We start from the raw sequence: 72089 nt of genomic DNA, 5'->3' as shown, positions 1-72089 counted from the left end.
CTCTAAACTGGCTATTTTGTCTTTCAGCTCTTTTTATTATGATTTTTAGCTTCCTTGCATTGGGTTACAATGTACTCCTATGGCTCAGTGAACTTCATTCCTATCCATATTCTGAATTCTACTTCTGTCATTTCAGCCATCTCAGCCTCAATCCAGTCCTTAACCCTTGCTGGAGAGGTGATGTGGTCATTTGGAAGAAAGAAGGTACTCTGGCTTTTTGAGTTTTCAGCATTTTTGTGCTGATTCTTTCTCATCTTTGTGGGCTTATCTACTTTCAATCTTTGAGGTTGCTAACCTTTCGGGTTTTTTTCTTTTATCCTATTTGATGACTTTGAGTGTCTGATTGTGGCATAAAGTGAATTCAACCAATTGGCCTTGTTTCTGGAAGATTTTAGGGGGCCAGTGTTCAGCTCCCAAATCCTGGACTGTGTGCTGTAAGTCTGAGGGACTTGAATTGGGCCCCAACATTGTTCTCTGGCTCCTCAACGTTTGGAGTCCACTGTGCTAAGTAGACCAACATGTGGCAGCTGCAACAGAGTGCTAGTGGATTCAGGGGTGCCTGCCTCCCTGCAGGCATTCACCACAGTAGTGGGAGCAAAGTGTTGGTGGGGAGCAAGGGGCCCCTCCTGGAGACTGTGTGCACTGCTGCACTGGAGGTAGTGTTGGTTTGAGGTGGGGTGCTGGACAGCACAGGTGTGGGTGCCATCTCTGTGCCCCATAGCAGGAGTGATCACTCAGGGTGTGAGAGGATACCCTGTTCTCTGTGCAGCATTAACACAAGGGCGGAGCACTGGTGGGGGTGGGGCTTGCTGGCTCTGTGCCTGCCAAGGCTCCATCTGCAATGGCAGTCATCAGAGGTTGAGGGGAGTACTGTACTCCTGTGTGCTGGTGGGGCAAGTAAAGCAAAACCTGCCCATGCAGACATGGGCCAGCAAAGTGATGCAGGCAGTTGTGTGGGTTTGGGGGAAGGTAATGTATGGGGATGAAATGTGTGGGCTGGTACACAGCCATAGGGACTGCCTCATTGGAGCTGTCCACCAGTCAGGCATGGTCCACTGGTGCAGAAGCTATGGTGTGGGCCTCCAGGGCATCTGAGACTTCCCTGTTAGCAGGTATGACCAGGATGGGGCCCCGGGAGAGGCCAACACCAAGGAGTGTTCAGGTTGGACCAGCCGTATCTGATGTGCAATATCACCCTTCAGAGATCAGGTCCAACAGTTTCCCTAGAACCAACGTCTCTTATGGGAGCAAGTCAAGCCTAGAGAGGTGGTCATCTCTGGCCACATTCTGCTACAGATGCTCCTGCAGCACATCAGTTGGCTGCTACTCTACCACTTTGCTTGTCTCCTGGGGGCTCTACCCCAGAGTGACGTGGGTCAGCAATTCCTCAGTGCAATCAGTCCAAGATGGAGGGTCTGTGCTGTGGAACTAAACCAGGGGTTCCCTCTTTGATGACAAGCAGTGGGGGATATGTGGGAACCACAGGAGACAGACTAGACTCCTCTCCTTGGGTCGACTGCAGCTTGCTAGAGGTGTGGATAAGGTGCTTAGGGTTTTTGCTCCTTTGTTATTCCAAGAGTAGCAAGGAAGGGTCCGCTGCAGAGGCAATGGCAGAGAGATTTTCACTTGCCCCTGGAGGCTCTGTCTAGGGAGTTGCCAAGTTGCTACTGGCTTGATAACTCTGGCAAGGAGTAGCTAGAGGTCCAGGTCTGGAAGACCTGCCTGGTGAGGAGATTTCGGAATGGGGTATCTTGCTGGACTTGTCTGTATTTCTTGTACTTAACATGTCAATCTCTCTAACGAGATTGGGGAAATTTTAATAGACTACCTTCAAATATATTTTCCAAGTTTCTTATTCTCTCTTTCTCTCTCAGGAATGCTGATGAGTTGTAAATTTAGTGTCTTTACATAATTCCATATTTCTTGGATGTTTTGTTCATTTTTACTTCCTTTTTATTTTTGACTGTGTTGATTTGAAAAACTGGTCTTTGAGCTCTGAGATTCTTTCCTCAGGTTGGTCTGTTCTTCCATTAATACTTCTGATTGTATTATGAAATTCTTGTAGTGAACTTTTCTCCTCAAGAAGTTCAGTTTGAGTCTTTCTTAAAATGGGTATTGTCTTTCAGCTGTTAAACTGTTTCACTGGATGGCTTGGCTTCCTTGGATTTTCAATTTTCTCAATCTTGATGAGCTTCCTTGCCATCCAGACTCTGAATTCCACATCTGTCATTTCAGACAATTCAGACTGGTTAAGAACCCAACTGCTAGTGAGCTAACAGGCTCCTTTGGAGGTTAAGGGGATACTCTTTTTTAATGGCCAGAGTTTTTATGCTGATTCTTTCTAATCTGGGAGAGCTGGTATTCCTTTAATTGTGGTGTAAACTGAGTATAGTCCACTGGCTACATATCTGGAAGTTTTCATAAGACTAAGGGTCTGTACAGGGTCTTTGAATTTTTGCACATAGTTATGTAGAGGGGAGAATTAATGATTTTTGGTGTACTGTTTTGGCTGTGATCCAGGAGATGGTGCTTGAGAGCAACAGGTTCTTAGTCACAAAGTTCCTGGCTTTTGCAGCTGTATTCTGCCATGTTAGGGAGAGAAAGGTGACCCCCCCTCACCCGGTCGGCTCATGGACCTTGGGAGAGACACCTCTGATCACTGGCACTGTGCTCACAATTTTGCTGTCATTATAATTAGGTCTTTTGGGCCACAGAGCTCCCGTGGGGAGAGGTCAGATAGGGAAATAGGCCACAGCCTTACAGGACCAGCCCTGTGGAGGGAGGCATGCCTAGGCCCCATACCAGCCTGCAAACCTGTGCAACTCATCTCTCCGTTTTCTAAGAGTGTGGGCTCCTTCCCAATTCAAGTGTCCAGCAGTTCCTGGCTTGGCACTCCTGAGCTACAGACTACAGCCCTGGGGCACCAGGACCTGCTCCTGGCTCCCTTTTCCAGACATTTGGGGTTGGGTTCCCAGTGTGGTGGGAGATCCAAAGGTTTCCCAGGCTGTCAGAATGTATTCAGGTAGAGCAAGCCACCAGGCTGTGCATCAGAGCTTCACTGAGAACACTACATACTCCCACAGGGCAGCTAGGCAGGGACCCTGGGAGGTGCTGGTGGGTAAGCTGGCCTGCAGAACAGACATGCTGTGTCCAGTGGAGAAGTAGGCCCTGTTCTCTCCCCAGCAGTTAGCTGAGGCCAGAGTCTCTCAGAGGAAGACAGGCAGCCTTGAGCAGTAGGTACTTATGGCCAGTCTCTGCCAGAGCTGCCCCAAACTCAAAGGTCCCTGGCTCTGAGCTTGCTTTAACTCCATCTCTGTCAAATCTCTGGGGAGATCCCCCTGCCATCTCACACATCTGTGGGAGTGTGGGGTCCCCTGTAGCAGCTAAGATCCTAGAGGTACATGGCGAGAGTAAGCAGACCCCCAGTCCCTTGACTCTCCCCTTCCTCGGGTGCCCTTTGGGGCCAGGAATCAGCCATAGCATTTAGGAAACCCACACGGGATTCCCAGCTCCCTCTGTTTTCAGGCTCAGCATCTGTATCTTTTTTCTATTCACTTTCAGTGTTTTCTTTCTGAAGATCTGTTCAAATTTTGTTGGTGTAGTCTCTGCATGAATTACTTTTCCCAGCTGCATCTACTCAGCCATTTTGCTTATCCTCCTACCCCCCATGATTTCAGCAGCATTTCTATACACGAGTAACAATCAAGCTGAAAACCAAATCAAGAAGGTGATCCTATTTGCAATAGCTACAAAGAAAAGTACCAACAAATACAGTTAACTAAGTATATGAAAGATCTCTATAAGGAAATCTATAATGCAGTGATGAAAGAAATTATAGATGATACCAACAAATGGAAAAACGTCCAATGCTCGTGGACTGAAATATCTTTAAAATGACCATATTGCTCAAAACAATCTACAGATTAAATACAATTCCTATCAAGATAGCAATGTCATTTTTCATAGAATTAGAAAAAAAATCCTAAAATTCACAAGGAACCAGAAAGAGCCCACGTGGCCAAAGCAATCTTAAGCAAACAAGAAAATAAAAAATTTAAAGCAGGAGGTATTACACTATGTGACTTTAAATTATATTACAAGGCTATAATATCCAAAGCCACATGCTACTCATATAAAAACAGACACATAGATCAGCAGAACAGAAGAGAGAACCCTGAAATAAAGCCACATACCTACAGCCAACTGATCTCTAACAAGGTTGACAAAAGCATAGGCTGGGGAAAGATCACTCTAGTTTAAAAATGGTGCTGGGAGAATTGGATAGCCCTGTGCAGGAGAATCAGTCTGGACCCATCTCTCTCACCAAATACAAAAATTAACTCAAGATAGATTAAAGATTTAAATGTCAGAACTGAAACTATAAACATTCTAGAAGAAAATCTCAGAAAAACTTTTCTGGACATAGGTTTAATCAAAGAATTCATGACAAAGTCCTTGAAAGCAAATGTAGCAGAAACAACAAAATACAAATGAGACATAGTTAAACTAGAAAGCCTCTGCAGAGCAAAAGAGATAATCAACAAACACACAACCTACAGAATGGGAAAAATATTTGCAAAATAAAATATGAATCTGATAAAAGATTAATATCCAGAATTTACAAGGAACTCAAACAATTCAACAAGGATAAAACAAATAATCCCGTTAAAAAGTGCACAAAGGACATGAACATTTTTAATGGTCAATAAGCATATGAAAAAATGCTCAACATCACTGATGTTCAGAGAAAAACAAATTGAAACTACAATAAGATGATATCTTACACTAGTCAGAATGGCCATTATTAAATCATCAACAAATAACAGATATTGATGAGGATGTGGAGAAAAGAGAACACTTACTTACTTATTACTAAGTTAGTACAACCTCTATGTAATATAGTATGGAGATTTCCCAGAAAACTAAAAATAGAACTACCATTCAATCCAGCAAACTCACTACTGCATGTCTACCTAAAGGAAATCATTATAGCAAAAAGATACCTGCATTTGCATGTTTATAGGACCACTCTTCACAAAGACAAAGATAGGAAATCAACCTAAGTATCCATCAACAGATGACTGGATAAAGGACACACACACACACACACACACACACACAAACACATCATGGAATACTACCCAGCCATAAAAAGAATAAAATGTATTTTGCAACAACATGGGTGGAACTGGAGGCTATTATCTTATGTAAAATAACTGAGAAACAGAAAGTTAGATGCTGCCTGTTCTCACCTAAAAATGGGACCTAAATAACGTACACACATGGTCGTAAAGTGTAGAATGATTGACAATGGAAATGCAGAAGTGTGAGAGAGTGGGGGGGGGGTGGAGGTGGACGATGAGAAATTAACTAATGGGTACAGTGTACACTATTCAGGTGATGGTTATACCAAAGGTCCAGACTTCACCACTATGCAATATATCCATGTAACTAATCTGCACTTGTACCCCCTAAATCAATATTAACAATAAAATGATTGTATAAGTAGAAAAGCACGAAAAAGACATTGCAGGATAAATTTGATACTAGTAGAAGAAATATTTTCCTTTGGAAGAATGAAAAATAAGAAAATAATGTGTGCAATGGCAATAATCTCATTAAAAGTATATAAATAAAAAGATAACTGGTTTAAACAAAGTAATAAAAATGTTCATGTGGTTTATAATGTAAGCAGCAGTAAAATGTATGGCACAAACACCAGAAAAAAATGAGCAGGGGGTGGGGACGGAAAGAAAATTGAAGTATACTATTGTAAAAGTCTTAAACTGCCTGTGAAGTGATATCTCATTATTTGAAGGTAGTCTGTGATATAAAGATGTATATTGTAAACCCTGAAGCAATCACTAAAAACTAAAGTTTAAAGTTAAGATAAATAAATAACCAATAGAAGAAATGAAATGAAATTATAAAAAAAATTCAACCCAATAGAATGCAAAAAAGGACAAAAAGCAACAGATCAGATGGAGCACATAAAAAGCAAGACTGTATATTTAAACACAAATCATATTGATAATTACATCAATACAATATTAAACACTCCAATAAAAAAAAATACTGTGAACTTGATGAAAAAGCAAGAACCAATGACATGTTGTTTACAAGAAACTAATTTTAAACATGAAGATACAGATAGGTTAAAAATAAATAGTGGGAAAATGATATATGATGGAAACATTAATCATAACAAAGCTGGAATATTAGCAGTGATAAAAGGAGATATGACACAAGAATCAACTTACCAAAAAAAGATATGTAGCTAGCAAAATAATTTTGAAATACATTATGAATGAATCCAGGAAAAAATATAAATGACCTGAGAAGGCAAATAGGCAAATCCATTATTACAGAGATTTCAATACTTATATCTCACTCACTGAGAGAACAAGAAAGCAAGATCAGTAAAGACACAGAACAATGAAAAACACTGTCAACCAACTTGACCTAACATCTATAGAATATTCCATCAAAAAATAGCAGAATACACACTTGTTTCATGCACACATGGAATAATTACCACAAATTATTATTTATGGACTATAAAACAATTCTCAAGAAATTTTAAAATATTAATATTCACTGTCAAAATATTAAATTAGAAATTAACATAAGAAAGGTATCTAGTAAATACTGAAACAGCAATTTTAAAACAAACCTATATGACCCATGGGTCAAGAAAAATCACAAAAAAAATGAATGAAAATAAAAACAACATTAAACTTAGAGCTGTGAGTACAGTGAAATTTATAGCTTTAGATGCTTCTATTTAAAAAGGATATAAAACCAATACCTTAAGAAACTAGAAAACGGTCTTAATAAGACTATTACGGAGGTAATCAGGAGGAAATAATAAAGCTAGAAGCATAAATCAGCAAATGAGAAAAAGAAAATGGAGAATATCAGTAAAGGCAAAAGGTGATGATTTGAAAAGACCAAGAGTTGCTGGTGAGGTGGCCAAATAGGAACAGCTCCGGTCAGCAACTCCCAGCAAGATCGACACAGAAGGTGGGTGATTTCTGCATTTCCAACTAAAGTACCATATTCACCTCATTGTGACTGGCTGGACAGTGGGTGAAGCCCAAGGAGGGCAAGCTGAAGCAGAGTGGGGCGTCGCCTCACCCGGGAAGCGCAAGGGGTCAGGAAACTTCTTCTGCAAGCCAAGGGAAGCCCTTAGGAACTGTAGCGTACACTTTAGTCCAGATACTGCGCTTTTCCCACAGTCCTCACAACCCACAGACCGGGAGATACCTCCCAGTGCCTACACCATCAGGGCCCTGGGATTCCAGCACAAAACTGGGTGGCTGAGCAGACACTGAGCTAGCTGCAGGAGTTTTTTCCTTTCATACCCCAGTGGCGCCTGGAAAGTCAGCAAGACAGAACTGTTCACTGCCCCAAAAAGGGGGCTAAAAACCAGGGAGCCAAGTAGTCTGGCTTGCTGGGTCCCACCCCAATGGAACCCAACAAGCTAAGATCCACTGGCTTGAAATTATTGCACCAGCACAGCAGTCTAAGCCCCACCTGAGACACTTGAACCTTGTAGGGGGAGGAGCATCTGCCATTGCTGAGGCTTGAGAAGGTGGTTTCACCCTTGCAGTGTAAACAAAGCCACTGGGAAGTTTGAACAGGGTTGAGCCAACCCAACTCAGCAAGGTCACTGTGGCCAGACTGCCTCAGGCAAGAGAAAGAAATAAAAGGTATTCAATCAGGAAAAGAGGAAGTCAAATTGTCTCTGTTTGCAGATGACATGATTGTATATTTAGAAAACCCCATTGCCTCAGCCCAAAATTTCCTTAAGCTGATAAGCAACTTCAGCAAAGTCTCAGGATACAAAATCAATGTGCAAAAATCACAAGCATTCCTATATACCAATAACAGACAAACAGAGAGCCAAATCATGAGTGAACTCCCATTCACAACTGCTACAAAGAGAATAAAATACCTAGGAATACAACGTATGAGGGATGTGGAGGACCTCTTCAAGGAGAACTACAAATCACTGCTCAGTGAAATATAAGAGGACACAAACAAATGGAAAAACATTCCATGCTCATGGACAGAAAGAATCAATATCGTCAAAATGGCCATACTGCCCAAAGTAATTTATACATTCAATGCTACTGCCATCAAGCTACCTTTGACTTTCTTCAGAGCATTGGAAAAAACTACTTTAAATTTCATGTGGAACCAAAAAAGAGCCTGCATAGCCAAGACAATCCTAAGCAAAAAGAACAAAGCTGGAGGCATCACACTACCTAACTTCAAACTATACTACAAGGTTACAGTAACCGAAACAGCATGGTACTGCTACCAAAACAGAGAGATAGACCAATGGAACAGAACAGAGGCCTCAGAAATAACACCACACATCTACAACCATCTGATCTTTGACAAACCTGACAAAAACAAGCAATGGGGAAAGGATTTCCTATTTAATAAATGGTGTTAGGAAAACTGGCTAGTCATATGCAGAAAGCTGAAAATGGATCCCTTCCTTACACCTTATACAAAAATTAACTCAAGATGGATGAAAGACTTAAACATAAATCTAAAACCATAAAAACTCCAGAAGAAAGCCTAGGCAATACCATTCAGGACATAGGCATGGGCAAAGACTTCATGACTAAAACACCAAAAGCAATGGCAACAAAAGCCAAAATTGACAAATAGCATCTGATTAAAGAGCTTCTGTACAGCAAAAGAAACTATCATCAGAGTGAACAGGCAACCTACATAAAGGGAAAAAGTTTTTGCAATCTATCCACTTGACAAAGGGGTAATATCCAGAATCTACAAAGAACTTAAACAGATTTACAAGATAAAACCACCCCATCAAAAAGTGGGCAAAGGATATGAACAGACACTTCTCAAAAGAAGACATTTATGCAGCCAACAAATATATGAAAAAATGCTCATCATTACTGGTCATTAGAGAAATCCAAATGAAAACCACCATGAGATACCACCTCATGCCAGTTAGAATGGCGATCATTAAAATGTCAGGAAACAACAGATGCTGGAAAGAATGTAGAGAAATAGGAATGCTTTTACACTGTTGGTGGTAGTGTAAATTAGTTCAACCATTGTAGAAGACAATTGGTGATTCCTCAGGGATCTAGAACTAGAAATACCATTAGACCTAGCAATCCCATTACTAGGTATATACCCAAAGGATTGTAAATCATTCTCTTATAAAGACACATGCACACGAATGTTTATTGCAGCACTGTTCACAATAACAAAGACTTGGATCCAACCCAAATGCCTACCAATGATAGATTGGATAAAGAAAATGTGGCACACATACACCATGGAATACTATGCAGCCATAAAAAAGGATGATTTCATGTCCTTTGCTGGGACATGGATGACACTGGAAACCATCATTCTCAGCAAACTAACGCAAGAACAGAAAACCAAACACTGGGTGTTCTCACTCATAAGTGGGAGTTGAACAATGAGAACACATGGACGCAGGGAGTGGGACATCACACACTAGGGCCTGTTGTGGGGTGGGGGACTAGGGGAGGGATTGCATTAGGAGAAATACCTAATGTAGATGATGGGTTTATGGGTGCAGCAAACCACCATGGCACATGTATACCAATGGAACAAGCCTGCGTGTTCTGCACATGTACCCCAGAACTTAAAGTAAATTTAAAAAAAGAAAAAAAAGACCAATACATTTGTAAACTTCAGCTAGAATAATCAAGAGAAAAACAAAAACCACATGTTATCAAAATCAGTAATAAAAGAAGCATTAGCATTTATACAGATTCTACAGACATTTAAAGGACGGTCAGGGAATATGATGAAAAACTTTATGACAATAAATACGACTAAGAACTTTCATTCAATTGACAAATTTCTTAAAAGGAAAAAAAGGCCAAATGAACTTAAGATACAGAAAATCTAAACAGACCTATAACTTTTCAAAAATTGAATTTGTAATTAAAACCTGCAAGCCAAAATAACTTTATTGGTGAATTCTAGCAAACAAGGAAGAAATCATATAATCCTAAACAGATTCTTTATGAAAATAAAGCAGGCAACACTTCACAACTCACATTAGGAGTCCCCCATTACTCTGATATCAGAACCAGATAAAGACATAAAACTATAAATGAATATCTCGGTGGATATTGATGCAAAACCCCATGCCTATTAGCAAACATATCTGGATTCCTCAAATGATCAGAATAAAGAAGAAAACCCATATAAAGATTTCCATATATGCAGAAAAAGTATTGGACAACACTCAACACCTACTCATGGTTAAAAACAAATTCTTAGCAAACAGAATATAAAAGGAAACTTTTTCAGTCAGATAAACTATATCTACAAAAATCCTAAAACTTTCCCTAGTTAATATTGCATTCTCTAGTTAATGTTGCACTGGAAGTCGTAGGCAATGCAATGAGTTAATAAAAAGAGATTAAAGACATTATATTGGAAAAGAAAAAATAAAAGTATCTACTTACAATAACAGGACTGTTTGTAAAGAAAATCCCAAGCAATCTAATCAAATATTAACAAGTTACAAGAATAAGTGAATTTACAATGTTGTAGGAGAGAAGTACTAACAGCAACAATGAGACCATTACATTTTAAAAATACCATTTATAGTAGCATTAAAAATAAAATACTTAAAGGTAGGAGAACTGCTTGCACCTGAGAGGCAGAAGGTGCAGTGAATTGAGATTGTGACACTGCACTCCAGCCTGGGTGACAGAACAAGACTGTTTCAAAAAATAAAAAAATAAAATAAAATAATAAAATACTTAGAGGTACATTTAACAACATATGTATTAAATTGTACATTAAACTACAAAATATTGCTGAAATTAAAGAAGACCTGCAAGTGAGGCGTGCCCAAGATGGCCAAATAGGACCAGCTCCAGCCTGCAGTTCCCAGCATGAGCAACACAGAAGACAGGTGATTTCTGCATTTTCAACTGAGGTACCGGGTTCATCTCACTGGGTCGTGTTGGACAGTTGGCGCTGGTCCGCCAGTGCAGCCCGTTCAGCAAGAGCTGAAGCAGGGTGAGGCACCTCCACATCTGGGAAATGCAAGGGGGAAGGGAATTCCTTTTCCTAGCCAAAGGAAATTGAGACATACAACACCTGGAAAATCGGGTAACCCCCACCCTAATACTGCACTTTACCAAGGGTCTCAGCAAATGGCACACCAGGAGATGATATCCCACACCTGGACCAGAGGGTCCCATGCCCACGGAGCCTCCCTCATTGCTAGCACAGCAGTCTGAGATCTAACTGCAAGGCGGCAGGGAGGCTGGGCGAGGGGCGCCCATCATTGCTGAGGCTTAAGTAGGTAAACAAAGCCACTGGGAAGCTCGAATTGGGTGGAGCCCACCACAGCTCAAGGGGCTGGCCTGCCTCTGTAGACTCCTCCTCTGGGGACAAGGCATGGCTAAACAAAAAGCAGCAGAAACCTTGGCAGAGGTAAATGCGCCCATCTGTCACCTTTGAAGACAGCAGTGGATCTCCCAGCATGGAGGTTGAGATCTGAGAACGGACAGACTGCTTGCTCAAGTGGGTCCCTGACCCCTGAGTAGCCTAACTGGGAAACATCCCCCACTAGGTGCAGACCGAAACCTCACACCTCACACAACTGGGTACACCCCTGAGACGAAGCTTCCAGAGCAAGAATCAGACAGCAACACTCGCTGTTCAGCAATATTCTATCTTCCACAGCCTCCACTGCTGATACCCAGGCAAAGAGCGTCTGGAGTGAACCTCAAGCAAACTCCAACAGACGTACAGCTGAGGGTCCTGATTGTTAGAAGGAAAACTAACAGGCCGGGCGCGGTGGCTCAAGCCTGTAATCCCAGCACTTTGGGAGGCCGAGACGGGCGGATCACGAGGTCAGGAGATCGAGACCATCCTGGCGAACACGGTGAAACCCCGTCTCTACTAAAAAATACAAAAAAAACTAGCCGGGCGAGGTGGCAGGCGCCTGTAGTCCCAGCTACTCCGGAGGCTGAGGCAGGAGAATGGCGGGAACCCGGGAGGCGGAGCTTGCAGTGAGCTGAGATCCGGCCACAGCACTCCAGCCTGGGTGACAGAGCAAGACTCCGTCTCAAAAAAAAAAAAAAAAAAAAAAAAAAAAAAGAAGGAAAACTAACAAACCAAAAGGTCACCCACAACAAAACCCCATCAGTACATCACCATCATCAGAGACTAAAGGCAGAGAAAACCACAAAGATGGGGAAAAAGCAGTGCAGAAAAGCTGGAAAATCAAAAAATCAGAGCGCATCTCCCCCTCCAAAGGAATGCAGCTCATCGCCAGCAATGGAACAAAGCTGGAGGGAGAATGACTTTGACGAGTCGAGAGAAGAAGGCTTCAGTCGATCAAACTTCTCAGAGCTAAAGGAAGAACTATGTAACCAACACAAAGAAACTAAAAACCTTGAAAAAAGATTTGATGAATGGCTAACTAGAATAACCAATGTAGAGAGGTCCTTAAAAGAACTGATAGAGATGAAAACCATAACACAAGAACTACGTGACAAATGTACAAGCTTCAGTAACCAACTCGATCATCTGGAAGAGAGAGTATCAGCAAATGAAGATCAAATGAATGAAATGAAGCTAGAAGAGAAGTTTAGAGAAAAAAGAGTAAAAAGAAATGAACAAAGCCTCCAAGAAATAGGGGATTCTGTGAAAAGACCAAATCTACGTCTGATTGATGTGTCTGAAAGTGACGGGGAAAATGGAACCAAGTTGAAAAACACTCTTCAGGATATCATCCAGGAGAACTTCCCCAACCTAGCAAGGCAGGATAACATTCAAATTCAGGAAATACAGAGAACGCCACAAAGATACTCCTCGAGAAGAGCAACTCCAAGATACATAATTTTCAGATACACTAAAGATGAAATGAAGGAAAAAATGTTAAGGGCAGCCAGAGAGAAAGGTCGGGTTACACACAAAGGGAAGCCCATCAGACTAACAGCAGATCTCTCCACAGAAACTCTACAAGCCAGAAGAGAGTGGGAGCCAATATTCAACATTTTTAAAGAAAAGAATTTTAAACCCAGAATTTCAAACCCACCCAAAATCAGGTTCATAAGTGAAAGAAAAATAAAATCCTTTACAGACAAGCAAATGCTTAGAGATTTTGGCACCAACAGGCCTGCCCTACAAGAGATACTGAATGAAGCACTAACATGGAAAGGAACAACAGGTACCAACCATTCCAAAAACATGTCAAAATGTAAAGTCCCTCGATGTTAGGAAGAAACTGCATCAACTAGCGAGCAAAATAACCAGCTAATTAGGATCAGGTTCACATATAACAATATTAACCTTCAATGTAAATGGAGTAAATGGTCCAATTAAAAGACACAGACGGGCAAATTGGATAAAGAGTCAAGACCCATCAGTTTGCTGTATTCAGGAGACTCACATGCAGAGACACACATAGGCTCAACATAAAGGGATGGAGGAAGATCTACCAAGCAAATGGAGAACAAAAAAAAGGCAGGGGTTGCAATCCTAGTCTCTGATAAAACAGACTTTAAACCATCAAAGATCAAAAGAGAAAAAGAAGGCCACTACATAATGGGAAAGGGATCAATTCATCAGGAAGAGCTAACTATCCTAAACATATATGCATCCAATACAGGAGCACCCAGATTAATAAAGCATGTCCTTAGAGACTTACGAAGAGACTTAGACTCCCATACAATAACAATGGGACACTTGAACACCCCACTGTCAACATTAGACAGATCAACAAGACAGAAAGTTAACAAGGATATCCAGGAATTGAACTCAACTCTGCACCAAGCAGACCTAATAGACATCCACAGAACTCTCCACCCCAAATCAACAGAATATACATTCTTCTCAGCACCACATCACACTTATTCCAAAATTGACCACATAGTTGGAAGTGAAGCACTCCTCAGCAAATGTAAATGAACACAAATTATAACCACTGTCTCTCAGACCACAGTGCAATCAAACTAGAACTCAGGACTAAGAAACTCAATCAAAAACCACTCAACTACATGGAAACTGAATAACCTGCTCCTAAATGACTACTGGGTACATAATGAAATAAAGGCAGAAATAACGATGTTCTTTGAAACCAATGAGAACAAAGATACAACATACCAGAATCTCTGGGACACATTTAAAGCAGTGTGTAGAGGGAAATTTATAGCACTACATGCCCACAAGAGAAAGCTGGAAAGATCTAAAATTGACACCCTAGCATCACAATTAAAAGAACTAGAGAAGCAAGAGCAAACACATTCAAAAGCTAGCAGAAGGCAAGAAATAACTAAGATCAGAGCAGAACTGAAGGAGCCAGAGACACAAAAAACCCTCCAAAAAATCAATGAATCCAGCAGCTGGTTTTTGGAAAAGATCAACAAAATTAATAGACCACTAGCAAGAAAGAAGAAAAGAGAGAAGAATCAAATAGACGCAATAAAAAATGATAAAGGGGATATCACCACCGACCCCACAGAAATACAAACTACCATCAGAGAATACTATAAACATCTCCATGCAAATAAACTAGAAAACCTAGAAGAAATGGATAATTTCCTGGACACTTACACTCTCCCAAGACTAATCCAGGAAGAAGTTGAATCCCTGAATAGACCATTAGCAGGCTCTGAAATTGAGGCAATAATTAATAGCCTACCAACAAAAAAAACTCCAGGACCACACGGATTCACAGCCGAATTCTACCAGAGATACAAGGAGGCATTGGTACCATTCCTTCTGAAACTATTCCAGTCAATAGAAAAAGAGGGAATCCTCCCTAACTCATTTTACAAGGCCAACATCATCCTGATACCAAAGCGAGATACAACAAAAAAAGAGAATTTTAGACCAATATCCCTGATGAACATCGATGCAAAAATCCTCAATAAAATACTGGCAAAATGAATTCAGCAGCCCATCAAAAAGCTTATCCACCATGATCCCAATGCTTCATCCCTGGGATGCAAGGCTGGTTCAACATACACAAATAAATAAATGTAATCCAGCATATAAACAGAACTAAAGACAAAAACCACATGATTATTTCAATCGATGCAGAAAAGACCTTCAACAAAATTCAACAGCCCTTCATGCTAAAAACTCTCAATAAATTTGGTATTGATGGAACCTATCTCAAAATAATAAGAGTGATTTATGACAGACTCACAGCCAATATCATACTGAGTGGGCAAAAACTGGAAGCATTCCCTTTGAAAACTGGCACAAGACAGGGATGCCCTCTCTCACCACTCCTATTCAGCATAGTGTTGGAAGTTCTGACTAGGGCAATCAGACAAGAGAAAGAAATAAAGGGTATTCAGTTAGGAAAAGAAGAAGTCAAATTGTCCCTGTTTGCAGATGACATGATTGTATATTTAGAAAACCCCATCATCTCACCCTAAAATCTCCTTAAGCTGACAAGCAATTTCAGCAAAGTCTCAGGATACAAAATCAATGTGCAAAAATCACAAGCATTCTTATACACCAGTAACAGACAAACAGAGAGCCAAATCATGAATGACCTACCAATCACAATAGCTTCAAAGAGAATATAATACCTAGGAATCCAACTTACAACGGACGTAAAGGACCTCTTCAAGGAGAACTACAAACCACTGCTCAGTGAAATAAAAGAGGACACAAACAAATGGAAGAACATACCATGCTCATGGATAGGAAGAATCAATATTGTGAAAATGGCCATACTACCCAAAGTAATTTATAGATTCAATGCCATCGCCATTAAGCTACCAATGACTTTCTTCACAGAATTGGAAAAAGCTGCTTTAAAGTTTATATGGAACCAAAAAAGACCCTACATTGCCAAGACAATCCTAAGTCAAAAGAACAAAGCTGGAGACATCACGCTATCTGACTTCGACCTATACTACAAGGCTACAGTAACCAAAACAGCATGGTACTGGTACCAAAACAGAGAGACACACCAATGGAACAAAACAGAACCCTCAGAAATAATACCACACATCTACAGCCATCTGATCTTTGACAGACCTGACAAAAACAAGAAATGGGGAAAGGATTCCCTATTTAATAAATGGTGCTGGGAAAATGGGCTAGCCAGAAGTAGAAAGCTGAAACTGGATCCTTTCCTTACTCCTTATGTGAAAATTAATTCAAGATGGATTAGAGACTTAAATGTTAGACCTAAAACCATAAAAATCCTAGAAGAAAACCTAGGTAATACCATTCAGGACACAGGCATGGGCAAGGACTTCATGTCTAAAACACCAAAAGCAATGGCAACAAAAGCCAAAATTGACAAATGAGATCTAATTAAACTAAAGAGCTTCTGCACAGCAAAGGAAACTACCATCAGAGTGAACAGGCAACCTACAGAATGGGAGAACATTTTTGCAATCTACTCATCTGACAAAGAGCTAATATCCAGAACCTATAAATAACTCAATCAAATTTACAAGAAAAAAAAAAACCATCAAAAAGTGGGCAAAGGATATGAACAGACACTCCTCAAAAGAAGACATTCATACAGTCAACAACACATGAAAAAAATGCTTATCATCACTTGCCATCAGAGAAATGCAAATCAAAACCACCATGAGATACCATCTCACACCAGTTAGAATGGCAATCATTAAAAAATCAGGAAACTACAGGTGCTGGAGAAGATGTGGAAAAATAGGAACCCTTTTCACTGTTGGAGGGATTGTAAACCATTGTGGAAAACAGTATGGCGATTCCTCAAGGATCTAGAACTAGAAATACCATATGACCCACAGACATCCCATTACTGGGGATATACCGAAACAATTATAAGTCATGCTGCTATAAAGACACATGCACACATATGTTTATTGCGGCACTATTCACAATAGCAAAGACTTGGAATCAACCGAAATGTCCATCAGTGACAGACTGGATTAAGAAAATGTGGCACATATACACCATGGAATACAATGCAGCCATAAAAAAGGATGAGTTCGTGTCCTTTGTAGGGACATGGATGCAGCTGGAAACCATCATTCTCAGCAAACTTTCACAAGAACAGAAAACCAAATACCACATGTTCTCACTCATAGGTGGGAACTGAACACTTGGACACAGGAAGGGGAACATCACACACCAGGTCCTATTGTGGGGAGGGGGTTGGGGGGAGGGATAGCATTAGGAGATATATCTAATGTAAATTATGAGTTAATGGGTGCAGCACACCAACATGGCTCATGTATACATAGGTAACAAACCTGCACGTCGTGCACATGTACCTTAGAACTTAAAGTATAATAAAATAAATACATGAATATATATATAAATAAAAGAAATAATAGAGAAGAACATGGAAATATGAAATAACCAAAAAAAGACCTGCAAAAATGGAAAATATATAATACCATGTTCATGGATCTCAAGGCTCAATTCTCCTCAAATTGATCTGTAGATTCAATGCTATCCCTATCAAAATCCCCAAAAAGTGTTGTAAAAAATAGCAAACTGTTTCTAAAATTTATATGAAAATACAAAGGCCCAAGAATAGCCAATTCAACTTTGGAAAAGAAGAAAAGGGTTGGAGAACTTACACTATTTAAAGATGTAATATAAATCTACAGTAATCAAGAACGTGTGGTATTGGCATAAATATTAATGTAAAGATTAATGGAAAAAAGAATGTCAGAAATAAACCCACTCACATATATTGTCAACTGACTTTTGTAAGGCATAGCCTTTATAATAAATTTACTGGAACTACTGGTTAAGAATTTGTAGGAAACAAACAAACAAAAAGACCCTGACTTCCATTCTCACCATACAGAAAAATGAACTCAAATGTATCACAGACCTAACATAAAAGCTAAAATTATAAAACTTCCAGAAGAAAATGTGGGAGAAAATCTTAAGAAATTTGTAATAAGCTAAAATTTAAAGTGAAACACCCAAGTTCCTTCAAATAACTGGAAAGACTTCCCAAGAAGGACTAGTACAAATAAACCCAGACTGCGAAGACTACAATAAATACCTAACTCTTGAGTGCTCAGATACTAATGAACATCCACAAGCATCAAGACTACCCAGGAACACGTGAGCTCACCAAAGGAACTAAATAAGGCACCAGGGGCCAATCCCAGAGGGACAGAAGTATGTGACCTTTCAGATAGAGAATTCAAAAGAGCTGTTTTGAGGAAACTCAAGTAAATTAAAAATAAAACAGAAAAGAAATTAAGAATTCTAACAGATAAATTTAACAAAGAAATTGAAATAAAAAGAATAAAGTAGAAATTCTGGAGTAGAAAAATGCAGTTGACATACTGAAGATTGCACCAGTCTCTTAATAGCTCGATAATAGACTCGATCAAGCAGAAGAATTAGTGTGATTGAAGACAGGCTATCTGAAAATACAGAGTCAGAGAAGACAAAAGAAAAATGAATTTAAAAAAATAAATCAGGCCTACAGCTCTAGAAAATAGCCCGAAAAGGGCAAATCTAAAAGTTCTTGGATTTTTTTTAAAGAACTTTTAAAAAAAGGAGGGGGCGGAGTGTAGAATGTTTTTCAAAGAGATAACAGATAATTTCCCACACCTATAGAAAGAGGTCAGTATTCAAGTACAAGAAGGTTACAGAACACTAAGTATATTAAAACCAAAGAAGATTGCCTCAAGGTATTTAATAATCAAACTCCCAAAGGTCAAGGATAAAGGGTCCTAAAAGTGTGTCCGAAATTGGTGAGTTCTTGGTCTCACTGACTTCAAGAATGAAGCCGCATACCCTCGCGGTGAGTGTTACACTTCTTAAAGATAGTGTGTCTGGAATTTGTTTCTTCTGATGTTCAGACAGGTTCAGAGTTTCTTCCTTCTGGTGGGTTCGTGGTCTCGCTGGCTTCAGGAGTGAAGCAGCAGACCTTCGCGGTGAGTGTTACAGCTCTTAAGGCAGCGCGTCTGGAGTTGTTCATTCCTCCCGGTGGGTTCATGGTCTTGCTGGCCTCAGGAGTGAAGCTACAGACCTTTGCAGTGAGTGTCACAGCTCATAAAGGCAGTGCACACCCAAAGAGTGAGCAGCAGCAAGATTTATTACAAAGAGTGAAAGAACAAAGCTTCCACAGCACAGAAAGGGAACTGAGCAGGTTGCCACTGCTGGCTCGGGCAGCCTGCTTTTATTCCCTTGTATGACCGCACCCGCATCCTGCTGATTGGTCCATTTTACAGAGAGCTGATAGGTCTATTTTACAGAGAGCTGATTGGTCCGTTTTGACAGAGTGCTGATTTGTGCATTTATAATCCCTAAGCTAGACACAGAGTGCTGATTGGTGTGTTTACAATCCTTTAGCTAGACACAGAGTGCTAGACAGAAAACTTCTCCAAGTCTTCACTAGACTAGCTAGATACAGAGTACTGATTGGTGTATTTACAAATCTTGAGCTAGACACAGAGTGCTGATTGGTGTATTTACAATTCCTTAGCTAGACATAAAGGTTCTCCATGTTCCCACTAGACTCAGGAGCCCAGCTGGCTTCACCTAGTGGATCCCACACCAGGGCCACAGGTGGAGCTGCCCACCAGTCCTGCACCGTGCACACACACTCCTCAGCCCTTGGGCAGTTGATGGGATCAGGCCTCGTGTAGCAGGGGGTGGTGCTTGTCGAGGCGGCTCGGGCTGCCCAGGAGCCCACAGCAGAGGGAGGGGGAGGCTCGGGCATGGCAAGCTGCAGGTCCTGAGCCCTGCCCCGTGGGGAGGCAGCTGAGGCCTGGGGAGAATTTGAGCACAGTGCTGGCAGGCCAGCACTGCTGAGGGACCCGGCGCACCCTCTGCAGCTGCTGGTCCCGGTGCTAAGCCCCTCACTGCCCAGGGCTGGCAGTGCCAGCCAGCAGCTCCGAGTGCAGGGGCCTGCCAAGCCCATGCCCACCCGGAACTCACGCTGGCCCACCAGCCCCGGTTCCCACTTGCGCCTCTCCCTCCACACCTCCCCACAAGCAGAGGGAGCTGGCTCCAGCCTTGGCCAGCCCAGAGAGGGGCTCCCATAGTGCAGCAGCAGGCTGAAGGGCTCCTAAAGCACAGCCAGAGTGGACGCTGAGGCTGAGGAGGCACCAAGAGCGGGTGAGGGCTGGCGAGGGCTGCCAGCACGCTGTCTCAAAAGCAGCAAGAGAAAAGAAGCAAACAAGATATTAATACAATGGAACTTCAACATGTCTGGTAACAGACTTTTCAGTGAAAACCTTACAGGCCAGGAGAGAGTGGCATGACATATTTAAAGTGTTGAAGGAAAGAAAACCTTTTGCCCTATGAGAGTATATCTGCCAAAATATTCTAGAAACATGAAGGAGAAATACTTTCCCAGCCAAAAAAATAAAAGAAGAAAAAAAATGCTGAGGAGCTGCATCAATACAAGATCTGTCCCACAAAAAATAAGAAAATTCTTCAACCTAAAAGGATGTTAATGACCAAGAAGAAATCATCTGAACATGCAAAACTAACTGGTAACAGTAGGTACACAGAAAAACATAGAATATTATAACTGTTACTATGGTGTACAAACTACTCATATGTAGAAAGATGAAAAATAAAATGATCAAAATAATGACAAGAACTTTTCAAGACACAGACAGTATAATAAGATATAAATAGAAACAACAAAAACTTAATGAGTACACAAAGTTAAAGTGCAGAATTATTAGTTTTCCTTTTGCTTGTTTGTTTATGCATCAGTATTACATTGTCATGACTTTAAAGTAATGGATTATATTATTTGCAAGCCTCATGGTAACCTAAAATCTAAAAACATACAACAGATACACAAAAAATCAAAATGCAAGAAATTAAAATAAACCAACCAAGAAAATCTCCTTCACTGAAAGGAAGATAGGAAGAAAGAAAAGGCAGAGAAGATCACAAAACAACCAGAAAATATACAACAAAATGGTAGGAGTAAGTCCCTACTTATCAATAACAAAATTATGTGATAACAATAACAAAAACAAAAAGAATGTGAATCTAAACTCCCCATTTAAAAGACATGGAGTGTCAGAATGGTTTTTTTATTTAAAGGATATAACAATCTTTTGCCTACAAGAAACACACTTTTGTGTACACAGACATACATAGACTCAAAATAAAGGGATAGAAAAAGATCTTCCATGCCAATGGAAACCAAAAACAAGCAGGAGTGACTATATTTACAGCAGACAAATTAGGTTTCAAAATAAAAACTATAAAAAGAGAGAAGATCATTATATAATATTAAAGGGGTCAATTCAGTAAGAAGATATAACAATTGTAAACACATATGCATCCAATGCTGGAGCACCCAGATGTATAAAGCAAACATTGTTGGAGGTAATGAGAGACCCCCAAATACATTAAAATTTCAAGACTTCAACACCCCACTTTCAGCACTAGACAGATCATCCGGAGAGAAGATCAACAGGACAGATTATCTAGACAGAAAATCAACAAAGAAACATTGGACTTTATCTGCACTATAGAACAAATGGACCTAATAGGTATTTACAGAACACTTCATCCAACAGCTACAGAATACATTCCTCTCCTTAGCACGTGGATCATCCTCAAGAACAGACCACATGTGGCCAGGTGTGGTAGCTCACGCCTGTAATCCCAGCACTTTGGGAGGCCAGGGCAGGTGGATCACCTGAGGTCAGGAGTTTGAGACCAACCTGGTCAACATGGTGAAACCCTGTCTCTACAAAAAATACAAAAATTAGCTAGGTGTGATAGTGGGTGCCTGTAATCCCAGCTACTCAGGAGGCTGAGGCAGGAGAATCACTTGAACCCAGGGGGTGGAGGTTGCAGTAAGCTGAGATCGCTCCACGGCACTCCAGCCTGGGCAGCAAGAGTAAAACTCTGTCCCAAAAAAAAAAAAAAAAAAAATTAGGCCACAAAACAAATCTTAAAACATTCCATAAAACTGAAATTATATCATGTATCTTCCCTGACCACAATAAAATAAAACTAGAAAGCAAAAGCAAAAGGAAATTTGGAAACTATACAAACACATGGAAAATAAACAACATGCTCCTGAATGACCAGTGGGTCAACAAAGAGATTAAAAACAAAATTTTAAAATTTCCAGAAACAAAAACAATGTAAACCCAATATACCAAACCTATGTGATATAGTGAAAGCAGTACTAAGAGAGAATACAGCTAAAAGTGAAGTGCATACATCAAAAAGGCAAAACTTAAACAACCTAATGATACATCTTAAACAAATAGAAAAGCAACAGCAAGCCAAACCCAAATAGAAGAAAATAAATAAATAATAAACATCATAGCATAAATAAGTGGAATTGAAATGAATACAAAAGATCAATGAAACAAAAAGTTGGTTTTTAAAAGTCAAACAAAACTGACAAACCTTTAGCCAGACTAACTTAGATAAAAAGTGACAAGACACAAATAAATAAAATTAGAGATAAAAAAGGAGAAATTACAACTGATACTGCAGAAATTAAAAGGATCATTAGAGGCCACAATGAGCAACTATATGACAACAAACTGGAAGACCTACAAGAAATGGATAAATTCCTATACACATACAACTTACCAAGATTAAAACATGAAGAAATCCAAAATCTGTGAACAGACCAGTAACACGTAATAAGATCGAAGCTACTATAAAAACTCTCCAAGCAAAGAAAAGCTCAGGACCAATAGTTTCACTGCTGATTTTAACATTTAAAGGAAAATTAATACCAACTCTACTCAAACTAATCCAAAAAGTAGACATGGAGGGAATACTTTCAAACTCATTCTATGAGACCAATGTTACTCTGATACCAAAACCAAATAAAGGCACATAAAAAAAAGGTAAACTATAGGCCATTATCTCTGATGAACACTGATGCAAAAATCCTCAACAAAATACTAGTAAACCAAATGCAACAACACATTAAAAAATCATTCATCATGACCAAGGAGTATTTATTCCAGGAATGCAAGAATGGTTCAACATCTGCAAATCAATCATCGTGATGTATCAACAGAATGAAGGACAAAAACCATATGACCATTTCAACTGATGCACAAAGAGCATTTGATAAAAATAAAAACCTCTCATGCTAAAACCCCTCAAAAAATTGAGTATAGAAAGAACATACCTCAACATAATGAAAGCCATATATGACAGACCCACAGCTAGTATCACACTGAATAGGGAATATGAAATAGGAAATAGGGAAAAACTGAAAACCTTGAATATCTGGAACCTGACAAGGTTGTCCACTTTCACCACTGTTATTCAACATAGTACTGGAAGTCCAAGCTAGAGCAATCAGACAAGAGAAAGAAACAAAGGACATCCAAATTGGAAAGAAGTGAGTAAAACCATCCTTATTTACAGGTGCCATGATTTTATATTGGGAAAAACTTAAAGACTCCACACACACACACACACACACACACACACAAAACTATTAGAACTCATAAACAAATTCGGTAAGGTTGCAGGATACAAAATCAATAGACAAAAATAACTACCATTTCTATATATCAAGAGCAAACAATATGAAAAAGAAATTATGAAGGTAAACCCAGCACTTTGGGAGGCAAAGGTGGGAGGCCAGGAGCCCACAGACCAGCCTGGGCAACACAACAAGACTCTGTCTCTACAAAAAAATATAAAAAATTAGCCAGGTAGTGGAGTGGTATGAACCTGCAGTCCTACCTACTCAGGAGGCTGAGGTGGGAGGATCACTTGAGCCCAGGAGGTTGAGGCTGTAGTGAGCTGTGATCACACTACTGCATTCTAGCCTAGGCAACAGATCCTGCCTCAAAAAAAAAAAAGGATAATTTCTACTTAAGATTTTATTGACATCAGTAGTCCTGAGCAGTAGTCCTGTTAGGATTAAAATCTTGATCCACTTTTACCACTAACAAGTAACTTAACATGGAGCCTCGATAAGTTGCTTAATATCAAGGTATCTCAGATTTTTTTTTTTCAATTTGGGATTGCTCTAAGGAGTCTATAAATGTGAGTATTCTATCAAAATGTACCACATCATTAGTGCAATTTTAAATATTAAAAGGCAGATGTCAAACCAAAAAGCAAATTAAAGAGAACCCAACATACAAATTATTAGCGTGTAGGGAAGTATATAGCTATGCAAATAACACACTTGGTTAATATAATTTTCTAATTGGGACTTCTGATGTGTGTATATAAGTAAGCTAACTTTATTCTTCAACTACAAGTACAGAACCACACCCTTTCAAACTGAATCATGTACATGGCTGTATTTTAGCCAAAACATAGACAACATGCAGCATTTTCATCTAACGCTTAGCAGACCTACTCTACCACTGAACCATACAAAATATCATCTGTTTTTATATCTACATGGGGAGCTCCCTATATTTACAGATAACGGAATGCAGACTGTACCCTGGAACTGATTAAAAACATTCAAAAAAATTTTTTATTTTTTTTTATTATACTTTAAGTTCTAGGGTACATGTGCACAATGTGCAGGTTTGTTACATATGTATACATGTGCCATGTTGGTGTGCTGCACACATTAACTCGTCATTTACATTAGGTATATCTCCTAACGCTATCCTTCCCCCCTCCCCCCTCCCCACATTAGGCCCCAGTGTGTGATGTTCCCCTTCCTGTGTCCAATGATTCCATTGTTCAGTTCCCACCTATGAGTGAGAACATGCAGTGTTTGGCCTGTTCACTCTGATGGTAGTTTCTTTTGCTGTGCAGAAACTCTTTAGTTTAATTAGATCCCATTTGTCAATTTTGGCTTTTGTTGCCGTTGCTTTTGGTGTTTTAGACATGAAGTCCTTGCCCATGCCTATATCCTGAATGGTATTACCTAGGTTTTCTTCTAGGGTTTTTATGGTTTTAGGTCTAACATTTAAGTCTCTAATCCATCTTGAATTAATTTTCACATAAGGAGTAAGGAAAGGATCCAGTTTCAGCTTTCTACTTCTGGCTAGCCCATTTTCCCAGCACCATTTATTAAATAGGAAATCCTTTCCCCATTTCTTGTTTCTGTCAGGTTTGTCAAAGATCAGATGGCTGTAGATGTGTGGTATTATTTCTGAGGGCTCTGTTCTGTTTCATTGGTCTATATCTCCGTTTTGGTACCAGTACCGTGCTGTTTTGGTTACTGTAGCCTTGTAGTATAGTTTGAAGTCAGGTAGCGTGATGTCTCCAGCTTTGTTCTTTTGACTTAGGATTGTCTTGGCAATGTAGGGTCTTTTTTGGTTCCATATAAACTTTAAAGCAGCTTTTTCCAATTCTGTGAAGAAAGTCATTGGTAGCTTAATGGCGATGGCATTGAATCTATAAATTACTTTGGGTAGTATGGCCATTTTCACAATATTGATTCTTCCTATCCATGAGCATGGTATGTTCTTCCATTTGTTTGTGTCCTCTTTTATTTCACTGAGCAGTGGTTTGTAGTTCTCCTTGAAGAGGTCCTTTACGTCCGTTGTAAGTTGGATTCCTAGGTATTTTATTTTCTTTGAAGCAATTGTGAATGGGAGTTCATTCATGATTTGGCTCTCTGTCTGTTATTGGTGTATAAGAATGCTTGTGATTTTTGCACATTGATTTTGTATCCTGAGACTTTGCTGAAGTTGCTTATCAGCTTAAGGAGATTTTGGGCTGAGACGATGGGGTTTTCTAAATATACAATTATGTCATCTGCAAACAGGGACAATTTGACTTCTTCTTTTCCTAACTGAATACCCTTTCTTTCTTTCTCTTGCCTGATTGCCCTGGTCAGAACTTCCAGCACTATGTTGAATAGGAGTGGTGAGAGAGGGCATCCCTGTCTTGTGCCAGTTTTCAAAGGGAATGCTTCCAGTTTTTGCCCATTCAGTATGATATTGGCTGTGGGTCTGTCATAAATAGCTCTTATTATTTTGTGATACGTTCCATCAATACCGAATTTTATTGAGAGTTTTTAGCATGAAGGACTGTTGAGTTTTGTCAAAGACCTTTTCTGCATCTATTGAAATTATGTGGTTTTTGTCTTTGGTTCTGTTTATATGCTAGATTACATTTATTGATTTGTGTATGTTGAGCCAGCCTTGCATCCCAGGGATGAAGCCCACTTGATCATGGTGGACAAGCTTTTTGATGTGCTGTTGGATTCAGTTTGCCAGTATTTTACTGAGGATTTTTGCATCGACATTCATCAGGGATATTGGTCTAAAATTCTCTTTTTTGTTATGTCTCTGTCAGGCTTTGGTATCAGGATGATGTTGGCCTCGTAAAATGAGTTAGGGAGGATTCCCTCTTTTTCTATTGATTGGAATAGTTTCAGAAGGAATGGCACCAGCTCCTCCTTGTACCTCTGGTAGAATTTGGCTGTGAATCCGTGTGATCCTGTACTTATTTTGGTTCGTAGGCCATTAATTATTGTCTCAATTTCACAGCCTGCTATTGGTCTATTCAGGGATTCAACTTCTTCTTGGATTAGTCTTGAGAGAGTGTAAGTGTCCAGGAATTTATCCATTTCTTCTAGGTTTTCTAATTTATTTGTGTAGAGGTGTTTATAGTATTCTCTGATGGTAGTTTGTATTTCTGTGGGGTTGGTAGTTATATCCTCTTTATCATTTTTTATTGTCTATTTGATTCTTCTGTCTTTTCTTCTTTATTAGTCTTGCAGGTGGTCTATCAATTTTGTTGATCTTCTCAAAAAACCAGCTGCTGGATTCATTGATTTTTTGAAGTGTTTTTTGTGTCTCTGGCTCCTTCAGTTCTGCTCTGATCTTAGTTATTTCTTGCCTTCTGCTAGCTTTTGAATGTGTTTGCTCTTGCTTCTCTAGTTCTTTTAATTGTGATGCTAGGGTGTCAATTTTAGATCTTTCCAGCTTTCTCTTGTGGGCATGTAGTGCTATAAATTTCCCTCTACACACTGCTTTAAATGTGTCCCAGAGATTCTGGTATGTTGTATCTTTGTTCTCATTGGTTTCAAAGAACATCTTTATTTCTGCCTTCATTTCATTATGTACCCAGTAGTCATTCAGGAGCAGGTTGTTCAGTTTCCATGTAGTTGAGCGGTTTTGATTGAGTTTCTTAGTCCTGAGTTCTAGTTTGATTGTGCTGTGGTCTGAGAGACAGTGTGTTATAATTTGTGTTCATTTACATTTGGTGAGGAGTGCTTTACTTCCAACTATGTGGTCAATTTTGGAATGAGATGTGGTGCTGAGAAGAATGTATATTCTGTTGATTTGGGGTGGAGAGTTCTGTAGATGTCTATTAGATCTGCTTGGTACAGAGCTGCGTTCAATTCCTGGATATCCTTGTTAACTTTCTGTCTTGTTGATCTGTCTAATGTTGACAGTGGGGTGTTCAAGTCTCCAATTATTATTGTATGGGCGTCTTAGTGTCTTTGTAAGTCTCTAAGGAGTTGCTTTATGAATCTGGGGGCTCCTGTATTGGGTGCATATATTTAGGATAGTTAGCTCTTCTTGTTGAATTGATCCCTTTACCATTATGTAATGGCCTTCTTTGTCTCTTTTGATCTTTGTTGGTTTAAAGTCTGTTTTATCAGAGACTAGGATTGCAACCCCTGCCTTTTTTTGTTTTCCATTTGATTGGTAGATCTTCCTCCATCCTTTAAATTTGAGTCTATTTGTGTCTCAGCATGTGAGATGGGTCTCCTGAATACAGCAAACTGATGGGTCTTGACTCTTCATCCAATTTGCCAGTCTGTGTCTTTTAATAGGACTATTTAGTCCATTTACATTTAAGGTTAATATTATTATGTGTGAACTTGAACCTGTCATTATATTAGCTGGTTATTTTGCTCGTTAGTTGATGCAGTTTCTTCCTAGCATCCATGATCTTTACAGTTTGACATGTTTTTGCAATGGCTGGTACCTGTTGTTCCTTTCCATGTTAGTGCTTCGTTCAGGATCTCTTGTAGGGCAGGCCTGGTGGTGACAAAATCTCTAAGCATTTGCTTGTCTGTAAAGGATTTTATTTCTCCTTCACTTATGAAACTTAGTTTGGCTGGATATGAAATTCTGGGTTTAAAATTCTTTTCTTTAAGAATGTTGAATATTGGGACCCACTCTCTTCTGGCTTGTAGAGTTTCTGCCAAGAGATCTGCTGTTTGATGGGCTTCCCTTTATGGGTAACCTGACCTTTCTCTCTGGCTGCCCTTAACATTTTTTCCTTCATTTCAACTTTGGTGAATCTGACAGTTACATGTCTTGGAATTGCTCTTTTGAGGAGTATCTTTGTGGTGTTCTCTGTATTTCCTGAATTTGAATGCTGGCCTGCCTTGCTAGGTTGGGGAAGTTCTCCTGGATAATATCCTTCAGAGTGCTTTCCAACTTGGTTCCATTCTCCCTGTCACTTTCAGGCACACCAATCAGACATAGATTTGGTCTTTTCACATAATCCCATATTGCTTCGAGGCTTTGTTCATTTCTTTTTACTCTTCTTTCTCTAAACTTCTCTTCTTGCTTCATTTCATTCATTTGATCTTCAATCATTGATACTCTTTCTTCCAGTTGATTGAGTTGGTTACGGAAGATTGTACATTTGTCATGTAGTTCTTGTGTCATGGTTTTCATGTCTATCAGTTCGTTTATGGACCTCTCTGCATTGATTATTCTAGTTATGCATTCTTCCATTCTTTTTTCAAGGTTTTTAGTTTCTTTGTGCTGGGTACATAGTTCCTCCCTTAGCTCTGAGAAGCTTGATCAACTGAAACTTTCTTCCCTCAACTCGTGAAAGTCATTCTCCATCCAGTTTTTTTCTGTTGCTGGCGATGAGCTGCATTGCTTTGGAGGGGGAGATGCACTCTGATTTTTTGAATTTCCAGCTTTTCTGCACTGCTTTTTCCCCATCTTTGTGGTTTTATCTGCCTTTGGTCTTTGATGATGGTAACGTACCGATTGGGTTTTGGTGTGAGTGTCCTTTCTGTTTTTTAGTTTTCCTTCTAACAGCAAAGACCCTCAGCTGCAGGTCTGTTGGAGTTTGCTTGAGGTCCACTCCAGATGCTGTTTGCCTGGGTATCAGCAGCGGAGGCTGCAGAAAATAGAGTATTACTGAACAGCAAGTGTTGCTGTCTGATTCTTGCTCTGGAAGCTTCATCTCAGAGGCGTACCCCATCGTGTGAGGTGTGAGGTGTGAGGTGTCAGTCTGCACCTAGTGGGGGATGTCTACCAGTTAGGCTACTCAGGGGTCAGGGTCCCACTTCAGCAAGCAGTCTGTCCGTTCTCAGATCTCAACCTCCATGCTGGAAGATCCATTGCTCTCTTCAAAGCTGTCAGACAGGGACATTTACATCTGCAGAGGTCTGCTATTTTTTGTTTAGCTATGCCCTGTCCCCAGAGGTGGAGTCTACAGAGGCAGGCAGGCCTCCTTGAGCTGTGGTGTGCTCCACTTAGTTCAGGCTTCCCGGTGGCTTTGTTTACCTACTAAGCCTCTGCAAAAGCAGGCACCCCTCCTCCAGCCTCGCTGTCACCTTGCAGTTAGATCTCAGACTGCTGCGCTAGCAATGAGGGAGGTTCCGTGGGTGTGGGACCCTTCGGGCCGGGTGTGGGATATAATCTCCTGGTGTGCCGTTTGCTAAGACCCTTGGTAAAGCGCAGTATTAGGGTGGGAGTTACCCGATTTTCCAGGTGTTGTGTGTCTTGGTTTCCCTTGGCTAGGAAAAGGAATTCCCTTCCCTCTTGTACTTCCCAAGGGAGGTGATGCCTCGCCCTGCTTCAGCACTTGCTGGTTGGGCTGTACCCACTGACCAGCACCAACTATCTCACATGGCCCAGTGAGATAAAGCCGGTACCTCAGTTGAAAAGCAGAGATCACCCGTCTTCTGTGTTGCTCATGCTGGGAGCTGGAGGCTGGAGCTGTTCCTACTTGGCCATCTTGGGTGCTCCCTCCCAAAAATATTTATTAATGCATTCAAAGTATGTATGACATAGATATAAGTGGAACCTTTGTCCTAAGAATTAACAAAGCCAAATAGAAATAAAAAATTTAAGAACATTATTGTACATATTTGGGAAAGAAACTAGAGAACGATCTCAAATGCTGCTTATCAACTAATTAATGGGTATGAAGTAGGAATTCCATTTTGGGTTCACCGGGCTCTGTTTTGCTCTAATTTTCAGTACTAAAATTATTACATGTGTGGACAGAAAAAAAAAAACACCAAAAATTTAGTATTATAACTTGTATACTGACTTGAGATATGCAAGCACTTGAATAGTAGGACTTCAACAATATGCATACATTAACTCTATTACCAGTGGTTTTTGATCTTTAACCTACTTCAGAATAGCCTAGAAGGCTTATTAAACACAGATTGCTGGCCCCCATAACTAGAGTTTCTGATTCAGTAGGTTTGAGATGAGACTTTAGAACTGCATTTCTAACAAGTTCCCATGTGATGCTGATGCTGCTGATTTGGTCAGGGACCACACTTTAAGAACCTTTTCTACAGATTTCTCAATCAAATACTGAGATTTATACGTTGATTCAAAGCAAAGACAGGGTATGTTGGAAAGATTTTAGTTTAGATTCACAAAACTCTCTTTTAAGTCCTCAGTAGAAATTGTGAAGAGAAATTACTATAATAAAACTCAAGGAATCAGAAGTGTAACTACTATTACAGTACGAGGGCTTCTACCAGGAATGGTAGTTGATTCGTTATTTTTAAGTTGGTGGGACAGATGGGTCAGCATTTTGGGGTAAGCCTAACTGTCATGGGCATCAGTTTGCATGTCATACAGATGGAAAGCAGAAGGTTCCATAATCCTTCTTAAAGTACGGTTTAAGAGAGTTTCAATGATAATGACAAGTGAACAGGTAAGTCTTAGATGTCTGCATGGGTCAAACCACCTCCAGAAACATCTTCAAAAAGCATATGAAAACTAAGGAAAACAACAGGGTCACCAAATAAAATACTAAGATTCCTATTACCACTGTAAGGTATGGTCAATTGCTTGCAAGTGCATTCAGACACTGTTCACAGCATATCACTTATAAGCACAATTACAAAAAAATAAAAATAGAGTAAAATAAATGTATTAAGCTTTTATTAGGTTAGAAAAATTTCTATAATGGTTAGTATATCTTAGTTACAAGTGATGATCTTTTTTCCTTTAACCTTTTAAAATCAATATATGGAAGACATGCAATGCTAAGTTCTTCTTTTGTACATCCTGTAAGACAACACTTTTCTGAATATCCTCTGCGTTTTCTTTGGGGATGATTCCCCCAAAACAAATTGCTTAAGGTTTTAATTTTGTTTCTACTTTTCTTCTGAAATTTTGCATTCTCATGAATATATAGATTGATATTATGTGATGAAGAAAATTCTCTTTCCTTATCAAGGGGTGAATATGCCTTTTTATCCTGATACTCAGGTAGTGACTGCATTTCCCAATTGTTTACTGCTTCTTCCCAAGAGGCAGAAGTAGACACTGTTGAGAGAGAAGAAAAGAAATGCTCCTTTATTAAAATCTTCCTTTAGATGAAAATTTAATATTGGGTCAGTAAAATCAGCTAATTATTAAAAAACAATCACACTTTAAATAAAGAATGGAAAGTATGGTTATTCAAAAGCAATATTTATTTTTAACTAAAGCAGGTGTAGTGTTTTCCTATAAAAAGGCTATATGCATTTGTACATTTTGTATTAACAAATGAAGTTGAGATATCATTCACATGCCATAAAATTAGTCATTTTAAAGTATACAATTCAGTGGGTTTTAGTGTATTCACAGGGTTGTGAAACTATATATCTAATTCCAGAACATCTGTATCCAAAAAGAAACCCTATGCCCATTCGCAGTCATTTGCATTTCACTCTCCCACTATTCCGTGGCAATCACCAATCTACTTTCTGTTTCTATGGATTTGCCTATTCCATATCTTTCATATAAATGAAAGCATACAATACATGACCTTTTGTGCTTGGTCTCTTTCACTTAGCATAGTATTTTCAAGGTTCACCTACATTGTAGCATGTATCTTTTTATGGCTGAATAATTTTCCATTGTGTGGATATTCCACATTTTGTTTATCCATTTATCAATGGACATTTGAGTGGTTTCCACTTTTGGTCATTATGAATAGTGCTGATGGCCCAGCATGGTGGCTCATGCCTGTAATCCCAGCAATTTGGGAGGCCAAGGCAGCAAGATCACTTGAGGTCAGGAGTTCACTACCAGCTTCGCCAACATGGCGAAACTGTCTCTACTACAAGCACGCAAAAAATTAGCCAGGCGTGGCGGTGCACTCCTGAAATCCCAGGTACTTGGGAGGCTGAGGCATGAGAAACACTTGAACGCAGGAGGCAGAAGTTGCAGTGAGCTGAGATAGCGCCACTGCACTCCAGTCTAGATGACAGAGCAAGACTATCTCAAAAAATAAAAAAAAAGAATAGTGCTGCTATGAGCTTTCACATACAAGTTTCTGTGTGAACATATGTTTTGAATTCTTTGGGGTGTAACCTAGGGATGGAAGGAGCACTGCATGATATAATTTTGTTTAACGTTTTGAGGAACTGCCAAACTTTTCCACAGCAGCTGCACAAGTTTTCAATCCCAGCATCAATATAGTAGAGTTCCAATTTTTCCACATCCCCATCAAAACTTGACATTTTCCATTTTTTGATTATAATTATCCCCACGGATGCACAGTGGTATCTCACTGTAGTTTTGATTTGCATTTACCTCATGGCTAATGATGTTAAGCATCTTTTCATATGCTTATTAAATATCCTCTTTGAAGAAATGTCTGTTCAAATCCTTTGCCCATTTTCAGATTTTATCATTTGTCTTCTTATGCACATCTTATAACTGAGCAGTAGAAACCATTTTGTTCTTTATTTTAATAAAGAAATAGAGAAGTGGTAATATGCTCTAGGTACAATGAACTGATTGTCACTGTTATGCTGCTCTTAACTCACTTAGCAATACTGGATACTGGAAACCAAAATAACTCCAGAAGGTAATTATTTGAAGACTTATTGTGCTTCCATTATGACCCTTGCTCATATACAGTACCTTCTAGGAGGATATATTTGCCAGTAGCCTCTACTGTAGTGCCAGCTCTTAGGCAGCCATGTTCTGAACCATGTGACTCTTATTTTCTAGCCACAGTTGAACAAACTAGAGGTTGGCACCTGACCCCAAAGAAACCAATCTGTCACAATGGCTAGCAAGCCATGTCATGTGAAAAACATGAATCGACCCAATTAGATTTCCTCAGTTTGAAACTAGAATAAGTAACAAGAAAAAAATGAGTTAGTGAGAACCAAAGCTAAAAGGATTCTACGAGGTTTGTCATGACAAGCTAAAATCATAAAGGAACATAGAAAAGATTCAGAGAGAGAGATATGAAGGCAGAAGTTTTTTGCTTTTGTTTTTTAGAGCTAATATGATTCCCCAGGCTTTACCAAGTCTTTCTAGGTTCACTGCTATACCCTTTTTTTTTTTGTAATAACTACTATCCCCTTTTATCTTGAGGTTATTTAGGTGAATCTATGTCCTTTGCAGTTAGAGGCCTATTACAGCACTCTTTAATAACTTTTTATTTAATTAAAAAGTTGTCTGTTTAAAAGAATAAGAACTCTATCCAGACTAATCAGGAACAAAAAAGATGGAAATGAACAAAATACAGCAGAAAAAAAGAAATAAGTAGATACAGTTTTAAAGCAAATATCTTAACAAATGTTTTTTAAATTTTTAAAACAAATATTGTTTTAATTTAAAACATATTTTTAAAGTTTTAAAATAAATATTATGAATGCTTATACATTTAAAAATAAAGATTAAATGGATGAATTCCTAGAAAAATACAAGATGCCTTAATTGGTACACGATGACACAGAAAACCTAAATGTACCAACAACATTCAAAGAAATGAAAAGGGTTAGTCAGTTATCACCTTCAAAAAAACACATATATGGATGGTTCCACCTATTTTTAAAAAATAGGAAATACTAATCATATACAAGTTGTTCCAGAAAAAGAGCAAAAGTTGCCCAGCTCATTTTATGAAGTTGGCATAATCTTTATTCCAAAACTAGATAAGAACAATATGAGATTTTAAAATATTTAAAAACTCATTTCACCTTCAAATGTTGATTTCAGACTCCTAAATATTAGTTAACTGAATCCATAAACATGTTTTACAAATATATTAAGAAAGGGTTCGGGGGAGCAGCCAAGATGGCTAAATAGAAACACCTTTGCTCTGCAGTTTCCACTGAAAAGGACGAAAATGGCAAGTGGATTCTGCATCTTCAATTGAGTTACCAATGTTCTTTCATTGGGACTGACTAGGAGGTTGGTGTGACTCACAGAGAGCAAGGAAAAGCAGAGTGGAGCAAGGGCCCACTTGGGAGCCACATGGGGCAAAGGGAGCTCCCCTCCCCAGCCAAGGGAGGCAGAGAGGGATTGTGCTACCCTTCCCTGAAAACCATGCTTTTCCCACGAATTCTTGCAACCTGGGGATGAGGAGCTCCCCTCATGAACCAGGGCCTTGGGTTCCAAGCATTAAGCTGTGCAGACTGATAATGGCTGCTCGGGTGGGCAGGCACTGAGATCACGAGTTCCTGGTTGGGGGAAGAGGTGGCTGCCATTACTGTGTCTCCACTCCAGTTCACTGTTTTCCCTTACCATGATGCCAGCGCAGTTTGGATGGGGAGCAGTTCCCCAGCACAACACAGTAGCTGGGACAGTTTGTGGCCAGACTGCTTCTTTAGGTGGGACTCCAATCCATTCCCCCTCACAGAGCAGGGCCTCCCTGTGGGAATTTTGGCATCTGCAGTGGAGGGTTTATGGATAGAACGCTGATATCCCTGAGAAGAGGGTCTAGGAGGGGGGTTGGCTGTGCTATCATGGATCAGCCATCTTAGTCTTTTCTGCCTACTGGCTCTGGAGAGGGAGATTTCTCCCAGCACAGCACACTCGCTCCACCAAGGGGCAGCCGACTGCTATATTTAAGTGGGTCCCTGATCCTATTCCTCCAAACTGGGTGAGACCTCCCAATAGGAGTGTTCCACTGGCATCAGATCAGTGCCCCTCTGGGACAAAGTTCTCAGAGGAAAGAGCAGTCTGCCATCTTTGCTGGTCTGCAGCCTCCACGGTGATACCTCCAGGGACAGAAGAAACCAAGGTGAATAAAGTCTGGAATGGACTCCCAGCAAACTGCAGCAACCCTATGGAAGAGCGGCCCTACTGCTAAAAGAAAAACAAACAGGGAGCAACAACAACAACATAAACAAGAAAGACCTCACAAAAACCCCATCCAAAAGTCATTGGCCTCAAAGATCAAAGGTAGACAAACCCATGAAGATGATAAATAATCAATGCAAAAATGCTGGAAACTCAATCTTCTCCAAATGACTGTAACATGACTCCAGTAAGGGCACAGAACTGGGCTGAGTCAGAGATAGGTGAATTGACAGAAGTAGGCTTCAAAAGATGGATAATAACAAACATCCCTGAGCTAAAGGAATATGTTCTAACTTGCTGCAAAGAAGCTAAGAACCATGATAAAACATTACAGGAGCTGTTTAACAAGAATGACCAGTTTAGAGAGAAAGACAAATAACCTGAAGGAGCTGAAAAATACAACCTGTGAACTTCATGATGCAAATGCAAGTTTGAAGTCTGCAACTGAACAAACCAAGTGGAAGAAAAAATATCAGAGCTTGAAGACTATCTTGCTGAAATAAGGCAGGCAGGCAAGATTAGAGAAAAAAGAATGAAAAGGAATGAATAAAACCTCTGAGAACTATGGGATTATGTTAAAAGACAACCTACAACTGATAGGGGTACCTGAAAGAGATGGGGAGAACAGAAACAAGTTGGAAAACACACTACAAGATACCATGCAGGAGAATTTCCCCAAACTAGCAAGACAGGCCAACATTCAAATTCAGGAAATCCAGAGAACCCCAGTAAGATACTCCATGAGAGGATCAGCCCTATGACATATAATCATCAGTTCTCCAAGGTCGAAATGAAGGAAAAAATGTTAAGGGCAGCCAGAGAGAAAGGTCGAGTCACCTATAAAGGGAAGCCCATCACACTAACAGCAGGCCTCTCAGTGGAAACCCTACAAGCCAGAAGAGACTAGGGGCCAATATTTATTTGATTTTTTTTTTTTTTTTTTTTTTTTTCCCCCTGAGATGGAGTTTCACTCTTGTCACCCAGGCTGTAGTACAATGGCATCATCTCAGCTCACTGCAACCTCAGCCTCCAGGGTTCAAGCAGTTCTCCTGCCTCGCCCTCCCAAGTCCATGGGATTACAGGCATGTGCCACCATGCCCAGCTAATTTTGTATTTTTAGTAGAGACAGGGTTTCGCCAAGTTGGCCAGGCTGATCTCAAACTCCTGACCTCAGGTGATCCACTTGCCTTGGCCTCCCAAAGTGCTGGGATTACAGGCATGAGCCACTGCACCAACCTGATATTCTTAAAGAATTTCTAACCTAGAATATTGTATCTGGTCAAACTAAGCTTCATAAGCAAAAAAGAAATAAAACATTTTTCAGACAAGCAAATTCTGAGGGAATTAATCACCACCAGACCTGCCTTGCAAGAGCTCCTGAAGGAAGCAGTAAATATGGAAAGGAAAAACTATTATCGGCCACTACAAAAACACACTGAAGTACACAGACCAGTGACACTATGTAGCAACTACATAAACAAGTCTGCAAAACAACCAGCCAGCATCATGATGACAGGATCAAATTCACACATAACAATAATAACCTTAAATGTAAATGGGCTAACTTCCCCAATTAAAAGACACAGAGGGAAAGCTGGAAAAAGAGTCATGATCCATTGGTGTGCTGAATTCAAGAGACTCATCTCACATGCAAAGACACACATAGACTCAAAATAAAGTATGAAGGAAAATTTATCAAGCAAATGGAAAACAGAAAACAGCATAGGTTGCAATCTTAGTTTCTGACAAAACAGACTTTAAACCAACGAAGATAAAAAAGACAAAGAAGAGCATTACATAATGGTAAACAGGTCAATTCAATAAGAAGAGCTAACTATCCTAAATATATATGCAAACATGCAGGAGCACCCAGATTCATAAAACAAGTTCTTAGAGACCTACGAAGAGACTTAGACTCCTGCATAATAATAGTGGAAGACTTTAACACTCCACTGTCAACATGCGACTGACCGTTGAGACAGAAAATTAACAAAGATATTTAGACTTGAATTCAACTCTGGATCAAATGGACCTGATAGATATCTACAGAACTCTCCAACCCCAAACGAGAATACAAATTCTTCTTGGCACCACATGGCACATCACATAATTGGAAGTAAAACACTCCTCAGCAAATGCAAAAGAACTGAAATCATAACAACCAGACTCTAAGACCACAGCACAAACAAATTAGAACTCAAGATTAAGAAACTCACTCAAAACCACACAAGTACATGGAAATTCAACAACCTGCTCCTGATTGACTCCTCAGTAAACAGTAAAATTAAGGCAGAAATCAAGAAGTTCTTTGAAACCAAAGAACAAAGAGACAACATATCAGAATCTCTGGGACATAGCTAAAGCAGTCTTAACAGGAAACTTTATAGCACTAACTGCCCACATCAAAAAGGTAGATCTCAAATCGACACCCTAACATCACAACTAAAGGAACTAGAGAACCAAGAGCAATCAAACCCCAAAACTAGAGAAGAAAAAACCAAGCTTGGAGCAGAACTGAAGGAGACAGAGACACAGAAAACCCTTCAAACAATCAATGAGTCCAGGAGCTGTTTTTTTTTTTTTTTTTTTTGGAAAAATTAATCAAATAGACCACTAGCTAGGCTAATAAAGAAATGAAAGAAGAATCAAATAGACACAATAAAAATGATAAAGGGGGTATCACCATTGACTCCACAGAAATACAAATAACCATCAGATAATACTATAAACACCTCTATGCCAATAAACTGGAAAATCTAAAAGAAATGGATAAAATTCCTGAACACGTGCACCCCTGCAAGACTAAACCAGGAAGAAGCTGAATTCCTGAATAGACTAATAAAAAGTTCTGAAATTGAGGCAGTAATAAATAGTCTACAAACCAAAGAAAAGCCCAGGACCAGATGGATTCACAGCTGAATTCTACCAAAAGTACAAAGAGGAGCTGATATTCTTTCTTTTGAAACTATTTCAAACAATCAAAAAGGAGGAACTCCTCCCTAACTCATTCTATGAGGCCAGCATCATCCTGATACCAAAACCTGACAGAGATATAACAACAAAAAGAACTTCAGGCCAATATTCTTGAATAATATCAATGTAAAAATCCTCAATAAAATACTGGCAAACCAAATACAGCAGCACATCAAAAAGCTTATCTACCATGATCAGGTTGGCTTCATCTCCAGGGTGCAAGGGTGGTTCAAAATACACAAAATCAATAAATGTAATTAATTACATAAACATATCTAAAGACAAAAACCACATGATTATCTTAATAGATGCAGAAAAGGTCTTCTAAAAAATTCAACTTCCCTTCATGTTAAAAACTGTCAATAAATCAGGTGTTGATGGAGCATACCTCAAAATAATAGCCATTTATGACAAACCCACAGTGAAATATCATACTGAATGGGCAAAAGCTGGAAATATTCCCCTTGAAAACTGGCACAAGATAAGGAGGCCTTCTCTCATCACTCCTATTCAACATAGTATCTGAAGTCCTGGCCAAGGCAATCAGGCAAGAGAAAGAAAGGTATTCAAATAGGAAGAGAGGAAGCCAAATTGTCTTTGTTTGCAGATGACATGCAAACATAGACACCCCATCTAGAACACACCATCGTCTCAGCCCAAAAGCTTCTTAAGCTGATAAGCAAATTCAGCAAAGTCTCAAGATACAAAATCAATGTGCAAAGGTCACCAGCATTTCTACATACCAAGAACAAGAAAGCAGACAGCTGAATTATGAACGAACTCCCATTCACAATTGCTACAAAGAGAATACACCTATGATTACAGTTAGCAAGGAAAGGGAAGGACCTCTTCAACGAGAACTACAAACCCCACTGCTCAAGGAAATCAGAGAGGACACAAACAAAAAAAATTCCATGTTCACAGATAGGAAGAATCAATATCGTGAAAATGGCCATCCTGCCCAAAGTAATTTATAGATTCAATGCTATTCCCATCAAACTACCATTGACATTCTTCACAGAATTAGAATAAACTATTTAAAAAGTCATGTGGAACCAAAACAGCTCAAATAGCCAAGACAATCCTAAGCAGAAAGAACAAAGCTGAAGGGAGGCATCACACTACTGGACTTCTAAGTACACTACAAGGGTACAGTAACCAAAACAGCATAAACCAATAGAATTTCTGTTCCAGAATTCAGAAATAAGGCTGCATATCTATGACCATCTGATCTTGGACAAACCTGACAAAAACAAGCAATGGGCAAAGGATCTCCTATTTAATAAATGGTGCTGGGAGAACTGGCTAGCCATATGTTGAACACTGAAACTGGACCACTTCCATACACTCTATAGAAAAATTAACTCAAGCTGAATTAAAGACTTGAATGTAAAACCAAAACTATAAAAACCCTAGAAGAAAATCTAGGCAATGCCATTCACAACATAGGCATAGGCAAAGATTTCATGACAAAATCACCAAAAGCAATTGCAACAAAAGACCAAATTGACAAATGAGATCTAATTAAACTAAAGAACTTCTGCATAGCAAAAGAAACTATCATCAGAGTCAACAGATAACCTACAGAGTGGGAGAAAAATTTTGCAATCTATCCATTTAACAAAGGTCTAATATCCAGAATCTATAGGAACTTAAACAAATTTACAAGAAAAAACAAACAACTCCATTAAAGAGTGGGCAGGCTGGGTGCAGTGAGTGGCTCACGCCTGTAATCCCAGCACTTTGGGAGGCCGAGGTGGGCAGATACCTGAGGTCAGGAGTTCGAGACCAGTCTAGCCAATGTAGTGAAACCCCATCTCTTTCTAAAAGTACAAAAATTAGCCAGGCATGGTAGCGTGTGCCTGTAGTCCCAGCTACTGGAGAGGCTGAGGCAGGAGAACTGCTTGAACCCAGGAGGCAGAGGTTGCAGTGAGCTGAGATCATGCCATTGCACTCCAGCCTGGGCAACAAAGCAAGACTCCATCTCAAAAGATAGAAAAAAAAGAGCAGGCAAAGGACATGAAATGACATTTCTTAAAAGAAGGCATTCATGCGGCCAACAGACATTTGAAAAAAAGCTCAACATCACTGATCATTAGAGAAATGCAAATCAAAATTACAATGAGATACTAACTCACAACAGTCAGAATAGCGATTATTACAAAGTCAAGAAACAACAGATGCTTTTGAGGTTGCAGAGAAATAGGAACTAATTGCCACTGTTGGTGGGAATGTAAATTAGTTCAATCATTGTGGAAGACAGTGTGGTGACTCCTCAAAGATCTAGAACCAGAAATACCATTTGACCCAGCAATACCATTTGACCCAGAAATACCATTATTGGGTATATACCCAAAGGAATATAAATCATTCTATTACAAAGATGCGTATGTTCATTGCAACACTATTCACAATAGCAAAGACATGAATTCAACCCAAATGCCCATCAATAATAGACTGGATATAGAAAATGTGGTACATATACACCATGGAATACTATGTAGCCATAAAAAGGTATGAGATCATGTCCTTTGCAGGGAAATGGATGGAACTGGAAGTCATTATCCTCAGCAAACTAAGGCAGTAAGAGAAAACCAAATACCGCAAGTTCTCACTTATAAGTGGAAGGTGAACAATGAGCTCACATGAACATGGGGAGGGGAATAACACACAATGGGGCCTGTCAGAGGGTGGGGTTGGAGGGCTAGCATTTACGAAAAATAGCTAATGCATGCTAGGCTTAATGCCTAGGTGATGGGTTGATAGGCATAGCAAACCACCATGGCACATGTTTACCTATGTAATGAACCTGCATATCTCGCTCATGTATCGCTGAACTTAAAAATAAAATTTAAAAAAAAAAAAAAGAATGAAAGAGTTCATCCCAGAAATGCAAGGATAGGTCAAGATCACAAAATCTATCAATGTAGTTTACCATGTTAATAGACTCCCATCCTCACTCACAGCTGGATTTGCTTTCTTCTTCAGGAGAAAATTGAAGCAATCTGAAAAAGAACTTGCATCAACTCCCTTTGCCAAATTTTTAAATTCATCTCTTAACATGTACACCCATATACTCTCCCTTTCTACCTATTTCTACAGATGAACTATACACTCTAAAGCCAATTTCTGCACTTACATATTACATCTCATCTCCTCTTGCCCACTCTAGGACACTACTCCAGCAATCCTTCTCTGTATTCTTCATCAGTTTTTAACTTCTATTGAATTACTCTTATAAGAAAACTTGTTATTTCTCCCACTTACAAAAACACACACACACAAACCCATACATATTTCTCTTGGCCCCACTTACTCTGCCAGATACCATCGTATTTATTTTCTCTTTTCTGTGACAAAACTCCTTGATAAGAGTTTTGTATATTTACTAACTTGTTCCTCTTCTCTCACTGTCTTAAACCCACTTTAATCAGGCTTTTGTTTCATCACTCTACCGAAACTTCTCTTATGAAGGTCACAAACATATTGCTAAATTCAACAGCCATTCACATCTTAATTGATTTATCAAATACACCTCTTCCCGATATACTTTCATCATTTGGTTTCCACAGCACCACACTCTTTTCTTCCAACCTAAGTAGCTGTCCCTTTTCTGTCTCCTTTACAATTCTCACTCCCTAACTTTTTAATGTTGGTGTTTCTGAGGACTCAGTTCTTAGTACTATTTTCTATGTACACTTACTCTTCTGGTGATCCCCTCTAGTCTTACGGCTCAAAAAATTATGTATCTACCTATGACTCCTGAACTTCTACCTGCAAACAAGATTACTCTTTCAAACTCCAGATTTATATACCTTACTTCCTACTCAACACCTCCACATTAATGTTTCAAACTCAACATTGTTAAAAACACCATGAAATTCAACATGTCCAAAACTGAACTACTGATACTGTCTTCCAAACCTGTTCCACTTTGAGGCCTTTCCTATCTCATTTATGACAATCCTATCCTTCCAGGTGTTCCATATACAAAATTTTAGAATCAACAATGTTTTGGAGTCATTCTTGATTTATCTTCCTCATATCTCACATCAAATATGGCCCATGCATAACTAGAATTTAAGTTTTCACTACCTCCACTTCTATCATCCTTATCTAAGACCCTCCCTAACAAGTCTCTGTTTCTACTCTTGCCTTTCTACAGTCTATTCTCAACACAGTAGCCAGAGTGATCCATTTAAAATGTCAATTATGTCACTTCTCTGCTAAAAAATCTTAATGACTCCTTGCATCACCCCAAAACAAAGTCTTTAAAATGATCTAAAACAGGGGGTCCCCAACCCCTGGGGACTTAACTGGTCTATGGCCTGTTAGGAACCAGGCCACATGGCAGGAGGTGAACAGTGGGCAGGGGAGCGAGCAAAGCTTCATCTGTATTTACAGCTGCTCCCCATTGCTCGCATTATCACCTGAGCTCCACCTCCTGTCAGACCAGGGACAACATCAGATTCTTATAGGAGCGTGAACCCTATTGTGAACTGCGCATGCCAGGAATCTAGGTTGCATGCTCCTTATAAGAATCTAACGACTGATTATCTATCACTGTCTCCCATCACCCCCAGATGGGATCATCTAGTTTCAGGAAAACGAGTTCACTGATTCTACATTATGGTAAGTTGTATAATTATTTCATTATACATTATCATGTAATAGTAATAGAAGTAAAGTACACAATAAATGTAATGCACTTGGATCATCTGAAAATCATTCCCTTCCTGGTCCAAGGAAAAACTGTCTTCCATGAAACTGGTTCCCAGTACCAAAAAGGTTGGGGACTACTGGCCTAAAATACTCTATTTTATCATGTCTGCCTATTACCTCTTCTACCTTATCTTCTACTACTTTCCTCACTTTCTCTGCTCCAACCACACTTGGCCTCTTAGGTATTCCCTGTATACATCAGGCAGAAGGGTATCTGCTCCACTGTTTCCTCTGTGTGAATGTCCTTTCTTCAGATATCCGCTTGGCTAATTCCCTTACCACTTCTTTTCTCGTATCTCATCTTTTCAATAATTGGTCTACCCTTACCACACTGTTTAATACTATACCCCACTTTTCAACTCCTTGCTCTGTTTATCTCCCTTATACTGTTTTTTCATTTTTCTGTAGCTCTTACTACGTTCTAATATTTACTTATTATGTTTATTACTTCAGAGTGCTCCATAAAGCCTTTGATCTTTGTCTGTTTTGTCCACTGATATATTCCCAAGAATCTAAAATTGTGCCTGGGTGCTTAGTAGGTACCCAATGAGTATTTGCTTAATTAATGAAAGAAAAAATCGTAAGACTATGCAAAAGTATGCCAAAAGAAGACCTTAATAAAGTACAGCCCTATTTACAATGATTAAAAAAAAATCTCTTAGCAAGCTTCCTTACCTTAGTGAAGATTATATAGCATAAACCTACAAACATCATACCTAATGGAGATATTTTAATGTATGCCCTTTAAGCCTGGGAATAACACAAGAAATCGAAGCAAAAAAATGGTGTAAGTTTAGAAAGAAAGTGATATAACTATCATTTTCAAATGATAAAAAAAAACTTACAGAATCAACAAATTATTAGAACTATGAAGATAGTTCAGCATGGTTGCTGGATAAAGATCAACCTATAAAAGTAAATTGCATTTCTCTAGCCAAGTCACTAACTAGTAAATATAATTCACAGGTATTAACAATAGCTGAAAAAAAAATTATTAAGCATGAACTTGCCCGATACCATAAAAGTTTCCATAAAGAAAACTTTAAAATCCTAATAATAGAATATAAGTAATTTCATGACTTTGATTAGGATGACTTTATGTAATAAAGATATCAATAGCGGGGAAGGGAACAAGATGACCAATTAGATGCAGCTGTGATCCGTGGCACTCAGGGAGAGGAATAAAAGAGTGAATTCAGCACCTTCAACCGAAATATCCAGGTTCTCACACTGGGACTGACTAGGCAAATGACTTGACCCAAAAAGAATGAAGAAATACAGGATGGAGCAATGAATGGCCCACCAGGGAACAGCAGGGAGCCAAAGGAACCCCACCCTCAGCCAAGGAAAGTGGTGAGTGATTGCGTCACCCCGCCCGGGAAACCACGTTTCTCCCAGAGATCTCTGAAACCCAGATCAGGAAATCCCATCTTTGATCCCTGATCTTTGCAGATCAGGAGATCCCATCATGAGCCCATGCCACTAGGGCCTTGGGTTCGATACACAGAGCTGTGTGGAGTCTCAGCTGAGCAGACGCTCAGGCACACACTGAGGCCCAGGAGTTTTACAGACTCTGGCCCCGGCATCCCGGCAAGGCGGGAGATACAACAGTGCATATCCGAAGGAAGGGGGCTGAATCCAGGGAGCCAGGCCATTGTTCTGCACGTCCCACTTCCACAGTACCTCACAAGTTAAGACCTGATTTGGAATTCCAGCCAGCCAAGGCAAAAGCTGGAGTCTGCCTGAAATGGGACAGAGATCCTGGGAGGAGGGGCAGCCGCCATCTCTGGGAAAGGTCACCTCAGCCTTTTCAGCCTCCCGACTTTGGAGAATCCAAACAGTCGAGAAGAGGAAGGTACCTCACAGTTCAGCACAGCTGCTGTGTCAGATTGTGGCCAGAATGTTTTTTTTTTCTTTTTTGAGATGGAGTCTCACTCTGTCATCCAGGCTGGAGTACAGTGGTGTGATCTTAGCTCACTGTAACCTCTACCTCCCAGGTTCAAGCGGTTCTCCTGCCTCAGCCTCCCGAGTAGCTGGGATTACAGGCACGTGACACCATGCCTAGCTAATTTTTGTATTTTTAGTAGAGACAGAGTTTGCCATGTTGGCCAGGCTGGTCTCGAACTCCTAATGTCAAGTGATCTGCCCGCCTTGGCCTCCCAAAGTGCCATGATTACAGGCGTGAGCCACCACGCTCAGATTGCTGCTTTAAGTGAGACCCCAATCCATTCCTCCTCCCTGGGTGGGACCTCTTTGTGGGGGCTTCAGCCACTCCAGCCAGGGGCACAGGCACAGAGACATGATCTCTCCCTAGGACTGAGCTCCTGGGGAGGAGAGGCTGCCACCATCTCTGCAGTTCCCTTTACTCAGCTGTTCCAGCCTGCCAGTTGGCATGAGAAAGGGTTCCCCAGAAGGCAGTACAGCTGCTTTGGCAGATTGTGACCAGACTGCTTCTTTAAGCAGGACACCGATCCATTACTCCTCACTGGGCAGGACCTCCATGTGGAGGCTTCAGCCACTCCGGCCAGGGTTATACAGACAGAGCTATGATCTCACTCTGGGACAAAGCTCCTGTGGGGAGAGGCAGCCACCATGTCTGTGGTTTTCTGCATCAAACTACCCAACTTCAAACTATACCACAACGCTACAATAACCACAACAGCTTGGTACTGGTACAAGAACAGACACATAGACCAATGGAACAGAATAGAGAACTCAAAACCACACACCGCACACCTACAACCATAGGCTCTTGGACAAACCTGACAAAAACAAGCAATGAAGGAAGAATTCCCTATTTATTAAATGGTGCTGGAAGAATTGGCTAGCCGTAGGCTCAAAATTGAAACTGGATCCCTTTCTTACACCCTACAAAAAAATTAACTCTAGATGGATTAAAGACTTATGTAAAATCCAAAACCATAAAAACCTTAGAAGAAAATCTAGGCAATACCATTCAAGACATAGGCACAGGCAAAGATTTCAAGACAAAAACACCAAAAGCAATTGCAACAAAAGCAAAAATTGACAAAGGGATTTAATTAAACTGAAGAGCTTCTGCACAGCAAAAAAAAAACTATCATGAGAGTGAACAGACAACCTATAGAATGGGAGAAAATTTCTGCAGTCTATCCATCTGACAAAGCTCTAATATCCAGCATCTATAAGTAACTTAAACAAATTTACAAGAAAAAAAACCACCCCACTAAAAAGTGGGCAAACAACATGAACAGAGAGTTCTCAAAAGAAGACATATACGTGACCAACAAACATGAAAAATAGCTCAACATCACTGATCATTACAGAAATGCAAATCAAAATTACAACGAGATACCATCTCATGCCAGTCAGAATGGCTATTATTAAAGTTAAAAAACAACAGATGCTGGCAAGGTTGTGGAGAAAAAGGAACACTTTTACACTGTTGGTGGGGTTCAACCATTGTGGAAGACAGTGTGGTGATTTCTCAAAGACCTAGAGGCAGAAATACCATTTGACCCAGCAATCCATTATTGGGTGTAGGAATATAAATCATTCTATTATAAAGATACATGCAAGCATATGTTCACTGCAGCACTATTCACAACAGCAAACACATGGAATCAACCTAAATGCCCATCAATGATAGACTGAATATAGAAAACTCGATACATATATACCATGGAGTACTATGCAGCTATAAAAAAAGAATGAGATCATGTCCTTTGCAGGGACATGGATGGAGTTGGAAACCATCATCCTCAGCAAACTAATGCAGAAACGGAAACCAAACACCACATGTTCTCACTTGTAACTGTGAGCTGAATGATGAGAACACATGGACACATGCAGGGGAACAACACGATGGGGCCTGCCTGACAGGGGGCCTGGGGGAATGGAGAGTATCAGGAGGAATAGCTAATGGAGGCTGGGCTTAATACCTAGGTGATAGGATGATCTGTGCAGCAAACCACCATGGTACACATTTACCTATGTAACAAACCTGCACATCCTGCACATGTACCCCTGAACTTAAGACGTGAAGGAAAAAAAGAAGTCAATCCTCTTCAAATTAGTGTATACATTATGTTGCCAGAAGTCAGGGACCCTGAACAGAGGGACTGGCTGGAGCCGCAGCAGAGGAACATAAATTGTGAAGATTGCATTTTAATGTGGACAGTTATCAGTTTCCAAATAATACTTTTATAATTTCTTATGCCTGTCTTTAATCTCTTAATCCTGTTATCTTCGTAAGCTGAGGATGTACGTCACCTCAGGACCACTGTGATAATTGTGTTAACTGTACAAATTGATTGTAAGACATATGTGTTTGAACAATATGAAATCAGTGCACCTTGAAAAAGAACAGAAAAACAGCGATTTTTAGGGAACAAGGCAAGGCAACCATAAGGTCTGACTGCCTGCGGGGTTGGGCAAAAAGAGCCATATTTTTCTTCTTGCAGAGAGCCTAGAAACATTCATCAGTCCAGTCCACAGAAATGCTTGTTTGGATCCCTGACAATTGGTGAGCTGTCTGTGTATTGTCCGGGGTAACTATAGGTCATGAAGAGTCTAAACATTATGCTTATCTCTGCTATATTAACCTCCTGTTAAAACAGACAGGAGTTCAAGAGCCCATGGAAAATATGGTCACCCTATTCAGGGCGGTGGAGGAACACTGTCCTTGGTTTCCTGAAAAGGGAACATTAGATGTGGAACTATGGGATCGTGTTGGTACAAAATTCCGGGAACTGGTCCCAACAGGGAATTATGTTCCTGTCACTGTTTGGAGTGATTGGGCCTTGGTACGTGCCATCCTAATGACATACCAATCCCATGATCCCCTGCAGTTACAATTTTCTGAATCTGGTGACCCTCTACCTCTTTCTCAGGTTTCCTCTCCCGTTCGGCCTTCGTTATGTGCTCAGCCTCCCTTCACCTACTCCTCCCCGACCTGACGATATTGAGGATTCAATATCTAACTCTGGTGACTTTGGCTTAACGTCACCCCCGATGACCTTATTTCTTTTCAGAAGAATATGCCCGGGACCATAACTATGCTAACTCTTCCCTCTTCAAACCTTTGCAGCCTTTGCCTCCAGAGCCATCTAATGGCTCCGGGACCAAACTACAATTTACCTGTAATTCTGCAGGCCCTCCCCCATCCTCCACAGCCCCTCACCCTCCTGTCATTTCGGTCCCTCAACTGGTCACTTTGCCATCCACCCAACCTGCTCCTCTACCCTTCTTCACACATGGATGCCCCTGCCATTCTGGTTGCACAGGATTGGGACAATAATCATCAGTATGCATCTGCCTCTTCTCCCCCAATGCCCCTTTCTCACACTCTCATACCGGTCTGACCTCCTCAACCTCAGTTTCCCTTATCTACATATACTTTTCCTGTCACTTCTATGCTGACTCTGTCTCATGTGCCTGTTCTTGAAACTACCATGCAACATTTATTACACCAGAACAAAGAAACAAGTGGATTAGAGGCATGGGCTTATCCCGTCGCACTGGAACCTCCCAATGCTCAAGGAGCACAAGTGTGTGATATGTGCCAATCTTACCTTTTTAAAAGAATTCAAGGATGCTTGTACTCAGTATGGTCCTACTTCTCCATATGCTAAAATGGTATTACAGACTCTTTGTACTGAGGTCACTTTGCTTCCTTTAGACTAGGACCTTTTGGCAAAAGCTGTTCTAACTTCATCTCAGCATTTACAATTCTGTACCTGGTGGTCAGAGGAGGCCCATCTGCAGGCTCAGCTAAATCGGGCTGATGGCATTCCAATGGCTCAGGCTCAGCTCACAGGCTTGGATATTACTCTGACACTACTACCCAACTAGGCTTTGATGCTCTCACCACAGAACAAGTAACAAAGGTGTGTATGAGAGCTTGGGATAAATTACACACCTCGGGCCAAGCTCCTGTTTTCACCACTGTTAAACAGGGTCACAATGAATTATACCCTGATTTTTTGGCTACATTACAAGATGCTGTTGAAAAATCTGTCTCTGATGAGCATGCTCAAGGTTTTCTCCTTCATATGTTAGCTTTTGAGATTGCGAACCATGAGTGTAAAATGGCCATGTGTTGCTTCCAATGACAAAATTTACCTCAATTACATTTAGCATTGTTTAAACTTTCTAAATGTTCCTGAAGACAATACTCTGACTGCAGCTGAACGCCATTATACAGCCAAAAATATTCTCCCTAAATGAAGGCAAGCCAGTGTTATGGAAAAACTCCCAAACCAATACCTGGGAACCTGGAACAATTAAAATGTGGGGAAGAGGGTATGCTTATGTTTCACCAGGAGATCATCAATCCCCTGTCTGGGTGCCCACTAAAAGACTTAAACTTCGTGTGAATACTGACAATGAAAACCACAGGGAAGAGACGTCTGCATCAGAGACCATCCTCATACCTGGTGAGATCTGTGCCAACTCCTCATAAACTGGCACACCAAATCAAAATGGGTCTGGTTCAATCCTCCCTAATGGCAACAGAGACCCCTCTAACTAATCCCACTTCTCCTAATTCCCTTTTTCTCCTTACGAACCTAAAAAATCTCACCATTTCTACTAGCCTGAAAATAATATCCCCCTGTTCTTCTGTTCCTCCTTAAGCACTAGATCTCGCTTACAATAGGTTTTATTTAATAATTCTCTTCCTTATACTTTGTCTCACCAGTTTTCCCTCAAACTGATTTACCTGCTACACAAAATTATTCTTATTGGGCTTATGTGCCTTTTCCTCCACTTATCCAACCTCTCACCTGGGTGGATGCTCCTGCAGAAAGGTATACTAACAATAGTGTGTGGATGCCTGGAGCTACAGATGACCGTTGCCCTGCTCAACGAGGAGAAGAAGGCACTGCATTTAATGTACTGTGGGTTATAAATACCCTCATCTGTGCCTCAGACATGCACCTGGTTGTATCCATCTAGAAACTCAAGTCTGGGCTGCTTATCTTCCAGAGAGATTAGCCACAGGGGAATGGGGACATTTGGTCCCCGGCCTCTCCCTTTCTCTTTTAAGATAAATGAAAAGGGGAGTAATAGGAGATCCCCATATTTTCAATATAAACCTGTAGGAAAACCATGTTCTAAAAATTTTGAGAGCCTATCTAAAACTTTAATTTGTGAAGACTGTGTTAGTTCACATGCAGTAATATTTAAAAAATGATTCATATGGTTTAGTAATAGACTGGGCACTAAAGGGCTATTTAAAAACAGTTGCTCCTCTGGCTGAAAGGAATGCCTAGAGGCTACTTATTTTATTTCTTATTGGCAGGACAAGGATCATCATCCTACTTTGCATAGAAGGTTCAGCTCGTTCTTTCCCTTAAAACGGGAAGATAATGGCATTACCCACACACCCCCCCCACCCCCGCCAAGGCCTCATATGATATTCCCCATTCTGAGTCCAGAACATCCAGAACTGTGGAAATTGGCTATTGCCATGTCTGGACTGTGAGTATGGGAATTGGAAGCTTTTCTGTCTGTTGTCCCCACTATCGCCCCTCACGTACGTGATTCTGAACCCCATGATAAATCCCCTTTGAACTCTTACCCTCTTTTTGATGCCGATCCTCCTTTATGGGACTCCAATTGGCCTTATAATTCTTTTCGACCCAGGTATGCCCCTCTACCTCTTTGGCATCCCTGGGCACCTCGGATTGCTTCTTTACGGTGGAGAACATTGGGTGTTGCCACCGCCGCTCTTCTCCCTCAGTATCAATGTAGATTCAAACATTCTGCTTTGTTTACCTCCAGCCTGACCATTCCTATACAGAGTTGTGTTAAGCCTCCTTACATGCTGTTAGTGGGAAATATCAAAATTTGGACGAAAAATCAAACTGTCCAATGCATTAATTGTCATTTATACACTTGTGTTAACTCCCATTTTGACTTCAGGAAAACTGTAATGTTGGTTCAAGCTTAAGAAGGAATCTGGATACTGGTAACTTTACCCAGACCTTGGGAATATTCCCCCTCAGTACATTTAATTAACGACGTGTTACAACAAATTCTCAAAAGATCAAGAGATTTGTTTTCACTTTAATTGCTGTGATCATGGGCCTAATTACAGTGACTGCGCTGGCCACCACTGCCAGAGTGGCATTACACCAATCTATTCAAACGGCTCACTTTGTTAAGGAATGGCAAGGCAATTCCACCCAAATGTGGAATTCTCAGCAGGGCATCAATCAAATATTAGCTAATCAAATTAATGATTTAAGACAGTCTGTTATTTGGCTTGGAGACTGGCTAATGAGTCTCGAACATTGCAAGCAAATGCAGTGTGATTGGAATACTTTTGATTTCTGTATCACACCATATTCCTACAATGAGACTGACCATTCATGGGAAATGGTCAAAGGACACCTTCTAGGTAGGGAAGATAATTTATCTTTGGACATAACTAAATTAAAGAAACAAATTTTTGAAGCCTCTCAAGCTCATTTATCCATTGTGCCTGGAGCTGAGGCGTTAGATAGGGTGGCAGAAAGTCTTTCTGGACTAAACCCCACAACTTGGATTAAGTCTACTGGGGGCTCCATCATAGTAAATTTTGGAATCATGTTTCTCTGTTTAATCAGCTTGTTTTTAGTGTGCTGGACCCGTCAAAGAATCCTGCGTCAAAACCGAGAGAACGAACAAGCCTTCATCACCATGACACATTTATATAAAAAGGGAGAGATGTCACGGGAAGTCAGGGACCCCGGCTGGAGCCACGGCAGAGGAACATAAATTGTGAAGATTTCATTTTAATACGGACATTTATCAGTTCCCAAATAATACTTTTATAATTTCTTATGCCTGTCTTTAATCTCTTAATCCTGTTATCTTCATAAGCTGAGGATGTACGTCACCTCGGGACCACTGTGATAACTGTGTTAACTGTACAAATTGATTGTAAAACATGTGTGTTTGAAAATATGAAATCAGTGCGCCTTGAAAAAGAACAGAATAAAACAATTTTTAGGGAACAAGGGAAGGCAACCATAAAGTCTGACTGCCTGCGGGGTCAGGCAAAAAGAGCCATATTTTTCTTCTTGCAGAGAGCCTATAAACGGACGTGCGAGTAGGGAAGATATCGTTCAATTCTTTTCCTAGCAAGGAATATTAATATTAATACCCTGGGAAAGGAATGCATTCCTGGGGGTAGGTCTATAAACGGTTGCTCTGGGAATGTCTGTCTCACGTAGCTGAGATAAGGACTGAGACACACCCTGGTCTCCTGCAGTACCCTCAGGCTTACCAGGGTGGGGAAAAACTCCACCCTGGTAAATCTATGGTCAGACCGTTCTTCGCTCTTGAATTCTGCTTTCTGTTATCTAAGATGTTTATCAAGACAATACGTGCACCACTGAACATAGACCCTTATCAGTAGTTCTGCTTTTGCCCTTTGCCTTGTGATCTTTGTTGGACCCTTATTAGTAGTTCTGCTTTTGCCATTTGTCCTGTTCCCTCAGAAGCATGTGATCTTTGTTAGACCCTTATTAGTAGTTCTGCTTTTTGCCCTTTGAAGCATGTGATCTACTCCCTGTTCTTATACCCCCTCCCCTTTTGAAACCCTTAATAAAACACTTGCTGGTTTGAGGCTCAGACGGGCATCACAGTCCTACCAATATGTGATGTCACACCTGGCGGCCCAGCTGTAAAATTCCTCTTTTTGTACTCTTTCTCTTTATTTCTCAGCTGGCCAACACTTATGGAAAACAGAACCTACATTGAAATATTGGGGGCAGTTTCCCCCGATAACATTCCATGCATCCCAAATAAAATACCATGTGGATTTTTTAAAAAGAAATTCAATAAGCATACTTTTAAATATATATGAAAGAATAAAGGTTGAAGATTTAGCTTAGTCAATCCTAAGGGAAAAAATAAACATTGAAGACTTGTCCTGCCAGATAAATCACATCCTATAGAGTCACAGTATCAAAAATAGTAATGATACAAGGTCAAATAAATGACCAATTAAAATAGGAAGCTCAAACTTATCAATAATGGTAATCCCACAAATTAGTGAGAAAAATAGTTGATTAGTAGAAAGTGTTTAGAAAACTAGCTCCCTATGTAGAGAAAAATAAGACTTATTGAGAAACTGAGGTAATATTCCTACCTACACCAGAACTAAAAACTGGCCTAATAATTAAGGACTTAATGTGAAAAGTAAAACTGAAAAGTTAACAGAAGGACAGAAAAGGACCTCTAATACATAAGGCAAAACACTTACTGCCTAATTATGTAAAAGTTAAGGCTTTCAGTCAAGCAATACCAATAGACAGATGTCAAAATGGGAGAACACATTTGTGACATCTAAAACCAACAACTAGTTATTATTGTATCTAGATTTGATTAACTCCTACAAATCAATTGGAAAATGATAACAATTCCAACAAGAATTGGGCAAAATATATAAACAGGAAATTTTAAGAGAAAATCCAAAAGGCTAACATACATATGAAAAGATGTTCAGACCCAGAGCAAGTTAAAATAGATATATAATGTCATTTTATGTCTATTACACTGGTAAAAGTTAATAACTGTATAATGCGCATTGTTGACATAGATATGAGGACATAGGATTAGTGGTACAACTATACGTTGGTGTAGTCATTCTGAAGAGCAATCTGACACTCCTCAAGCAAATTAAACATACACATACTTCATGACACCGTAATTCCACTCTAGATGTGTATCCCAGAAACACTTCTAGGTTCATAAGGGGACACATACAATGATGTTCATGGCAGTGTTATTTATAGTGGTAGGGAATTCAAGGCTATATAGATTCATAATTGAATCTTTTGTTCTAAAGATTCATTATTCATAATTGAATAAATCAGTAAAATGTGAGGAATGCACATGAGTACTACGCAGTAGTTAGAAGCAATGGACTAAATGTTCACATGGCAACAATAAGATGTAGATCTTAAATGCCATTTAGATATATCTTAAAAACATACGCACAGGAAAGAAGCATAATTTGCAAAAACTTATACAGACAAAAAATATATAATGAACACATTACAACTGTCAATGACAGGAGGAGAATGGAAGTGCAGAAAGGGGCTAAGAGAGGACAATCATCTTCTGTAAATTATAATTTACTTATGTTTATTATCTATCTTTACTATTCTGTAGGCTTCATGAGGGTAGGAGCCTTCACTGTTTAACATCCCAAGCACCAAGAAAAATGCCTAACACATAATAGGCACTCAAATTTTGTTAAAGTAATATATAAAGAGAAAGGCCCTTTACAGATTAGTTGTGATATCTGAAACATAAAGAAACAAAAAAAACAAGAATATGTGACATGAAGACCAAGAATATGAGAATATGATTAATCTAACAGGAATAGAGGTTACAGATTATGAAAAGCTGATTTTGAAACATTAATGATTTCACCTGGCACTAATATCTGGGAAGCACAATACTCAGTCGTAATTTAGAAATACGTTGTCAACTTCATGGTGCCACATTATGGGTAGGTCTTGGAGATACTGCCTCCACCTTCAGGGTTCATTAACAAGAAGCACACAATTACAGATTCAAGTTATGTATGAGTAGCTTTGAAAAAAAGCATTTTTTAATAGCAGCGTAGCAAATTATATTTTTCTGTGTCAGACTCAAATAGATCATCAGAATATTAAAATTTCAGACAACTGACTTGATTTAACACAACAACTTGTCCTGCTGGTAAAAGCGAAATAAAAAGTAACCAACTTTCCAGCCACATTCATATATAAAAATGACGGCATAATTATGTATTCTATATTAGAAACACATACATCTCTGCAACTTCTAAATTATTTCCTAGAAATTAACAGGACAGAATAAATGTCATCTTCCCTTATAGATTAACAATTTTTAAAATAATACTATTCATACTGATAACCTAACTCATTTTTCCTTCCTCTACATATTTCAATACAACTGTGGTTTTACTGCTACACCGTATTTCCACTTCAGCAAATTGTCTTTTACACAGTTTCCATAGTAGCAGGTTTTGTGTGTATAACAATTTTCAAATATTGTCAGACACATTTTTATTTTCTACAAGTCTTGTTTCATTGCAGCTCCCTGCTCATTGTTAATGACATTTATTCTTCCAGGGGAGTGTGAATAATACCTAAAACAAAGGGATCATTAACAAGCTGAGTTTTAAAGTTGAACATTTTTATTAAGAAAATTGTCTTTAGAGCACTTTGTTGAGAAAAGGCATTCCAACCTCTATTTAAATAACAGCCTCAAGCTTGGAGGTCTAAAAATAAAATTTTGACTACAGTATTATAGCACAGGTAGTGAGAGCACAGTATTTGATGTAAGAGAAATGCCCACCCAACATAAAGCAGAAAGGGAAGGCTCTTCTTGCACTCCTGGGAGAAAAGAATAAGAAAGAGGAGTTAAAAAAAAAAAAAAACAGAGAGAGAGAGAGTAAGCTGGACCTTGTTACTCAAAAGTGTGGGCCACCAACAAGCAGCACCTGGGAGCTAGTTAAAAATGAAAAATCTCAGGCCCCACCCCAGGCCTACCAACTCAGAGGCTGTAAATTAACAGGATTCCCAAATGATTCATACGCACATTAAAGCGTGAGAGTCACTGAACTAAAGTAAAAGTAGAAGACTGGGGAGAGACACTTCCTTCATTCTAACAGAAGGACAAGGTGAGGTTTGTATGTGGGTTAGTTTGACGGTCAGTTTGAAAATGATCAAGAATCAGTCTCATGGTTTCTGTCTTTTGATTTTATAAATTGTATTCATTTATTTCAAAAAAGTTAATGAGTACCTACAATGTGCACTGTTTGACTTTTTTCAGTACTCTACATTAGGGTCTCTTTTTGGCATGATAGTTTACTCATTTCCTTAATTTCAGAAATATTCACTTTTGCAACCTTTGTCCGAATCAAATAAACTGAATTACTGTAAAAGGCAGTAATTTTCTTCCTATGGATAGACTATAAACAAAGTGCAATTTCTCTTAAAATGGCAAATCATATTGGGAATAAAATATGTTAAGTCACAAATGTAAAAACATAGTAAGATGAAACCAATGAATCTGAAACAAGAATATTCTTCCTGTAGACTGCTTGAAAGCATTAAGTATAAATTCAACACATATTAAACACATGCTACGTGCTAGGCCATCTGCCAGGCATTTCAGACAAAAATATGCATGAAATAGTCCCTATAATATAGTATGGTATATAAGGCTGACTTCATGGGACTGAAACCTGTGTAGTCACACAGGCCTTGCATTTGGTTTAAATGTTCCATTGTTGTAGTAGAAATTCTCAATAAATTTACCTTTGAAACTGTAAGTGAATGAAATACAAGTACGTAAACTTTTAAATGAAGCCTGATAGAATGAACCAGGCCTATCTCCTGGTGCGTGACCAGGGGATATGAACAAGTAAAGAAAACAGTTTTATATTTTACCACCTTTATTTTAATGGCCCTTTCCTGCTTTTTTGAACAAGGTATCTGCATTTTTATCTTCTACAAGGTTGGCTCATTCTGTAGCCAGTGACGACAGTCAAATAGAACTATGTGCTAGATACTGTGGTAGAAAGGACAATGGAGCTATTGGATATGAAAAGGTCAATGATGACTTCACAGGGAAAATGATACTTAAGTTGGGCTTTGAAGGACAAAAAGGAGTTTGCCAGATGACAGGCACTCCTGAAAGGAACAACATTCTTACATAAATTGTAGACTTACAAGTGTACACTTATTTCCTCTAAGTTTAAAAAACCAAAAAAAAGCGCTTCGCTGAAGTTTTGTATATTTTCAATACACTGGTTTTTACAATTTTTTTAAAAAGCTGTATACTAGGCACAAATTCCACTTCCTGGGGAAGCTTACCTTCTGGCAAAGCAAATACAGGAATAAGAAATGTACAGAGGTGAACAAACATGCCTTCGGTTTAGATTTTTACCTGGGTTTGTGCCTCTTCCCCGGGCCGGGAAAGCGGTTTGCGGGCTTTCGAACTGGTAGGGGCTGAAGGCTTCGACCTTTTCCGAGGCCTGTGCAACCAACCGTGGGAAAGGGGTTTCCTCCTCGAAATGGAACTGGCTCCAGTTGGCATGGCCGCAGAGTTTTTCTATTTCTTTCACCAAGTACCTGCCGCACAGCTTCCTGGCACTGCTGATGTCGCTCAGTTCACGGGAAAACCGAACCAGCAGGAGTCCAAGCCACAGCATGCACAAGCAGAAGCGCCTCAGCATTCCTGTGACCGCAGGCGAGTCCTCCGCGTTGTGCAATGGCGGTCGGCCTGACCCTGCTCCCTCTCTGCGCCTGCGCCAGGCCGAGCCGCGCGCACAAACCTTGCGGAATTCCGAGCGCGTGGGGGCCTCGCGAGAACGTCAAGGGAAGGCGCGCGCTGGCGGCGCCGAGGCTTTCCCGCCCTCCCAGGGGTCTCAGGTGGTCGAAGGTAGCAGGCCCTGGCTCCTAAAATGAAAGCCAAAATCCCCTCACTACCCCGCCACCCTCCGGTTTGATTCATTTTTCTTTCGTTCCCCAATGGGAGATTCCTCACCAAGCGAGAGAGCATAGAACCCCTGTGACCTGATAACGTACGTTAAAAGGTGTTGCTCCCTCCACCTGGATTGCGTTTCCCGTTCTTGTTTGCCGGGTTGTTAATGAAGCTTCGTCTCCCTCACAGAAACCCCCCTCTCATCTCTTTCACGGTGTTAATCGACCTGTTTCCATTTGTGGGCGTGTGACCTCTTTCCTGAGACCCCCGCTTCATGAAGGCAGGGCCTGCGTCTGTTCTTGCTTTCCACTGTACCCCGGGGGCTAGCATTTAGCTGGCAATCAAATATGTGGTGAAACGTTTGTGTGTTGCATATGGGCATGTGCATTTAGTCAGGTTCAAAGCTTCTTCAGAAAAATCCTACTGGTTCACAGGGAGGCATAGGCCTTAGCCTCAATCTCCGGAAAAAAGAAGTAGGGATGCTGTCTTGAGGTACCTGGGATAGAAATCTGGTTCTTTCGGTTAGAGAACGTAGAGGATTGTCTGTTACCAAATTAACTTGTGACAGGGACCCCTAGAGGATTTGCCTTGTAAGAATAACAGCATGCGGCATGAAATGCTCATTTAGGTGAGATAATTTTGCTCAGTAGGGAAGGGGCATGGAAGCGAAGCACAATCGGCACAGGTAGCTTTATCATTTTAAATGAAGTTCTGCGTTATTAGTGTGTTGGCGTGGAAGGATGTACTATCGGCCACAAGAGGGCATTCGGGGGCTGTCTCAGGAATAAGCTTCAGGATGCTGAAGCTACAGGTGCCAGCTTATCAGTGATCTTACCATTTCCCTACACAATTTTATTTTTTTCTCCCTTTCTTTTCTGTCTTCTGACTCTTTTTCTTCATTTTCCATTTCCCCATCTTTTCCTTGCTTCCCAGTGGCATCCATGAATGCTGTTATATTAACTGCCCATTGGATTTTTTAAATGGTTGATATAATATAGATTAGTAAAATTTAATCACCTTCCTTGAAAAACAACTTATGTCCGAACTATAGTGGGCCATGAGTCCTAGTCAGAACTTTATCAGGTAAAGTTTTTGAGAAAGGAAAATATTAATCATACTGAGATGAATGTAAGCCCACTATAGTGGCAAAACGTAAAAAATGTAAGCCCACAAGGCAAAACCTATAGTAGATATATAAAAGATAAAAAAAAAAAAAGAAATCAAAGCATACCACTACAGGAAATCATCTAACCACAAAGAGAGCAAGAGAAAAAGAAAAGAACAAAGAATCTACAAAATAACCACTAAACAATTAGCAAAATGGCAGTAGTAAATTCTAACCCATCAATAACTACTTTGAATGTAAATGGATTATGTTATTTGATTAAAAAAACAGGGCTGAATGGATTAAAAAAACAAGACTCAACTATATACTGCCTACAAGAGACTCATCAAGGGACCTGAACTATGCTTTAGAACAAGTGGAGCTATCAGATATTTATGGGACTTTCCATCCAACAGCAACAGAATACACATTCTTCTAAAATGCACACAGAACATTCACCAGAATAGATCATATGTTATGCTACAAAGCAAGTCCTAATAAATTTAGGATAATAAAATAATATCAAGTATCTTTTCTGACCACAATGGGATGAAAGTAGAAATCAATAAAAGGAATTTTTGAAAACTCACAAATATGTGGAAATTAAAGAACATGTTCCTAACTACCAATAGGTCAAAGAAGAAATGTAAAGGGAATTTAAAAAATATCGAGACAGGCTGCTCAGTGGCTCATGCCTGTAATTCCAGCATTTTGGGAGGCTGAGGCGAGTGGATCACTTGAGGCCAAGAGCTCAAGACCAGCCTGGCCAACATGGTGAAACCCTGTCTCTACTAAAAATACAAAAAATTAGTCAGGTGTGGTGGCAGGCACCTGTAATCCCTGCAGCTCAGGAGGTTGAGGCAGAAGAATCGCTTGAACCTGGGAAGCGGAGGTTGCAGTGAGCTGAGATTGCATCACTGCACTCCAGCCTGGGTGACAGAGTGAGACTCCATCTCAAAAACTCCAAAATGGAAACACAACATACCAAAATTTATGGTATGCAGCAAACACAGTGCTGAGAGAGAAGTTTATAGTAATAAGCACCTATGTCATAAAAGATCTCAAATCAACAACTTAACATTGTATTTCAAGGAACTAGAAAAACAAAGTAAGCCCAAATTTAGCAGAAAGAAGGAAATAACAAAAGTCAGACAAAAAAATTTAAAAATAGAGGCTAGCAAAACAATAGAAAAGTTTCACAAAACTAAAGTTGGTTCTTTGAAAAGATGACCAGGATTAGGGACCCACTTAAATAAGCAATCTAACTGCCCCTTGGCAGGGTGGGTGTGCTGCACTGGTGGGAATCCCCCTCGTCTGGGCTGCCCTTACTCTTCAGAGCCAGCAGGCAGAAAAGACTAAGATCGCTGATCCACAATACCACAGCCACTTCTCCTCCCAGGGGCTCCTCTCCGGGATATCAGAGTTCTGTCCATGAACCACTGACTGGGATGCTGAGATTCCCACAGGGGGGCCCCTGCCTGGTGAGGAGGAGTGGATCAGGATCCTACTTAAAGAAGCAGTCTGGCTACAAACTGACCCAGCTGCTGTGCTGTGCTCTGGGGAGTCCCTCCCAATTCAGACTGCTGAGTCTCGTTGGCACCAGTGGCATGGGAAAACTGTGGACTGGAGCCACAGTGATGGCAGCACCCCCAAGAACTCAGTCTTTTTAGGCAGTCTCTAGCCTGCCATGCTGGCCAGAGAGGATTCCAAGCCAGCAGGTTTTAGCTTGTGGGGTTCTGTGGGAGCAAGACCTTTTGGCTCCCTGGCTTCCACTCCCTTCCAATGGGAGTGGATGGATCTCCTGCATCACGGGAGTTTCCAAAGCTGAAGTATGCACATATTCCTGTGTCTCAGTGCCTGCTCTACTGGCCACCCACCCCAGCCACCATCATGAGTGTGTACAGCTTTGTGCTTGTGACCCAAAGCCCTCGTGGCATGGACTCACAAGGGGACCTCCTGATCTGCAGGTTGCATTGATCCATGGGAAAAGTGTGGTTTTCAGGATAGGGTAGCACAATCCATCACTGCCCCAGATGGCTGGGGGAGGGAGTTCCCTTTGCCCCATGCAGCTCCTAGGTGGGCCCTCACTCTACCCTGCTTTTTCTCACCCTCTGTGGGTCGCACCAACTACCTAGCCAGTCCCAGTGAGAGAACCTTGGTACCTCAATTGACAATGCAGAATTCACTCTCCATTTTCATCCTTCTAGGTAAGAGCTGCAGAGTGGAGCTGTTTCTGTTCCGCCATCTTGGCTGCTCCGGGATTCAAGGAATTTGCCTATCTTCTGTTTTATTTAGCTCCATTGTAATCTTCATTTTTTTTTCTTCCTTCTTCTGGCTTGTTCTCTTTCTACCTACTTAAGGTGCACTTACTTAATACTGCTGATATGGTTTGGTTCTGTGTCCCCACCCAAATATCATCTTGAATTATAACTTTGCAGAGGAAGAGATGAGGGATATGGGCCAGGGACAGGCTCGATCTAGGAAGCTGCCTTTTATTTCTGGGGCAGCATGTTTGTCTTGTTCTAGCATTAACTTTGCTGGGCATTGTTCTCATCCTTTTGGATTAGAATCAGTATTTCAGACAGCACTCTCACTGGCTTTATCCCGGGTAGCTGATGGTCTCTGAGGTTCTGAAGCTCTTTTTTGTATTCTGTTGCTCATAGCCTTCTATCTGTACCATCTTCCAGTCTCCATTTCATCCAGTCAGAGGTTCTTAGATAAACTCATTTTGATTTGAGATCATATCTGCCACTCTTTTAATTTCATGACCAATTTCTTACTAACAACTTCATATTTTCTGTGAATTCCTCACTGTTTTGCCTGACTTGACAACAGCAAACAATTTACATTCAATCCCTAACAACTTCTAAAACTGAAGTTTCTGATTTTTAACAAATTAAATTTTAAATTTTTTGATAATTACAGATTGACACATGCCAATATAATAAATAATTACTAGACCCTTTCCAGTTTTGCCAAAAGGTAACAGCTATGAAACTACAGCATATATCAAAATGAGGATATTGACAGTTGAATAGTCATGATATAAATCTGTTCCACCACCATAAGGATTCCTTAAAGTCATACCAACTTCCAACTTGCTCCCTAACCCAGTCCTTAAATTTTGAAAAAGAGATTTTCCATTTTTAAATTTTGTCATTTTGTGAATGTTTTATAAATGAATCATACAGCATGTAACTTTCTGGAGTTAGTGAAAAAACTCAGCCTGATTCTCTGGATAGTCATGTGGCTTGTTGCATTTGTCACTAGTTGGCTGTTTTTATTGTTGAGTCTTATTCAATGGCGTGGATATACCACAGTTTGTTTAACTAACACGCATAAAGAACATTTTGTTTAGTTCCAGTGTTTGGCAATTACAAATCAGCCTATATAAACATTCATGCACAGAATTTACATAAACATTAATTTTAAATTCCTGGGAAAATGTTCAGTAATGTAATCTCTGCTTTGTAAGGTGGTTGCATTTTAGTTTTTCTTAAAAAGTCACCAAAATATTTTCTGGGGTGGCTGTACAATTTTGTAGTCCCAGGAGAAAATTTTGCCTCTATGTTTTCTCAGAAGAGTGGTTTATTTTTATTTCTGTGTATCAAGGGAGGGAAGAGAGGTAAATGAGTGTATTCTTTCAGCCGCCCTGACTCTCCTGTCTGGATTTCTCCTCAGGCTCTGTTATGCATTGAATTGTGTCCCCGAAGTGATCCACTGAAACCATACATACCTGTATTTCAGAATGGGACCTTTATAGACCCTAGTGTGACTGCAGATGTAGTTAGTTAGGATGAGGTCCCTCTAGAGCTGGGCCCTATATTCAGTAGGATGGATATCCTTACACAAAGATAATGTGAAGGCGAAGGAACAGAGAGCACCATGTGTCAAGAGGGATAACATTGAAGAGCTGCAGCTGCAACGAAGGAATGCCAAAAAGCAGCAGCAATCCATGTGAAGTTAGGAAGAAGAAAAGAGGATGCTCCCCAAAGGTTTCGGAACAACATTGGCACTGCCAACACCTGGATTTTAACTTGCAGCATTCAGAACTATGAGAAAAAAAATGTCTTTTGTTTTAAACCAGTTTAGGTTCTTGGTTACATCCAATCTGGGAATCTCACAGTAGGACCTTAGAGCTACTCTAGGAGTCTGTCCTTTTACTTCAGTTGTCACACTGATTTATAAGGAATATTAAAACTAAGAATAAAGGGAAATTTATATCTTACAAATGTCCTCCAGGAAGCAAAGCTTTGAACATTTCTTGGTTAAGAGATTTAAAATTATATACCCTAGTAAAATTATGAAACTTCATCTATTATTATTTTCCCTCACATCTTATTTTTATAATAATAGCATGGTTATATATAGAGTGCATATGGCAAGGGAAAGTTGAGAAACAGTTATGTGTCTAGGTAGAAGCTCCATGTGAGCAACAATTTTGTGGGTTTCCCCCCAACTATTAAACCCTAAGGACATAAGACACTGCTAGGCATGTAAGAGGAGGAGGTTGATAATTGTTTGCTGAATAAATGAATAGGATCCCCCAAATATTGATAATTTATTTATCAGTATTAATGTCAAATCATATAACATATCTGATCCTACTCCTTATTCTCACAGAAGAAGGTAGAGTAACTTGGGCAAACCAGAGGATTTATTTCAAAGTGTGCAATATATTCTATGATTCCTGGGTTCTCTGCCCTAATGGTCCCAAGATTCCTTCTCATTCTGTGTCCAGTATTGATGAAAAACATTTTCTATGCAAGAGAAATTGTAATCATGAGTGGTTCCCGAACACATAAGGATGCAATCTAAACTCCATATCCAGGATGAACTAGATGAGTTACGAATCCCTCTTCCTGCCTCCATCTCCAGCCATACCTTGATAATCCCCTTTACAGTAACTGGCCTCGTATCCTACTGACTTCTGGGCAGGTTCACACATACTGTGCTTTCTGTTGTTCTCTATGTCTTTCCCTGTCCCTTGTTGCCCTCTCATTTGCTCAGATACCTTTTAAGATTCAGATCCAACATTACTTCCTTTAGGGAAATTACCACAAACTCTCTTCCCTTATGTTGCTTCCTCTATGTTTTCTCCTTCCCATGATGGAAATAAAGTAGACCCCATTCCTTGTGTGTTCATTACATTCTCAGTGATGCTTTACTGATATCATAGCCCTTATTCCCCCTTACTTATTGGCCTCCCACACTAGACTGACTATGAGCTTCTGTGAGCTCACTGTAAGGTCAGTTGCACGCACATGGTAGCTGCTCAACACATCATATTAGTTAAAGGAAATTGCACTTCATCACAAGATATTTGCAGACTCTGGGGCTGGAGGATAGGAGGATGGTGGAACCGTAGAACCTGGCTACAGAGTAAAAAATGCACTGAGTGCTCAGGTTAGTAGAACTAGAAAAAGGCAAAGCCTCTATGATTAGTGATCTTGTGCCATACAGGGATGAGGTCAGGGATGCAACAGGAGGACCCGACCCATCCTAGGGTGATTCACCTCATTGATGAAGTTAACTGGTGTAGTCATTATGGATAAAAGTACAATTCACAGAGGACTGTGGGTTAGAAGGTGGGGGACCGAGAGGGAGTTAGAGGGTCTATATGGGCAAAATCTAGGGCAGCAGAGCTTTCAAGATGTGTATGGGGTTTCTCCTAGGTAATCATGCCTAATTCTTCATACCACCAAACCAATCTTTTAGTTCCTTTTATAATCTTTAATCTGGTGTTAAACTAGAGAAGGTAGCTCCTTTAGCTCTTGCCTGCTTTCTACTTTAAAGAGGGCGGAATATATTGAGATCTACCTGTTTGTGAATATGTTTAGGGCTTCAAAAAATTCCTTCTAGTAGTTTTTGGTTCTTATTTCCTGCATATTTTTTCCACATTCATAATCAAATGGTCACATTTCCACAAGATTTAGGAACTATACATCCTGATGAGCAAAAATTAACTTTCCAATAAAGTCTTATCACATATAATCCTGACATTTCTTCCTCAAAAAAAAAAAAAAAAAAAAAAAGTGACTATTCCTTCAAATCAGCCAGTCATTTCTGGCCCCCACTGCACTCTTTGTGCTAACTCACCCCACACCCCGCCCCAGTAGTTCTCCGGTGTATTAATAGCAGCACATTGGAATCACATGGGAACCTTTAAGAACACCCTTTCCCGCTGTTGCACTCTGAAACAAGGAAGTCATATCTGTGGGTGTGGAGCCAGTCCCGAGTATTTGTGAAGATCCCCAGTGGTTTCTAGTGTGCTAAAAGTAGGAGAAATATTACCTAGCTATTCCCCAAAGACCTTGTAGGAAGATTTTAGGAGTAATTCAATCGCATCTATTGTCTATCCCTTTGTATTTCGTAATGTTACAACTTTTATATACTGTGTACACCAATCATTAGCAACACAGGGTGAAATATGAAAGAGTAAAGGAGAACAAGAGGCAAGAGTCACCACTGGATTTGGGCAGTGGGGGCCATTGTGGCATCTGACAGAGTCAGAGTGTGAGAGGGAAGCCCATTTACAGTGGGACCCAGCGGTAATGAGAAGTATAGAATTTCAGAGATACTTTAGAGTTTGGTGGGGAAATGATTGGTGTTTGTTTATGAAAAAATATTAGAAAACCAGGACTAATGCCAGGGAGAAGGAAAGGCTGAAAAGGTTAGTGATCAGTGTGTGTGTGTTAGGATAATTTCTTGAGATGTTATCCTGGTTTGGCGTGATACTGTACTATTCCATCTCACATTTCCATTCCCTAGCCCAGCTCAAGCAGGCTGCCTGGGCCTTGGTTTTTGCCTGTCTAGCTTACTTTTGAAGGGCTATACTAGAAAGGAGATGCCTGACACTGCACGGCCAATTGTTTATAAATGTCCAAAGACAGGTAAAAAGTTATGCAAGTAACCCTGATAGGACTTGAGCCAGAGAGAGAGAAATACAGAGACAGACACAGAAAAAGAGACAGAAGGGAGATAATATGATTATTTCTTTAAACTACCCTGGGGTTGAAACTTCCCTATCCAAGGGAAGAGATATCATCCTTGTCAGCATTCTTTCTGTCCCCAGTGAGGGACACAGGTACAGAAGTGAGAGGACTATGTGGGGTTGCACTGAGTGTTGCAGTGGTAGCCATTGAGGATAGTGCAGCCCAAGGGTCTTGGTGCTTTAGTGCTAAGGCCCTGGGTTCAGTGCACACCTTCATGGGTGTCCCCATTAGAACAATGTCTGATGTTGAATTCTCTACTAGGTGACAGAATTGGGATTGCTATTGATTTGGTAAAGAAGAAAGGTGGATATTTTCTGCATGTGAGAGACCGTGCCTTAAAATTCATACCTGTTGCACAAAAACAGTCTTTGGGAATAAGAAAGGTAGGGGTCATGACACAACTGAGAAAGGAGAGGGAAAAATGGAGAGAAAGATAGGCTAGTAGTAGGAGTATATACTGGTGCAGATTGAGGCAACTATGTCAGTAGATAATAGATAGATAATAGTGATAGTCCTCAGTGTTATCAGTTAAGGACAAACTTGGAGAAAATGTGTTCTGTAATAGACAGTGAGCTGCATACTGTAGATAAGTAAGTTTGAATGTAAGAGTTACAATGAGCAACAAGGGTTCCACCATGAAAGCACAAATCTTACAACATGTTGGCTTTCTGCGCAGTTACATTCTGTCGTTCTCTGCTCTCTCAGTGAGAAGAAGCTCTCCAGGAGGGACTAGGAGAGGACATGATAAACCTCCGAGCCTTGGTTATGATTGACTATGTATGGAACTTTGGAATATAGGAACTTCTGTGTTCATCTCCTATAATTCTGTTTACAGACATTTGATTGAAGCAATTTACTTTTTCTAAAGTAAATTTTTTCTAAAGTGCATTTTCTCTGTAGAGGCTAGTTAAAATGTATGGATACAGAGGTTGAAGAAACTGACTAAATTTAAAAATGATACCATGATGCTTTACCAACTCTAAGAAATGCTCATATTATTTCATGGTTTATTTTACTTACATAAATGTTCTGTAAATTCTAAAATGGTAGACTTGAATCCATTTCCTTACCAGTTCTAACACCAAAAAATGAGTTATTTATTCAGTTATCTATATGATGATATATTTATTTAGAAGCATAAAAAAGCCTTACTAGAGAAACAGTTGAGTTCATTTGGGCACAAAAATCTGAATATATTTATTGTCAGTTCAGATTGTTTTCAAATAATATTTCACTAAGCCCCAAACCCTCCCACTTCCAATGAAGTAAAATATTACAATGTGTGTGGTTTTGTGTTCATGTAGTGTATGTTGACAAAATTGATTCAATAATGTATAACTGTTATATGTGGTTGGTGTCAGTTGTGTATAAAAAGTTATGTTGGTTAAAGTAATAAAGCTTTTATAAACATTATATAGTTTATAAGATTCAAAAGCAATTGATCTAAATATACTATTAATAAAAAAGAAAAAGACTTTTTCAGCAGAAAAAAAGATCAATTTCATAGAAGTACAATAGTGGAAAGACTATTGTTACAGAGTAAGTGAAATATGTAAGCATTAATAATGATTTCTCACATTCTAACAATCAGTGGTGACTGAATTGGACATCAGTGAATGTTTCATGGAGAATACATAGGAGGTTAGGTGAGAAGTTCACAATTACCTACTTTGTGCATACTTTCAGAAAAGTCCCTTTGTCACAACATTCTTCACAGTATAGTTTACTGGCATCATCAGCTTCACTTCTCTTTGGTCAGGAAAGTAGTACCTTTCTCAATGACAGCTGCCCCTCAGACAGAATTGCCTTCAGCTCCTGTGACAACTTAGGAATGAATCCTAACATCATATCTAAGGTCTCTGCATCTTTGTTAATGGTGGATGACATCATCTCTGTGAAGTCAAAAAGGAGGGGTGGAAGGTGAGGAAAACTATTCATGTCAAAGAGGATTAGAAAAATTACAGAATTTTGCCTGGATCACATTATAACCATTGCCTCAATGTAATTAAACACCAAAGAGAATCAGAAAGTATCCTAACATCTAAACAACTTAGCTTACTTAGAGTTGGGCACCTTGAAGTACTACAGTATTATTAAGGATCTACTAACTTCACTCTCCTGTCTGTGGACTCTTTCCATGACAATCAAAATGCTTGCATCATGGCACTTTCGACTCTCTCTAATGCTGTTTTGATTGATAACTTCCAACTGCATTATCGACTAGATAACAATAAGGAAATTTCTTTCATAATCAAAAATTTTCCAGTAGAAAGACTCATATATTTAAGTCTCTATTCACATACAACTCTATGTCTATATCTACATCCACCCCAATGCCAGACATTTAACATTGATTTTCTATGTGTACTTCACATTTTTCTTGTTAAATTCATCTATAGTTTTCAAAGATTTTTAATGAGCATTTTTACTAATTTAATCAGAAAAAGTGAAAATTAAACACAAATTGTACTATAATCTACTCTTTCTTGATTTGCATTAGTAATTTTCCTAAACTGTGTTGTTTTTACCTATTTTATAATAAGATAAACAAACTCTGACCAACAATGTAGGAAAAGTAAGTAACTTTGAAATCACACTGTGAATCCTATAAAAAGGAAGCAAGTGTTTGCTGTCCATGATGACTTTTAATGGGGTCATTTAGTGATTTAATATAGGTTATGCATATAGTCTACAAGATGTAATTTTGGAAGGCAGCCATGTACACCACTATACCACCAATGCACTTACAAGATGTAATTTTGGATTCACACATTGCATATTCAAAACCTGTTTCCTCTACATTAAATGTAAAACAATAATTAGTAATTTGCCTTGGCTTCTCAGAATTTAATACAACCTATTAGACCGACTAGAGTAGCCTCTATAGCTTTTGAAAGATGCCCTTGCTAATTCTAACTTAACTTGCAATTTATCTTTATGACTACCCTATGACTTGGTAAAGTTTAAACACCATTCTGGTATTGAACTATTCTCAACTCTGAAATTTCACTTTTAAAATCCATTGCAGCTTCAAATGTTGAAAACATTAATCAGATCTTCAGCTACAGTGGTCTGAAGGGGTAGCTTCCCTTGTCTCTGGTCCTCTCCAGTTTCCCCTGTAATGATCCAGGCATCTTTCTCTTACAACCCTTGTCTCTCAACACCCTGTAAGACCCATTTAAAAATATGCGAAGCAAGGCTGGCTTGGAGTGCATTTAAAACCATTAAAAGAGAGAGAGAAGGAGGACGCTTTTAATTGCTTAGGCCACAGTCTAGCTTTTGGACAAAAGAAGAGTCATTAAATCTAAGGCCCTTTCTGTCTTCCATTCGAGGACCCTAACAGGTCTCAGAGTGCCTGTGCCTGTCTGGCATGTAAAGCAGCTTGATAACCAGTGCACCACCTCTCTGCTTGCTCACTTTTCTCTCAATTCGAAATTCGCTGTCCAGGTGCCTGTCCTCCTCTCTCCCAGCACCTTCCCCTGCCCCCCACCCAGGTCCTACCTCCTCCCAACTGTCCCACTGAGACCCTTTCAATAAAAGTATATTACAAAGGAAAAGTCCAAACTTCAGGTATCAACATCTGTGGAGTAAGGACTGAGCAAGGGCAGCTACAGAGCTGTGGAGCCAGGCCTTGCAGGCCGCTGTTCCAATTGATTGTTTGCCCTAAGGCAACCAATAAGAAGTGTGGGATGGCCAGGGATTGGGGGGCCATTTGCCTGTGGGTTGTCCAGATACCTGCAGAAGCTCCTCCTGGATGCTCGAGATTCTGTCCTGGGGATCCTTGTACATTGTGGTCTCTTGGAATTTAATGCCACTTAACTTCACCTTTTCATCACTCACCCACTTCATGGGGTTCTTTCTGAAGCTGACTTTGCAGTAGCCAGAATACTGGCATACAGGACCAGAACAGTTGAGCATGCTGGAGCTGGTTTGTCCTGTTCTGGGCATTTCAGTCTTTCTTTAGGGAGTATCACTGCTGTTCCCTAACAGCCTGTGCTTATGTACCAACCTGGGCTTCAGACTACTTTCTATATGTCTTCCTAGAGCTATTACTCACCTTTAGAGTCAATGGTCCAAGTTCTACCACTTTTCCACCTACCCACAAAGAACTTTCTCCCTCAGTTCTTATTCACCCTCCCTACCTCCACTCCTCATATCCCTTGTCATCTCCATGCTCCCAACTTCTACCCTTTGCTTGATTTTAATTTAAATTTTCTACTTCTTTTTTCTTTCCTCCTCCATGAGTATTTTTATGTTTACCAAAATATTTGTAATTTAAATGTCATTTGCTTATTTAAAGGTATGTCCTGGTCATTATGGAAAATTCAGGTAAAATAAAAGTGAAATTGAAATGTAAGTTCATCAGATAGAGACTGTCTCCATTAACACTTGCTGTATAACATTTACTATTCTTCCTAACTTCCCCCTTTTTGTTTTTATTTCTTCTTTGAAGCAGTTAGAGATTATAATTAGATCGATTTCTATAGTGCCTTGTTTATGCATCTGCAGTATTGTGATGAGTGGATGGAGCAACTGCTCACAAAAGAAAGAAAACTGATGATATTTAAACCAAGTCCTGTGAACATTATTAAAATTTCAATAACATCACTTTAAGCTTGTATATAATAATGTTTAAGGTTTACAAGGCAATTCCCCATTCACAATTGTATAAACCTGAAATCTTCTTTTTTCCACTTTTATTTTGGATTCGGAGGGCACACGTGCATGTTTGTTACACAGGCATATTGTGTGATGCTGAGGTTTGGGGTATGGATGATCCCATCACTCAGGTAGTGAGCATAGTACCCAAAAGGTAGTTTTTCAGCCCATGCCACCCTACTTGTCTACCTCCTCTTGTAGTCCCCAGAGTCTATTGTTCCCATCTTTATGTCCATGTATACTTAATGTTTAGCTACCACTTATAAGTGAGAACATGTGGTATTTGGTTTTCTGTTCCTGCGTTAACTCACTTTGGATAATGGCTTCCAGCTGCATCCAAGTTGCTGCTGAGGACATTTTTGTTCTGTTTTGTGGCTGCATAGCATTCTGTGGTGTATATTTGCCACAGTTTCTTTATCCAGTTCATCACAGAGGGGCATCTAGGTTGATTCCATATCTTTGCTATTGTAAATAATGCTGCAATGAACATAAAAGTGCATGTGTCTCTTTAGTAGAAGGATTTCTTTTCCTTTGGGTATATACCCAGTAATGGGATTGCTGGGTTGAATGGTAGCTCTGTTTTAAGTTCGTTGAGAAATCTCTGAACTGCTTTCACAGTGGCTGAACTAATTAACATTCCCCCCAACAATGAATAAGCATTCCCTTTTCTCTGCAGCCTCACCAACACGTGTTGTATTTTGACTTTTTAGTAATCATCATTTTGACTGGTTGAGATGGCATCTCACTGTGGATAAACTTTAAGATTTCAACTTACAGGGAATTTCAAAGATCCATACTTTTATCTACCCTCTAGAAATCCTGTCAAGGCTGAGAAAACACAGAGACCATAGAGGCTTGACTGTTAAGTCTTGGGAGAGCACCTATGGAAGTCTTCTTAAAGTTGGGGAAAATTGGACTGTTTCTACCAATTTATTTCTTTGAACTCTCTTGGTGATTGGTGAATTGTTTTGGTTATCTAAATATTTTAATTTGATAATCTAATTATTACTGATACACATTTTCATGCACAAAAATTTATCTCTATGATTGATTTACTGCATACTCTGTGTGTGGTAATTCATGAACAGAAATTTTATTTTTTAAATTTAAAAACAAGTCAACACAATTTTGGGGCAATCGGCTTATTAGAAAACTCTCAAAGTATTGGTAAATATTAAATGCAAATAGTACCACTTGATTATATGCATTGTTTGAAAACAAAACCTAGTCAGACCAGATCTGTTCTATTCAAGTAAGCCTGAGGGATTGATGGACACTATGGTATTTTGGAAATAAATTAATAAATCCTCTTTCTTCTCAATAAAAAACATGATCTATGCTCCTCATATTGGAGGAAGTCTCAATCATTACCCATCAAACGCTGATGTTATATAACTCTTCAAACAACACCTGCTAGGACTACACGATGATCAGAATAAGTGATTTTAGCTGTGTTTTCACTAAGAAAAGGTGCTTGCAAGAGGCTTCTCAAAACTGGTGTTTCACATTTCTTTATACAGATCGATGAACTTTGGAGAATACTCTATGTGCAATGCTGTTCTACAACATAATGGATTACATAAAAATGAATTTCTAGGTGTCTCATATTATTCCTTTCTAAAAATTATTTTCTATTTTATATGTGCAGTATATTCAACCTTTCTCCAGGATATAATTTATGATTATTTCTCACCATTTTGTAAATTTTCATTTTACTCTTTGGTAGTATCCTTTGACATAAAAGTTTTAAATTTTGACACTGTCAAATATGTATGTTTTCTTTTATTTCCTGGTCTTTTCATGTCATATTCATGAAATCATTGACAAATCCAGTGTCAGGATAATTTTCCTTTATGGATTCTTCTAAGAAGTTTATTTTTAGCTTTTACATTTTGTCTTTGATACAGTTTAAGTTAAAGTTATATATGGTGTGAGGTAAGGATCAAGTCCTTCTTTTGTGTGTGTATATCCAGT

The 72089-nt window shown here is 39.7% G+C and overlaps 1 protein-coding gene across 1 annotated transcript; it reads right to left on the bottom strand.

Annotated features, from left to right (window-relative positions):
• Positions 1 to 30888: 30888 nt before the first annotated feature.
• INSL6 (insulin like 6) lies at positions 30889 to 57174 on the bottom strand. The gene is made up of 2 exons (XM_025360306.1): positions 56820 to 57174; positions 30889 to 31424 (listed from the first exon to the last, which is right to left on the bottom strand). Exons 1-2 carry the CDS (start codon positions 57106 to 57108, stop codon positions 31066 to 31068), a joined length of 648 nt encoding a protein of 215 aa, XP_025216091.1. The 5' UTR covers positions 57109 to 57174; the 3' UTR covers positions 30889 to 31065.
• Positions 57175 to 72089: the final 14915 nt, after the last annotated feature.

The sequence above is a fragment of the Theropithecus gelada genome, chromosome 15 (assembly GCF_003255815.1).
Source record: "Theropithecus gelada isolate Dixy chromosome 15, Tgel_1.0, whole genome shotgun sequence".
Taxonomy (NCBI): Eukaryota; Metazoa; Chordata; class Mammalia; order Primates; family Cercopithecidae; genus Theropithecus; species Theropithecus gelada.
The sequence above is the reverse complement of the archived record's forward strand: the minus strand, read 5'-3'. Positions and strand labels throughout refer to the sequence as shown.

Bases quoted from the DNA above. Each gene is read 5' to 3' on its own strand.
- INSL6 (XM_025360306.1), bottom strand. From the start codon at position 57,108: ATGCTGAGGCGCTTCTGCTTGTGCATGCTGTGGCTTGGACTCCTGCTG. The intron at 31,425-56,819 runs GTAAAAATCTAA...CTCTCTCAACAG, and splicing joins GGGAAGAGGCACAAACCCAG to TGTCTACTTCTGCCTCTTGG.